Raw genomic sequence first — 72,089 nt, 5'->3', positions numbered from 1 at the left:
TAGCCACCGGCAGTGTGATAGGGGTTGGAGCTAAGCAGGTGAGATGCTTTGCTGTGTGAGATGAAAATATCTAACAGATGGCATGAGGCACTAAGGTACCAACTCTAGTGTGGGATAAAAGAAACCTTTTTTAATTCTACAACATCAGGGCTCCAGGATTTCAAGGCCAGCATCGTCTCTATAGAGCAAAATTCCAGGACAGCCAAGGCTACAAGAGAAACCCTGTCAGGAAAAATCAAAACAATAAAAAAGGCTTTGGGTTTAAAAGTTCTAAATACAAATAAAACTGTCACTTAAAAAAAAAGTCCTATAAATTCCTCAGGTCTCAAAGGTAGGGATGAAAGGACAGAGGTAATGCTTCAATCTTCTGATGCAAATGCATTGAAATGTCTCAGGAATTAATGTCACATCCTTTGCAGTTCTCTCTATCTTGTTTTTGGATCTTGAAACGAAATCTGCTGCTTAGCCTGTATGCATACTAATTAGACAATTTTTCAGACATTACTCTTTTTGGCACAGGGTAGTAATTAATAACTAACCCAGTTAAAAGGCAAAGATAAAAATGAGCCTTTATATATTTGTATTTCTGAACATTAATAAGGACATGTCGAGCCATTTGGTCATACACTCAATAGAAGAATATTTTGTTCTTTTTAGGGATTCCAGAAAAATGTTTCTACTCTCTTCTCTCGCAGCCCTGCATGTGGCTCTGATTTTACTTTTCAAAATGATCTTCATCTCCTTTTATTGGAAACTGTCACTTCATCAATCCTTTAGCAATAAGCTACTGTGGTAACTTGACCTCTCTATGTAACTTCTGTGGCTTTACAATTCATCCTTTGAGTGGAACTGTCATTTCGGCATGATCCTCAGTTTAATCCTGTTAAACTCCTGCAAGCATCCCATCTTATATATGTTGAGCACTTACATGAAATATATGACACTTTTCCAATCCAGTTTTTTATTTTTTTATTTCTGAAAGCTGCCTCTAGATTGTAGACTCTCCTTTCATTCTTTTGGAAACTGGAATTCCCAAGTGGATTGACATGTCTAAAAACACCACCACTCTATAACTCATTTTATCTGCCATGTCGTTCTGTCCTACTCTGCATGGTCTTAAGTATGTCCTGAAACTCATTTACATTTCTCATATGACAAAAAAATTACCCTAATCTCCAATGAATGCAAAGGTGATCTCCATTTTCTATAGTTAAATATAGGTAATTTTTTTACCAATTACATAACACATAAGTGACCCGCAAAGTTGATGATACCCCTATATTACCAATTAATATCATCTACTTCAAGTCATCATTAGTGCTTGGTGATCCCCATGAGAAAAATGATGGGAATTGCATTGGAGTACAGATACCATTCATCTATGACACTGTTTAGCTGATAAAGTATTAGGGAACTGGAGTGAATTAGGCACCTAACACATGGCATGCAGTGCTCTTGACATTTGGCGTTTATTAAAAAATGTTGTCATTAAAGTCATTTCAAAGCAAGAGGTGACCTGGTTTTTGCTCATGTGTTATTTAAATATATATTTAATATAATATAACCAGGAAAGGATGCAATTCTGTTAGCTACCTTTCTCCTTGTGTTAAAGTATCTGATGGAACGAACCTAAGGAAGGAACGGTTTGTTTTACCTCACGATTTGACGGGATGTGGAGAACTATGATGGACAAAACATTACGGCTAGAGTTAGAGGTGCATCCTGGAGAGGAAGAAAAGAGAGATGCATGCTGTTGCTCAGCCAGCTGGATTTATCCTGTTTTTCCTTAGAACATAGGAAAGCGCTATCACATTCTGGAAATGTCTTATCCTCTCAGTTCAACATCTCTGAGGATGCTTTCACAACAAAGCAAAACAGTGAAACAAACAAAAATCCGTAGAGATGAGCCAAATTAAAAAAATCTCCTTTTAAACTTTTATTTATTTTCATTTTATTTGTATTAAGTGTTTACCTGTATATATGTATTTGCACCATAAAAACTCATGATGCTCAGGAGGCCAGATGAAGGCATCAGATTACCTGAAACACGAGTTATGTACGGTTGTGATCTGCTCTGCACTGCTGCTGGGAACTGAACCTAGGTCCTCTGTGAGAACAGCAAATGTTTTTAATCTAGCTTTACAGCCCTCACCCCACCCCCACTTTTCTTAATTCAATTAAGTTGCCAATGAAAATTAACCATAGCAGTATTTAGTCTTCCAACATCTATAAGTTTCCATATCCTCCTCTAAACATGGGGATAATAATATTTTAGGATTCCTCGGGGACTAGTGAGATCATACAAAGATCATAGCCAATCCTCTTGTGAGAGGTAATCTTTTAGTAAATCTTAATTAGCAGTAGCTGTATCATTGTGGTGGTTGCTATGCTAAAAGTAAGCAGTAGAATCTTTCAAGTTTATGAATAATTTATATACATCAGTGTTTGTAAAATGTGTAGTATTGTATGCATATAACATCTGTGTTCTCTTTTAATTTGTGTCAGATAATGCTATGGAAACCCACAAAGGTCATTTAGGCTTCATTACCCTGAAGTGTTATCTCTGAACATTCAGAGATTAATCATTCCTGAGGAAACCGGACTGAAACAATATTGATGACACCCAAAGTGTATCACTGAAGCATCGTGATAAAGATTTTAATATGCAGCAGTTTTCCCATGAAGCATGTGGCCTCAGGAAGCAAATCTCCACTCACTGAGAAAAGAGATATCTCCCTCTCCCATCTCCAAAACAAGGCTCTCCCATTAATTCTTGAGTCAATTACTTCAGTGTGATTTTAGGTCGTTTGGAAACATAGTTTTCTTACCTGTCAATTATTTTGCCTGAGCATTTGGGGTATTTTATTTGTGCTTTGTTCCTACGTTTCCTTTCTCTCACTATGCTCTTTATTTGGGGGATTTATTTTCTTACAAAGGTTTCCTTCAAGTCAAAATGATTGGTTTGCTTTTGTTGAATCTCACTTAAATATCTGGCTGATCTAATTACTAATAACCTCTACAGTTCTGCATGGATTACTTAGAAAGAGTGATTTCAAGAGTTTACTTGAGGAATCTCAGGAGATTTCCCAAACAACCCAGGCTACTGCCGAGAGTATACGTTACCTTCCACAGAGAGATGGCAAAGCCAGATTGCTGAAGACAATGCCTATACAACTCATTGAACATGGAAAAGGAGAACTGGTACCTAAATAGAGCCTTCAGTTCTATGTTCTGGCGTCTTTAGTAAGGGAAAGTATTCTCCAAGGTTCCAAAGAAGAAATGTAAATATCAAATCAGTTATAATTCTTTGATCTACAATGGATCCCCAATTCTGAGATATGCTAGGACAATGGTAACACAAAGCGTGTAGGAATAACCAACTAATATCTGATTTGTCTCCAGGTCCACTGCAGGAGATAGAACCATACCAAACACTGATTGCAAGGTCAAGGGCAAAGAGCAACGCTACTGTTTGTTTTGTTTGTTGTTTGTTTGTTTGTTTGTTTTTGTAGCAATAAAAAGACTCCTCCTCCTCACAACCTTTTGCTGTACTTATAGATTTGAGCAGTTCTCTAACATCATCAGAGAATCTTCCTTCTGCAGCCTTTGGGAACAAATATAAAGATCCACAGTCAGATGCTATACAAAGAGTGAGAGAACTTTAAAACACTCAGAGTTAATGGAATATCTTCATCAATTTCCCCCTTCAGGGATCAGGGAATCCTGTGGAAGATGAGGCAAAAGGAATGCAAAGATCAGACGGAAGGCACTAAGGAAGCAAGGCCCTCTAGGTCACCATGATGAATATTCATATAAACTCACAGAGAATGAGGCAGCATGAACTAGGCCTGCACATGTCTGTATAAGGTTTTTTGGATATTTATTAAGGTTTCCAGTTTAGTATTTTCATAGTACTCCTGTGTCTGTGAACACATGGGTCTCTAATTCTTGTGCCTTCTCTTAGGTTCTTTTCTACCTGTTCATTCCTTTTGTCTAATTTCAATGTGTTAGTTTTTGTTTCATCTTCTATTCTATTCCATTAGGCTCCTTAGAGGCCTGTGCGTTTTCTAATAAGAGAAAGAAAGGGAGTGGATCGTGATGGGAAGGATCGCTGGATAGGTTTTCATTATAGATGTTTCCCAAGCATTTAGTTACATAAGTTATGAAAAGTTACAGAAGTTGTGAGTGCAGTTGACTCTTGCCATCGAACTTCTTTAAATACTTCTCTTATCCTAGGAACATTGACTGGCATATAAAAATATCTTAATAAGTATTTGATGAATGACTAATATTTATAACTTTATCTACCATGATGTATAGTGTTAGCTGTCAACCTGACAGAATGCAAAATCACTGGGAGTTGGGTTTCTTTGTTTGCTTCTGGGGAATTATCTTGATTGCACTTACTGAGGTGGGTGGGAATACCTACTTACTATTGGTGATACCATTTCCTGTGTAAGGAATAAAATGATGGCGTAAAAAGCAGGCATTCCTCTGGATAGTGAGTGTCATGTGACCGGATGCTTCAAGTTTCTGTTAACTTATTTCTTCACTGTAATGAACTCTACCTTGAAATGTAAGCTCAAAATAAACATGCTAGCAAGTTCAGTAATATCATTGGAATAAGGGACACACTAACATCTTAAACAGAATAAAATGTCCAGAGACAATCGCTAGAGTCAAAGGAACATCTATTTCTGATAGAGACGAACTTTACCTGCTTGTACAAGGTTCCATGTTCATAAGAGGGAAATGTCAGGATTATCTAAGTTTGAAAAGTCAAATGAAAATGACTCTTCTTTATCTAGACTGGGATGTAGTAGCTCGTGGCACGCTTCTTTCAAATTCAGCAGTCACTTGATATGTGCAGAATATTTGAGTGAGATAAATATTTCAGAATATTTCATGCTATCAGAGCTGACTGACTCTCCTGTACTCTACGGCACACTTTCCAAACTACTTCTAGAGCATTTTCTTACATCTATTATGCCAGAGCTTTGATATAGTTGTGAACAAGATAAAATGCCCCCTCATTTATAATGCTAACTGTGTTTTTGCAAAATAAGAAAAATATTTTAATTCCTTGGTAACCATCTTCCTTTTGTTTTTAATAGACTGTAAGTCCTATGAGAATGCCATAGACAAATTTCCTCTTCTTGTCTGCAAAGTATTTTCCAATTGTTATGGTCAAGCATAGTCTAAAGAGGTTTAAGCCTTTTTTTATTTCTGAATCATGTGAAAATTATAAAGACAATATCCAGAGTTTTGTGGTATTTTCAGATTCTAATTTCTAGAAAAAAACAAAAACTAAAACAAAAAAGCAAACAAACAACAACAACAACAAAAACAGAAGATGCTTCTGGAAGGCTAACTTTTCCCAAAGTCAGAGAGAATTTAGAGTTCGTCTCAGCTCTTTATAAGATGAATTCTTGAATATTTTGAATATCTCGAATATCTCATCAGTTAGAGGAGTGGAGAAATTATATCTTTTCTGCTCTTTTCCTTATTCCTTTATTCATTTTCTCAAACAAATTTAATCTTGTTGGGCCATTCTGGCCAACGTTATTATCGACATTAGCCCAAAGTATTGTTGTTTAGCTGTATTATTAACCTATATTTTACAAAATATGGGATTAATTCTTTATTTATATCTCCATAAAATTATTTACCATGTGGCAAAGTGTTCAAGTATTATGTAAGCTATTCTTTTTTTTTATATTAACTTGAGTATTTCTTATATACATTTCGAGTGTTATTCCCTTTCCCGGTTTCCGGGCAAACATTCCTCTCCCCCCTCCCCTTTCTTATCGGTGTTCCCCTCTCCACCCTCCCCCCCATTGCCGCCCTCCCCCCAACAATCTAGTTCACTGGGGGTTCAGTTTTAGCAGGACCCAGGGTATGTAAGCTATTCTTAATGTAGCCCTGTATTATGTAGGACAATGTAAAGGAGCAGAAAAACTATATGTGGGGATTTATTAGATTGACTTAAATTATGATGGGCATCTCAATGTTGAGGACACTGAGTATTTGTTTGCTGCTCAGCTCCAAAAGTTTCATGTCTCAGCAATTTCAATCTCACAGTGAAGGATCAAAACTTCCCGGGCTACCTCTAGTATTCGGTATATATTAGAAGATCAACAAAACTAGTTTAAGGTCAGCAGAGGATAAAACTGTAGAAGCATCAGTGGTTTCACTTACTCAGGAAACACTAAGGTAAGTAGGCAATGATAACTTTTAATTCAAGCTCTTTATATCCAAGCCACCTGTTGGGATGTACCACCCACCCATTCTGGGGGCAAGCATTCCTCCTCAGTGAATCCTTTTAAAAAACACTCTCACTTCCTCAGTGATGTGACTCTTACGTGATTTCATACTGGCCATACTGGTAGACAAGATTAACTATTACAACAAACTCCTTGATACTTGGGCTCTTGCTTTTTCTACCCCCTTTCATCTTCCCTGAGCCATTGATTTACTGAGGCAATTGTAGTGGAAAATCATATGTAGGGACTGGTCCTCACAACTCTGGATTTTGATTGGTCATGGGTTTTCTCTAATGGTCTCTTTCAGTTACAAAGAGAAATTGCCTTGATGAGGGCTGAAGATTGGAGGAAGAATGAAAAGAAAGTACTAATGGTTTAATTTTGTTATAGCCTAAAAATACAAAGAAATAATATTAAATTGATCTCCACCATCTCTGGATTTCTTAACTGCTGTATTATCTGCTTGGAAGCCCTTGAGCCCAAGAAAGATGGATTGCCTCTGTGGAGGGAGGACCCAAAAGGACCTTTGGAATATTGTGCAATTAACTGTGGGGCAAACCTGTTGGAAATCCAAACAATGCTCATCAAAAACTCATTTCATTAATTTATTTTGCACCTAATTTCTGAAGCTCTATATTCCTGTTCGTTAGAGCTCACTTCCCAATGTTGTACAGAGATAATACTGAAATTCTCTCATTTGGACAAGTCGTAGCTTGGCTTTGGGTGACTCATTATAGTAATTCCAACAGCTTCCAGAACTGGGTAAAGCTGGGTTACTTCCATATGACCTAGTTAAACCAAAAGCATCGATAAATCCTTTCATTTTGACACATGCGTGCAAATTTGTATCTATGTGTTGTACTTACCATCTTCTTCAATTAGGTCCCTTGTCTTTTCTTTTATAAGTTTTCTATAGAGAGGAGAGAGAGAGAGAGTGGGACTTGTGAGGAACTGAACTGGGAGAACAGAAATTTCCTCTTCATGATAGGTTGGTTCCAGAGAGCATCCATCATCCGCAATTTCTCAGACTACTATAAGCATCAAACTATATTTTAGAGAGAGGCAGAGAACTCTCAGTGTATCCAGCCAGCTACGATAAGTTAAATTATCCAAGAGCACAGGCTGGTTGATGGGAAGGCCAAGATGACACAGGGCTGTCAGGCCAGAGCACATTTTTTAGCCATCATATTCCACTGTGACTGGAGACTGTTTTATTTCATGGTTCCAACAAAATTTCCACACAAATTACAGTCGAGAATCTTCTTCAGTTGCTTTGCGAACTGACCCTGTTATAGATAATAATTTAGTTGCCCTTTTCTTTTTTGTAAAATTCATCTTCTCCCTATTGTTCGGTGACCAGAGAGCCATAGCCTTCTGCAGTTTTAGTAACATCACAAAAATTGCACAGTACTATGTATGGGTATTGCAAAAATTGACTCCTATTAGTTCTCGCATGAAACACAACCCGTATCTGTGAAACAAATCTAAAAGCAAGCCATACTCAAGCCTTCATAAATGAACATCGCAGAGCCCATTCTACTCTACCTCTTTTCCTGCCGCTTTCTCGTCTTTCATATGTGCTGCACATACTAATCCTGACTTCCATCTCCAGCACCATCCCCTTCTGTTATCCCCTATTGTGAAGAAGTTACTCAGAAGGATGTGAAAGTGAGTCCTATGGTTTGTATTTATCTTGGTTGAAGTGATCATGGCGACTTACTCTTTTTAATATTTCCTTTTAAAAACAAAACCTTGAAGGAAAATGATTCCTATTTGATAGTTTCTATCATGATAACAATGAATACTTAGTTTTATAACATTTTCACATGAAAGAGTCCATGCTACCCAATACGTCAATTTTTTAGTATTGTCTGGAAAGGTCTTCTTAACCTGCTCCCTCCTTACATCCCAGGCATCATCTCCTATGCCTCCTTTTCTTTCTTTTCTTCTATCTCCTGATAAGGAGCATGATGGTACATAAAGATTTATCTACACTACACATTGCTGTACAACTGAAATACATCCCTGATTAAGTCTAATCAGACAAACAAACTTACAGCAGTTTCCTGTCCTCCCAGTAGTTCCTGTTATATAATATCCTGGTTTATAACTCATTTCTCTAATCAAGCAAGGTTTTGATTACAGTGTAATCTTAGGATACTAGCCATATTTGTACATTTTCAGTATGCATAGCATAAAACATAAATTCAGACAAAAATGCCAATAATCAAGTGCTAGCAATGTTTTACTAACCCTTTTCAAAATATTAGATTTTCGGGGTAGCCTGGCTCATTGAAATATTCATTTGATGGGTTATTGTGTGTCTTTTCAGCCACCTGAAGAGTGTCCTTGGTTATCTAAATGGAACCAATTGATGGAGTTTATTAAAAGGTGTGAAAAGGACCTGATTTGTGAAACATTTGTTCTGGGTAGTTATGTAAAGAGGATATACTTATTTTAAATTGTGTTTTAACTGTACATGTTTATGAGGACTGATATGATGAGTTGATAATGTGTAGGTAGGTAGTATTTGATAAAAGTAGGAATCATTCCTAACTCTTATATGTGCTTTTAAAATTAAATTAAATTAATGTGAAGTGATGGCACAGACTCATGGAGATCAATGTCCTATTTCACTGCATCTATGAAATATATATATATATATATATATATATATATATATATATATTGATCAAATCAACCTATTCAACACTTTTATCCCTCTATTATTACTTTGTGTTTGGAGACTTCATATTTGAATCTTCCAGTTACTAAATTATTATATAGCAGCTTACAGTGAACTACAGTTCCCTCACTTAAAGTATTAGGCTCTGTTACTTTTATCTCCATTTATTATATTAATTTAATGGAAAAGTTAAAACAAAACAGTCACTCGTCATGGTGTAGTATGACAGCTAGAAATCCATGCTGGACTGCAACAGCCTTGTGTTGTGTGTTGGCATCCTGACAGCATATGGCTTTGGATAATTTAAACTCCCCTAACTGCCTTGATGGAGCTCAAGTTTTCACTTCCTTTCAAAGTATAACTTGATGCCCATGATCCCTGCAGTGGTGGTTCCTAAGGCTTGAAGTATTTGGGAGGTTAATAAAATGGCACAATAGATCTATCATTGATTGTCTTAGTTAGGGGTTCTGTGGCTAGGAAGAGACACCATGAGCAAGAAGGAAGCCATTTCACTGGGGCTAAAGGTTCAGAGGTTTCATTCATTTCATCGTGACAGAAAACATGGAGGCTCATGGGCAGACATGGTGCTGGAGAGGTAGCTGAGAGCTTTACATCCAAATAGGTGGACGGAAGGATGAAAGAGAGAGACATTGGAATTGGCTTGAGCATTTGAAAGCCCAAAGCCCATCCCCAGTGACACACTTCCACAATTATAAGGCCACACCTACTCTGACAAGATCACACCTCCTAATACTACTTCCTTAGCATTCTAATAAGACTCTATGGGGCTATATTTCATCCAAACCACCACACTGATTTTGAATAGCCTACCTTAAATTTGTTTCCACATGGGGTTAGTTTCTTCCAACTAGCCTTAATAATGGATAATTTACAAATTTGGTGGCTCTTGTAATTTAAATCATCTGCCATTTTACACCTATAGATGTGCCCTATTCGAGGAAGATACAAGTATTTCTCATCACTGAGGCTAGCACTTTTGTTTAGAACTAACTGGTGCTATAAATATAGTCCCTCTGGTATCCACATGGTAAGATTTCTCTATTGATCAAGCATCATTCCAGAGGGAAAGCTGTTTCCCGAGGACAGACACTCTGTTATATGAACTGTCACTTTCTTGCATTCGTGAAGCCAAAAGTAACCCAGCTGCTAATTAAACTGGGATAAATTAAGGTAAATTGAATCTGCCTGCACATCTGCTCCAGGTCTGCTAATGGGACCACATGGCCGAGCCGACCCAGTTCACTGAGAAGAATATTCTTCCACTTCTCAAACAGTCCCACAGAATTCCAGCACCTCAGCTAACACAATCCTGATATAAGGAAAAGAGAAATCTAGGGGTATATCTTGTCTACCTAGGCACGGAAGGGACATCTGCAAAACAATAATTCCACAGCCAAAGAATGAGCAGGTAGCTTCCAAAGCTGTATCATCATAGAAAACAGTCTTTATATAATGATCAGATAAAGCCATTTGAGTATGGAAAACAGCCATTGTTTGCTGACTCTGAAATATAACTTGAAGAATTACTCTATGATGTTATTATTGCTACAGAAAATATATGTAGACTATAGTATCACTTATGTAATGAATATATATATATATGAATTGTGCCCTCAATTTTTGTTTATTTTTTTCTTTCACTTAATCTGCAATTTGAGCTACATTTCTAGAGCTATCATTTTAATGATGAAATTTTATGTTCAATTTTCTATTGTATGTATATGTATCTTACTAAGTGATTTTACTTGTCAACTGACACAAACTTTCTTTTCTCCTTCTTTAGTCTCTCCTTTCCTTCATTTCTTTCTTTATGCCTCCTTTCTTAGATTTCTTTTACATCAAGATATCGTCAGCCATGATGCCTAGAAATTTTGGGTCAGTTTCAGAAGTACAAGATTCCCATCAATGAATTGGTTCAACATGGCCTTGTAGTCTTATTTGCATAACTGGAGCAGATATGCAGGCAGAGCCTACTAGCCATTGAGAAATGATTTGAATTATGATGTCTAGAAACTTACATGATAATAACTGGTCTGACAAGATACATGTGCATTTGTGAAATAGTGTCATGGCTGTTATGGGAGTAACTACTACTTCCTGGTTGACTCTGAATTTCACATGATAAGATAAATGTAAATCAATGAGCTAAGGGGACCAAGAATCCATGACTAGATAGACCATAGGACCACACAGAAAACCTAATAATATTATTCTGCTAAGTGGACATGTAATTTAAAAAGACTCCTAATGATATTACTATATCCATAAGAGTGAGCTTCTCAGCTCTCATCAGAGACTCAGAGACAAATTTCCTTATAGTAGAAGATAATAAACACAGAGACCCTCAACCAGTCAATATGAAGAGATCGAGAGACTCTCGACCACATAAAATAAATTGGACAAACATTTCATAACCTTCTTCACAAAGCTCCTTTAGGAAAAAGGAGGCAGAAAAAGTCTAAGATCCAGAGGTGGAAGGTGCGCTTTAGACACAACAGGGCAGTTGTACATAAATGATGAACTGTATTTGGAAAACAAGACTTTCCAAAGATCAAGTCAGACAAAATACAAAATATCAGTCTGGAGAGACAGAGAGAGACAAAGAGAGAGAGAGAGAGAGAGAGAGAGAGAGAGACAGAGAGAGAGACAGAGAGAGAGACAGAGAGAGAGACAGAGAGAGAGACAGAGAGAGAGACAGAGAGAGAGACAGAGAGAGAGACAGAGAGAGAAACAGAGAGAGAGACAGAGACAGACAGAGACAGACAGAGACAGATACAGAGATAGAGAGACAGAGACAGACAGACAGACAGACAGACAGACAGAGACAGACACACACAGAGAGACAGACACACACAGAGAGACAGACACACACAGAGAGACAGACACACACAGAGAGACAGAGAGAGAGACAGAGAGAGACAGACACACATACACACACACACACACACAGAGAGAGAGAGAGAGAGAGAGAGAGAGAGGAAATCACACCACATGATGAGCAGCTCTTGGCATATGACAGCTACTAAGAGAGGGAGAATCAGTTTTCTTTAATGATACAATAACTGCTTGGCCAGCTATAGTTCAGAACATTTAATTGGACTGGCTTACAGTTCCAAAGATTTATTCCATGTTATTATCATCATGTCAGGAAGCATGGCAGGATGCAGGCAGTCATGGAGCTAGAAAGATAGCTGGGAATTCTGCCTCTGGATTGGCAGGCAGAAGAGAGTGAGACTGAGCCTGGTTGTGAAACCTCAAAGACCACCCCTCGTGGTATACTTCTCCAATAAGGCCATATCTTTTAATAGTGCCACGGCATATGAGCCTAGGGGAGCCATTCTCACTGAAATCACCACAGATGGATAGGGAGAAGAGGATGGAGAGGATTGATAAGGGAGAAGCTGTGAAGGTGAAGGCGAATATGATCAAAATATGCTCTATGAAATTCTCAAAGAATAATAACACTATTTAAAGATAATGAGCAAAAAGAAATATGAAGAATAAGAATTATCTTGTGTAAATATATATGCATATATATCTACACAAATACATAGTTTTGTACATATTCACACACACACACACACACAGTTACACACGTATGTGTGGCTTAATCATTGCATTAAGTTACATATTCCAGTAGTCAAATGTTAAAGATTATGTCAGGCACCACAGTCAGTGTGAGAAGGGCATAAGATTACATCAAGTGCCTTTCCTTGTCGTTTCTTTTCTTCTTGGGCATGAGCATCAGAAATGCCTCCTGAGATCATGAAAATAGAGTTAATTTTCTGAGCTCCAAGTACGGACAGTGCTAGGAGAAGTAGGAAGAAATAAATAGCCATGCAGTAGATATTCTTGATGTCAACTTGACTATGTCTGGAATTAACTAAAACCTTAGAAGCTCATTTCACATGTGGGGGAGTGATTTCTTAATTAAATTATTTTAAGGAGGAAGACATGTTTAATCCAGATCTTTTGAAGTAGGAAGATCTACCTTTAGTCTGGTCCATACTTCTATGGCAGCTTATTAAAAAAAAAAGAAAAAAAAAAGGACAAGGAAGAAGGAAGCTTGTGGTAGATTTAGAACCTACTTTTGGGGATTCAGGTGTGTACTGAAGACCAGCTTAGACATCCACCCTTGTGGACTGAACAACTACTAGATTCTTGGCATTTTCTTTTCATTAGACAGCCATTGTTGGACTAGTTGTTCCACAGTCTGTATACTCGAATAAATTCCATTTATGTACCCTTTTTATAGAGATTCATTCTATCATTTCTGCTCCTGTAGAGAATCATGATTAATAGAAATAGGTTTTACTGATTAGGGAAATGTCTTATAAAAACAAACCAACATTTTTTAATAAAAGATCTCCAGGGTGTTGGTAGCTACATTTGTTCTTCTAAAATGTAGCTCATGGATATAGAAAAGGAGAAGAGTTTGCCTCTCCTCCTCTTGGGCAGCTGAAATGTATAGTGCCCTTTCAGAACTTCTGAGATATTTTTCCCCTAATAAATAGGATCATGGTTTAACTCAGCAGTTCCTATGCCTGTTTAGAAGACAGCTTACACCAGGGTTTGAAACACTATACTACAGGCAATTAGTATCCCATCTTTGTGCACTTCATGCTGGAATAGCATAACCCATGAGGTTAGCAATACATGGAGAATGTGTTTTCGAAAAGCTGGACAATGTAAGAACAAGGTGCTGAATCTTGTCTGCACTTGTCTTGTGTCATAGCGTGAGTGTCACCTGAGAGGGAATCAGAAATGTGAAAGACCTGACCTCTGTTTCTCATTGTATAAAGCCACTAAATTCATCCCAAGTGCTTCCTGCAAGACCTCACACCACCCATCTTCTCACAAAGATACATGCTCCAAAAATTATCAATAGATGAATTTGAACCTTTTTAATATCTGTATTTCAAGGGGGCGAGTCACAAATCTACCCCCTTATAGGAACAACAATAACAAAAGAATACTAAAATTGGCCAGAATTTAAAATTATGTCAGAGACATGCCTCTCGAGCATGTCTAAGAGGGATTATTTAAATTGGGTTCACTGAAGTAGGAATACCCATCTTAACATCTGAGGCAATGTCTGGGATCCTAGAAAGAAAACAGAGCTGAGTGTGTGCACTGATTGGTGTGGGCAGTGTTCTCAGGCTCCTGCTGCCATGTTGGACTGTGCAATTGAAGTGTAAGGAAAAAGACAAAAACCAAAAACAAAAACCAATAAGATAAAACACAACAACAACAACAACAACAACACCTTCTTTCACGAAGGTTGTCTTTGTTAGATATTGACTTACACAAACAAAGAAACAAACTACCTCCTTATTTTGTCTCAACTATGAGGCCACTGAGCGGGGAAGCAAGAAATATACCCAAGTAATATGTTGACCAATGAAATGTTTTGAATACCAATCAAAAAGCCCCGATATTAATTTCTCAAGACAATGCAGATAGGAATGCATCAGAATAAAATAAATTCAGAGATATAAGAATTTCCAAAGTAATTTGAGAAGCTGAATTCTTTGGGCAGCCATTTGCCTCTACTGGGGATATCTGAGGTGGTAGAGGCATCTTTGACATCATCAGACAGTCCAATGCCTCCAGCCGTTACGTAAAGTTTAAGTAATATTTAGGTCAGGCACCTTCCTTCTCCTTTTCATCCAATACCATTCGTGTCTCATGCCTCGTATGCTGGTCAGAAAATAATGGCAAGGTGCTTCTTCTCTTGAGGAGTCTAAGAGGGCGAAGTCCCTCAAGTTTATGATTCTAAAACTTGTGACTAATTTCCAGTGTCAATACAATTCTAGAGTGATGCCACCTTCAACGGAAATGATAAACCCCAAAGCTATAGGTTTCAACTTGTGATCAAAAGTTGATGCGATGCCATATGACGAAAAACAGATTTTCAGTTTTAAATAACTAAGATGATAATTGCTTGGACATGTGCTCTAACAAAGAATTAGCAATTGTTGGAGGAGAAGGTGAATTCTTCTTAGCTAACTGTGGATCATCTGTGTGGCACACTGAGTACTAAAGATGTCTTAGGCCCTTTAAAGATGGTCAGGCCTGCCAGGACGCAAAGATGAGAGTGTGTGCTTCTGTTCCTCTTAGTCACTCCTTATTACGTGTTCCTCCTCTTTACAGCACTAGTGACTACAGGAGGACAGTAGGAAGGCGTTATTTAATTGTGTTATTATTTCATAATTTAATGATGTAGGATAGTATCCCCACATGTGGTTTGCTCATATTATGTTCAAAAACGAAAACTTTATTAATTCATTTTTCTTATTTTTTTCCCAGAAACTGCATTACTATGCAAATGTTAACATTGCAAGACACTGAATCTTGGAGCAGGCACTTACCCTGATTCTGTTGCCAGGCCGTGGATCCTGCTCCCTAATTGGGCTGCCTTGTCTGGCCTAGTGGGAGAGGACAAGGTTTGTACTCAGGGTAGACCTCCCTTTCTCCTCTGCGAAGGGGATGGGTTTGGGAGGAAGGACTGTGAGAGTCGGGGACTGGGAGTAGGGGGTATCTGTGATCTGGATGTAAAGTGAATAAATAAATCAATTAATGGGAAAAAGTAAAGGAGAGAGTTTATTCAGAGGAGGGAGGAAGGCGTATGACTACTTGAGAGAAGACACAATCGAATCAAAGGCTGAGGGGTTTAGAGTCCTAATCAGTGATGATAGATCCAAACCCTACAGGAACTAAACCCTTGTGTGTGCTACTTTTAATTGGCTTCAAGATGGTTTGATGAATGAACATCCTTCTTTTTCCCTCGACTTCCTCTAGCTTAGTCTCCTCTCACTCACTGCTAGGTCACTCCTTTCTAACACTTGGTGCTCAGTGATTTGCATCCTATGCCCCAAACATGCTGCTGCCCTAAGGACTCTGCCTTTGTTCTTCTGCCTGCAAAGCTACATCCCCATCAATCCTCTTGTGTATATGGGTATCTGATAAATGCTGCCCCAGCCCCACTGCTCTGTCTTTAGAAGTTCCCTCTTGCTCCTGCTGGTCATATGTCAATGTTCACAGAGCCATCTAACAAGCTTGAGTTTCACTGGCTTATTTGTTCACTTAGGCTCCCTCCATGGCTGTGTAAATATCCGGAGAGCAGTTGCTTCTTCTGTTATTCTCTGCTGCCTTCTCAATGCTCAGAGGTTTGTTTGAAGAAATAAACTCCACCAGCGTTTCTTGACTGAACAAGCATGCATTTTATCGTTTCTTTACTCTCACCTGTTCACTCTGGCTCTCCTCATTTTCATGATTTTTAAAATAAACGTCTGTATTTATCATTTCGTCACTGAGATGAGTGAATCAGTCTCTAACACTTTACCGAACAATAATCAGGGACATCACACTGTGTGAGGCACTCAGGTGGAGACTACTGGAGTGGAATTGTCAGGATGCATCTCTTCAGAGTATCTACAGGAATCACATTATGGTAATCAAACGACTGGGTTTCTCACCCGTCCGTGATGTAGGAATCCACATACAAGAAACCCTGGGTAATCCTTGTGGTCATCGGTTCTGTCAACATTACTCAATGACTCACTGCCCACATTCTTGACTCAGGCCCTAGAGGCAAAGGTCACATAGATTTTAGTGTTCTGAACCCCTCCAGCCAGTCCCTGCTCCCTGGGAACACAGTGATCTTCACAGCATTGTAAAGTTGTCTTGTACACCGGAGCCATTGCTTCTACTTAAAAGCCTTCTGTGATCACTCCACCTGACCTCTTTCCTGCAATTTTCCTTTCTTCCTGCATAAATTCACATGAATCTTATGCACGGAGCCCTGTCTGTTTATTCTTCTTTTCCCCACTCCTTACTCTGCACAGACCCACTGTCTAGTCTCTCTTTTCTACAGTGTCCAGGGGAGCTAAGTGCACCCCTGAATTGTTGCAATTTTGCGTCATGGACATCCACACGGAAGGGACTCAGAGACACTGCAAGATAGGAGGGCAGGCCACAATGAAAGTGGACCTCTTTTGCTCTCTGCCTTTTGTGTGCATTGTTTTTGACACAGACTCTTTACTGTCAGAGTCGTTGCTCCATGACTCAAGGCAACATGGTGCTGAGGAATCCCTGTCTTTGTCTTAGGGATGGCAAGGGCGATGTCTCAGGGAGGTGTAGAGAAAAATGCAAGGGTAAAAAGATGTGCCTAATACATTTGCTAGGCGATCACGACTAGTCACCTCAAAGTCCGGAAAAGGAGCTTGCTTTCAGTCCTCCTTTATCCCTCTTAAGCTTCTAATTACCCACATGTTAGAATTGAGATGAGAAAATACAAATTTGTATATTAATCAAGTTGCTCTAACGCCATGATTTTAAGTGGAATTGCAAGATATCCAGAGTCTGTATACATAGGAAACAATAGCTGAGGTAATCCACTTCCGAATATTATGCCTACAGAGAAGCACAAAAGAAACGGGGCAGCCTGACACGTATGTACCCTGCTGACCTTAGGCCAGACAATTAAAGGAATCTGTAATACACCCCGTGTCTTGTGTTTTCAGTAATTGTTCTCTTCACAAAAACAGTAAAAGGAAAAGAGTGTTGTCTCTGTGTTATTAAAATATCCTGAATGCACTTGAAAGCCTTCATCATCACCCTCACCATCATCATCACCACCACCACCACCAGCATCATCACCATCATCTACTTCCCCTGTGATTTCTTGTGTACTTGGCACCTGCCCCTTTATCTTAAGCTTCTTTCCTCCTTAAATAAATAGTCCTCCATGCCCAAGTTTTCTTTTCCTGTGACCATTTGATTAAGTCTTCATCATTTGATATTTTGAATACTGAAGGGATGTATTGAGTTTTTCCCCTACCACCTATGTGTTGCCTACCAACACTAAAGTGTTTCTAAGATGTCATCACACCTCCAGGGGTCTCCAGCGTCTCCAAGATATAATCTCTGAACTCTGGGAAGGAATACTGGGCATTTCTCATAACCAGCCCCTCTCTGGCCTTTTTTGTTTTATCTCCCAGGGATTAAATAGTACAATTATTTGGAACTAACAACTATTTCTAACAAAGGCTATACAGCCTGTTTACACGACTCCTTATGGAATAAGGCATCTATTTTCGATTCTCTCGAAAGTTTTACATATTCATTTTAAGACCTAACTTGAAAGACACTGCTTTCGTTTTACGATTCCTTTTAAAATCAGAAAAATGACTTTCTTCTTAGTTGATTTGTATTCAAGTGCCATAGAGATTCCTGCTTTTTTGTTTTCTCTTCCCGGTGTTTACAGCGCTGCCTCACATAGTCTGAGAGCTCGGTTATAACTCGATACGTCTTTTTTTTATTTTCGTTGCATAAAAAAATGATGAAATCCAGCCACTTAACGTGCTTCCCTCATTGTACTTGTCGATTCCAAGGTCAGAAATTCAGCAAGGCACCGAGTAAGCCCACCTGTGATTCTTGATGTCTGTGTGGGCCCACAGCTATGGGGATGAAAGGCTGTGGAGTCTGCAATCAAATGTCTGGATTTTGTTTAGGATGACTTAAAGATGGGAGCTGTCAGGCAAATCAGCTCTGCGTCATCCGTCTGCCTCAACTCAGAGACTTCAGAGATCAGCGCAAATAAACCCACAAACACAGAGAATACCCTGATGCCTTTTACATACCCCTTCAAAAGTCAACGAGCATTGCTTCCGTTCCGCACCGTGAGGAGGCAATTTCTACCCTGCCTGTGTTCAAGGAGGGGGTTCGATGACCTTGCCTTTCCTAGGAGACAGAAGGAGTATCAACAAAATTTGAAGCCATGTTTTGAAACTTCGCAGTAGCGTTTTACATGTGGCTACTTGTCAGGTGGAAATTGATTGTCTATGAACTGGTCACAGAAAAGAGCCTGGGTTTCTGATGCTAGGCAAAGTTTTTTTTTTTCGTTCTGGAGATCACTGCTGTGTCTGGCACACCGTGAAAGTAGGACAGCTCGCCCACTGTTGTAAAACAGTCTGGGTTCAAGTGCTGGGCAGACAGAATTTGCAATGTACGCCACGATGCAAAGTATTCGGTGCATCAAATCTCTGATGACTCCCGTCTAGTATGGAGGTGATTGTATCTCAAGGAATGAAGGCAATAGTAGAAACGCCGGAAGCAGTCTGGGTCTCTGAACGAACATCACCTTCCTGCGCTTTTGCTCCTACTAAATTAAACCTTCAGTTACGCTGACTGAAAAACACAACTACACAACTAAACCCTTTCCAACAAAGAGACAGTATTTGCATTTGCAAAATTAGACAAGGAGTTTGTGAGGAGTGGGAAGTAGATGTGACAGACCTCGTTTATGTGACAGTAATCTCTTGTGGCTACAAAGCAGACTGTGGCAGGAAGAGAGAAAATAGTCCCAGAAGGTAGCCCCAGGAGGGGGTGGTATATGGGTTAAATACCCTTTGCTTTCCCCCCTTTCCTATCCTTCCTCCAAAAGATATAGATTCCACTTCTGTATAGCAGCAATTCCCTCAGTGTTATCAGAAGTCACAAGTCAGAGCATCCTCTGTGGCCATGACGCCGTGTTTCTAAGTTTTCTCTCTGTTCCCCTATCAGATCCTCAGCTTCAAGACCTTTGTGAGAAGAGTGCCTGTAGGGTGTGGTGAATGCTAATCTCGCATCAGCAGGCTGATCAGGGAAGGGCTATGCCAACTAGAGACATCCGGGAGGCAAATGATTCCAATTAACGTGACAGCTTATAATTATTTATGTTATTATATTTGTGTTTTTTAAAAATTTCTTTTAAAAAGAATTGATAACTTCATTTGAATCCAGAATCAAATCAATTTAACCAGTAAGGGAAGACTTGAATAATGGTTTTAAAAGGTGCATTTCAAGTGGTACTAAGACGGTCTTGAATTATTCAGGATTGGATCTATCATAGAGCACCCAGAAAAACCCTACTTAACTCTCCAGGAGAGAGATTGCCTCCTAATGGGACTCGTCAACATCATCACCAAAATCACATTGTTGACTCTTTATGCGTGTGCACATAATTATATTATACCTGTGGAATATTCAGAAGTATACACAGACAAACTGTATATCATTGATATTTGTTGGAGCTGTTTATGTATTATGGATTAATGAAGTAAGACAAGGTTAATGATAGCTTAGTATTTACCATGAGAGTACAAGTGAATGCATGTGTGTGCACATCCATGATTGTGTGTGTGTGTGTGTGTGTGTGTGTGTGTGGGTGTGTGTGTTAGTGCTTACCATAACTCTATGATATAAAAACTACTTCTACTTCTGCTCCTGTTTTATGAGGAAGGAAATTAGGATACTGAGATGAGGTGATTTATTCATGATTATATAGATATTTTATTCTATAATGCAGGGAAAAACACCATGACTGAAAGCAGCTTGAGGAGGAAAGTGTTGATTTCGCTTATACGTCTTCATCATACCCTCATCATTGAGGGAAATAAGGCAGGAATTTAGACACAGAAGGAACCATGAGGCATGAATTGAAGAAGCAGGGATCTTGGAGGGATGCTGCTTACTGGTTTGTTTTCTGTGGTTTATTTATCCTATTTTTTAAAATACATAAGCCACTTAATAAGTCACATGACTCAAATGATAAGCTGCTGTCTTAGGTAGGATTTTACTGCTGTGAACAGACACCATGTCCAAGGCAACTCTAATAAGGACAACATTTAATTGGGGCTGGCTTACAGGTTCAGAGGTTGTCTTAGTCGGGGTTCTCTAGAGTCACAGATCTTATGGGTGGTCTCTGTACAGTAGGAGAAATGGTTGATGACTTACGGTCTGTGGTCCAACTCCCCAACAATGATCAGCAGCTGTGAATGGAAGTCTAAGGACCTAGCGGTGCCCACAAGGCAGGCAGGCAGGCAAAACAGAGAGACTCTTCCTTCTTCCTTATGTAAATCTCCAGCAGAATGTGTGTCCCAGATTAAAGGTGTGTACCACCACCCCTGGATCTGGGACTTGCTTTGTCCTGGGTGACCTTGAACTCAGAGATCTCTTTGCCTTAAGCTCCTGGGATTTATAACCACTTTGCCTCAAGATCTCTGTCCCAAGATCCAGGTCAGAAACTCATATCTCCCAGCCTCAAGATCAGGATCAGAGGTAAGCCTTCCAATTCTGGATTGTAGTTCATTCCAGATATAGTCAAGATGACAACCAGGAATAGCCACTACACAGAGGTTCAGTTCATAATCATCAAGGCTGGAGCATGACAGCATCTAGGCCGGCATCATGGTACAGGCAGAGCTGAGAGTTCTACATCTTCATCTCAAGGTTGCTAGCAGAATACTGGCTTCCAGGCCAGATGAGGGTATTATAGCCCATACCCACAGTGACACAGTTTCTCCAATGGGGCCACGCCCTCTAATAGCACCAGCCCCTGGGCTGAGCATATATAAACTATCACAGCTACCCAAGCTTAAAGCAAGCACAAAGAAAACTGAACATTTACAAATAGTTTTAGTTTTTATAATTTATTGTATCCGATTGTCAGTTTAATAGCCATTTTAAATAAAATGCAGAAGAACCCAAGATAATCTTCTAGTTTTCAAGATTTACACCATGATGAGTAAGTTTGCCATTATGATATTTTTCAGAAGGGAATTTTCTAATCCTGATACATCATTAACATAGTGCTCTTTCACATGGTCATAAAAAGCTATGTGCAGTAATCTAGCATGTCCATACAGTCTGCATGAATGCAGTAGTATCAGGTAATTGTGAACAGAAGGCACAGAGAAAGGGAGAAGTCAGAAGAATATTGCTTTTGATTTACTCAGTTGCTTTGGGATGTTTTCCTTAAATATTATTACTTTTTAATAATTCTTTAAAATAGAAGAAAAAGAAGACAAGTTACTTTTCCTTTGACTCTTACCTAGTTTTGAGTGAGAGTGATTTTTTAAGTATATTAAATCCTGAAATATCTGTCTATGTCATCAGAGCACTATACCAGCCAATACCTCGTCTTACTCTAGGACGCTTCTGTAAGTACTACACAGGTTATCTTAAGGAGACCCAGATGAGGCACTCCAGTATCTGGACTCTCAGTCACCAAGAAGATTACCTACATTGTTATTGCTCAACAATAACATTGTAGTACTCATACTAGACATCTTCCAGGCATTAACTCATTTAATTCTTAGAACAGTGAAAACTTTCTTTCTGTTATATAGTTAATTATATGGGCCCTAAATAACATAAATGTGTTGGATACAGATTGGCAATAAATAAACTAATGGAGTGGAAATCCTCAAAATAAGGCTGCCTATGTAACACAATTTAAAAGGATGAGGTGTTCTCTTTAAGTCAGACTCAATCAAGATTTCATCTTCCCAACCATAGTTTTCCCATGGAATTTTTGTGTCCTCATTGCTTCAAGTAAAGGCTGTGTTTAAATATTTATGGTTCCCTGGTAAATGACATAAAGAAGAAGAAGAAGAAGAAGAAGAAGAAGAAGAAGAAGAAGAAGAAGAAGAAGAAGAAGAAGAAGAAGAAGAGGAGGAGGAGGAGGAGGAGGAGGAGGAGGAGGAGGAGGAGGAGGAGGAGGAGGAGGAGGAAGGAGGAGGAGGAAGGAGGGGGAGGAGGAGGAGGAGGGGGAGGAGGGGGAGGAGGGGGAGGAAGAAGAGGAAGATTAGGAGGAAGAGGAGGAAGAAGAGGAGGAGGAATCACCACCACCTACCACTACTACCACCACCACCACCACCACCACCACCACCACCACCACCAACAACAACAACAACAACAACAACAATAACCAACTAACCAAAATCCTTCTCAGAAAATTCCATGGAGGAGAAAATGTAGGTAACATCTAGTAGGGGTTTATAATGATTGGTATAGAGACAATAGGGGAAATGTAAAGGACTTTGGGTAGAGGAGAGTAGACACAATCTGATGTAGCTTATATCGTAAGCCAACTGCATGACGATGAGTTAAGTCAAACAAGTTACGGGACCTCAGTTTCTCCTTTTATAAATGAAGCTCTTGCTACTGTAAGGGTCCATGATTCACCAAAACTGATACTCTGGACTCAAGTAGTATGTAAATGCAAAGAGTGTTTTATTCTGCAGAAGTCCAGCATGCTGGGGTCTCCCCATTGCCAAGATGAGAGTGACAGAAGTAGCTTGCAGGCCTGATTTAAAGCACATTAGGAAATCCTGGGGTGGGTGACCTCTATGTTAATCTGTTGGGTCCATCTGTACAGACAACCTATTACCAGGGAATGGGGGGTTGGAAACTCACTGGGAGGTCTGGGAACTGTTACTGAGGTAGTAGCTGAGGAAGTCTGGAAGTTGCTGCTGACCTTGCTTCAGGCCAGGTGGCTGGGACATTCCATTACCTGGGCATGAAGGCTGGAGCCTGGGGTTTTTTCTATTAGTAACTGACTTGCCTGGGCTTGCTTGGACTTGGCCAGTCTGTAGGCCTAGTCTCCTTAACTGCCAGTTTGAAGCCTGTCATGGAATCAGCCCAGCTTTCTCACTACTTAATGTATATTTTGAGACTATCATTACAGCCTATATCTAAGTAGTAAATTTGTGTGTAAACACTGTGATTCTATGTAGTCTATAGGAAAGAGCACTTTGGAGAGTTCATGTAAACACCTGTAAAGGCATAGATATTTGTACACAGGATTTAACTTCCCTCCCAGACCACTTAGCTTTTCTCTTCTCCCCTCCTTCCTCTCCCTCTCTAAGTCACTGTTTTATTGCTGATAAGACACTATGACTATATATATATAAAAGAAATAATTTAATTGTAGGCTTTCTTACAGTCTCAGAGTGTTAGTCCATTATCATCATGGCATGAGCATGGTGGGTACATGTTGGCACACATGACACTGGAACAGTAGCTGTGAGCACATCTGATCCGCAAGAGAATAGTCCCTACATGGACTTTTGGGATCTCAAAGCACATTACAAACCAGTTTACTCCCTGGTGCCTAAGCATTGAAATATGAACCTATGGGAGGACATTCTCATTCAAACCATACACTCACCCTCCCTTCCCCTTCTCTCTCCTTTCCTCAATTCTTTTCTCCTTAGTTTAATTTCCATATGTGGCTCTGAAGCAGTCAAAGGGAACTGCTGTATGCCTTCTCACCGATCCTTGCCAATCACAATAGCCTTTCCTTAAGTGAAACGATTCTCCACCCAATTAAGGTGTGTATTCGGAGGAAACAAAAGTTGAGTGCTTGGTAATTTCAGGCTTACTGGAAAAAGAATGAGCTGAATTTTTTTTTTCAGGTTAGGGTTGCTTGCAAAGGAATAATGCATAATGGGTTCAGTCAAAGTCAGCCTGACAATTTACCTGCAGTGCATTGTCGGACAGTGTTTCAGAGGGAGTTGATCACCATCACAAATGCCCATCAGCTTAAACACAGACAAGTCCATGACAATTTAGTAGGGAAAGCACTAAACATATATCACATTTAGTCTATTCAAACCCAAATTGTTTTTTTAACATTTTTTTTCTCTAGTTAAGTTTCAATTTGTCTGTGTGATTCTGTCAGGATGACAGAAACTCATTTGGAATCCATGAAGACAACTGACATAAAATAACTAAAATTCAGATTTTTTTTGAACTCAGAGAATGAAAGCTTTGTGTCACAACAGTTAAGTTGGTGGGACAAGATTGATACAAGACACTATTCTGTTCATGTTATTAAGAAAGTATTCCAGCCTTAAGGAGACCTTGTCACCACATATCTTTTGTCTATGTAAATCTATGTAAATAAGAATGGAGTGAACATATCTTGTTGTCAATGCCTCAAAGCAATAAGTCATGCAAAGAAAATATCAAAATCAAAAGGAATCTTAGAGGTTCACGTGTACTCAATTTCCGTATCGTGTATAGGTAAGGATAAAAACCTCACGGGAGGAGAGGAATAGGTGTATTGTAAATACAGGAGTTCCTTCATTAAAATCAAGGAGTCTAAGTAAGGGCTCGATGACTATATTGACAGGCAGATTTAAGGAAGTCACCGGGAAACCTCAGCTGTGGAGGATTTAAAGAGAAACATTAACTTACTCTCTGTGTGTGTATGTGTATATGCATTTGTGTGTGTGTGTGTGTGTGTGTGTGTGTGTGTGTGTGTGTGTGTTGTTTGGTCTTGCCTGGCATACACTCTAACTTGCTTACTTTTATTCTTCAGTAATTATTCTTTTCTGTTGCATGGCTTTTGTTGTGTTCCATAGTTCTGTGGATCATGCAAGGCAAACAGCGTATGACTAAGTTGCATAATCATCTGCTTGCTGCATATATTCCCCAATGGAGCTTTCATTTCCAACATGCACCCTTCCTAACACATGGTATGGCTTCTTCTCACAAGTTGAATCTATCAGCCTCACTCTATAGGAAAGCAAAATTTTAATCAAAGAAGGAGAGATGGAAAAATGTTGAGAGATGACATATTCTGCAAAGCCACACTATACCTATTTATCCTGCTTGCTCAACCCTTCAGAATTTCCCCTGGTTATTTTTGCTTTTCCATGTTCTCCTTCACCTCCATGAACTGCCTAGTAACATTCTATTAGAGCCTATTTTGAATTACATCTTCTCTGTTACTTGTGATAAAAAATTCTGTAACATATATTGCACATATAAAATGGATATAATTATACTGCATTCATGAGGTATTAACATGAAAAATTAATGTATATTAAAACTACTTGCTTAGAGAATATTACTTAGGCCCAGTAAATATCATTTGATTGGTTTTTAATAGTGTTCCTATAATAGTCTCATCTCTATACTTGGCTGTTGCTGAGATTTTTAAGCTAATCTGTAAGTCACATATTTAATCTTCAATGAATAGTTTAGGAGAGGGAGCGTTGCACTTTTGATCAGTTCAAGTCCTATCTAATGCACCCAACTACAGCCAAGGCAAGTTCTCCTCAGATCACACCTCCATAGGAAGGAATCTTCTAGCGTCACCATCTTTTTTGACTTAGATAGACAAACATCTTAGCACATCACATCCATTTTCTTCTTTGTTCATCAATCTTGCCAAGTCATCTTTTTCCTCTACATTCTATTGTGGGCAACATACAAATAGCAAGACATAACCTTCAAATAAATAGTAAATGGGAAAACTGAATAATTGAACGACTCGTATATTTAAGATTGTGTTATTCTAAGTAGCATGATAAAATCTTTTACCACATTTCTTTGTTTTATCAACTTAGATAATCAGGTTTGCTGTAGTTTATGAGGTACCAGGTCACAAAATATAAAACACCAGGTTTATCTGACACAATTCTTCAGAGGATACAGGGAAAAGACTGAATGCATGTAAGGTGCACTCTCAGACACAGCTTCAGACAGTCACTGGGAGGGTAGAACTTTCAAACATCATTACTGATAATGGGGAAGGCTATTGTATATAAGAAAGATTCTCAGGTATTGTGGGCTTGGCCAAAGGCTTGTGGCTGGTCAACTCACAGCCCAATAAGTTTGAACATACTACTTCTATTTTGCTAAAAAGACATGTCATGAAACAAGGAGGCTTGTTTCCATTTATACCCTTAGAAGATCATGAACCTCAGCCTCAGTCAGCCTGCCTTTGCAGGGACAGTTAATGCAGAAATTCGGAGCTCCTCAAAGGTTTGAAAAGAAGTGACTTGAATACTCTGAATATTTAAAATTAGAGCTTGGTTTAGGAGGTCAAACATCTGATATCAGTTAAATAAATAGGCTAAGGTTAGACAATCTGTTGAATTTCAGTCCCTTTGGAACTTCTAAAGGAGAGTCTGCTTATCACCAGCTTCTGATCCAGGCCAGCCTTCTTTGGCTTGTGGCCACATGCTAAAGTCTCTTTTGAGCTTCATTTCCAAAATTTCTTTCTTGTAGTAACATGTGATCGCATTTAAGGACCAACCAGATGATCCAAGAGATTCTTAATGTCATTTTAGCATCATTAATGGAGTCACCTTTGCAAAGCTCTTCCCTAGTCTTTTGCTTTATTGAGAAGTGAGCATGGGTCCTACCTAGCATATGATGTGTAAATAGGCTATCACAGAGTCGTATTTCCAGCCTGTAAAGTCCCTTTGTGCCACATAGAAACCACAAGGGTTAAGCCATCAGAAGGTCAGCACATTTTGGTGGGTCAACCTGTTCTAGTATCACACAAAGTTCTCTTTGTTGCCAGTCTCTGGGTGACACTGCAGAACACTTAGCTGGCTGCAAAAATTTTCTTGCATCAGAATGCATATTTAAATTTTTAATTTTGTTCAAGGAACTTGACTTTTTTTGTTAATAAAATCTCTTTCAATATACAACCAGATGGCGACTGAACATAACATACCAGCCTGAGCTTGCACAATATACATTTTTCTTTTGTATTTGTTAATTTTCTAAAACAAAATCAGTGGGTAGTCATTAACCTATGGTAAATCATGTAGAGATCTTCAATGTACCTATTTGTGGTAGTTTAATCAGAAATTATATCAATGTATACAATGAAAGCTGCAATAGAAAACATAATCAAATGAAATGAAGAACAAAGGAAAGAATTTCAGTATTTCTCTAATTTCTTTTTGTGTAGATAGTTGACTAAAATTCTTGACCTATTTTAGTAGCCATTAAATCATTTGGTAGCCATTCATTTAGTAGCTATTAAGTCAACCTTATTTAGCATCTTGTCATGTCTTCTGATCTATTTTCTGTTTAGTTTGAGTCCTTTCTCCCATGCAGTATTAACGTGGTGAAAAGTAGTTTATTTTTATGTAAAAGTAACAAACGTGGGAAGTGTATTATCTGATATTTCTGGAGATCAGAAATATAAAATGGGTTAGTAGGGCTCCATGTCTGTAAATTGAAATCTATCCCATTGCCTTTGCTAGGTTTCAGATGCAGCTCGATTGGCTTAGAGCCTCATCCACCCATCCACCTGCTGACAGTACCGCCTTCTCCAAACTCCATTTCTGTCCGCTTGCTGTCACACTGTGTTTCTTACCATCACCCCTAATGTAGTTAAGCTGGGATAACAACGGTCCCACGAACTCATTAGTTTAATTGTTTGCGGTATTGTAGTCACTGATTATGGGAATTAGAACCTGAGCATCTATGGAGATACTCTATTCAGGTGTCCCTACTAACCTGGGCAAATTCGTAAGTCCATGTCTTTTGTGAAAATAATTTTCGTTTGTTTGTTTTTTAAAGATAATGTAATGGAACTCGTTCCTCCTGTTTCCTCCCTTCAAAACTTCTCAGATATTTCTCCTTGTTCTCTTTCAAAATCATTTCCTCATTTTTGTTGTTACTGCATATATGTCTATGAATGCACATGTATATTCCTAAATACAGTCTGCTTAGTTATGGTGTGTACTAAAACCAAGAGGCAAAGCAGCCTTTAAATAAATTTGGGAACTCAATTTTAAGTTGTTCCTTTATTTTTATTTTATCTGTGGCTATTTGGCTTGCAGGTGTGTCTGCAGCATGTACATTCTGTGTTCCAGGATGACAGAAAGTGGTGTCAGATCCTATGGAATTTGAACTACAGAGTATAGTAAGGTACGAATTAATCCGGGGACTCAGCCATATTTTTCAGCATCTGGGAGATGTGATTTAAAATTTGTGTGGTTCCAGCTATTAAATGGAACCTGAGACAAAATCTTCATTAGTAAACCACAGACTCACCTGAGGTAATATTATAAATATTTGTCTCACTGTGAGACATTAATAGCTTCGGTTTCAAGAACGCAGAGTCACTATTACAGGAACTATACTATCCTTTTGCAGAGTGACAGGCAGAGGAAACTGAGGGAGGGCAGCAGCACTTGGAACATGAAGACCCCCTTGCTTTGACAAAAGTAAAGGGAGATGAATGATGAAAACAGACTAGAATCAAATGAGACCCTGTGTGGACTGGTCCTCAACTAGCAAAGAAAAGGTGGTGGGTCTAATTAGGGGTGGTATGAACATGATTCAGAGAATTTGGAGGAAAGATAGCCCAGAATGTGTTCTTCGCCAATCGAATGATATTGGCCAATTCCTTTTCCTTCTGTAAGCCACAGTGAACTCATCTCATTGACTTCTAAACATTTAACCACTGCTACGTCTGAAGGATTAACCTTGACATTTTCGGATGTTGCCTTTCTTGCTTAATCTTTCACACTAATGGAAATATTGGCCATGAATTCTGTGAGAATGTTGTGTTTTTCTTTCCTTTATTTTTTTTCCTTATTTTATCACCAAAGAAAATTGCTGCTTCTCGGAAAGCAGCAGAAAAGTGTTTATCAAAGCATCTTGCTTACAGCAATAATAAGAAATGTCAGCAGAGGCTGAGGAGGGAGTGAACTGAACAGTTCAGTACTTTGTGATCTGAGGTGGAGGGATGTTGGAAGAGCAGAGACTGCTTATGTCAAGAGAAAATTCTCTTCCTCCTAACCCATAAGATGGCCTTCTATGTTCTGTCTGGATTCTCTCTGCTTATATGTCTATATTTAATGAAGAATATGTCATTGCTGAAAAATACTGAGAGATTCGGGGTTACTGAAATGTATTCGCTGGTCGGTTATAAATATAAAAATGTACTAAAAACAGTGAAGGAAAATCACTTTATATTAGAAAAGTTCTGGAGCATCCCTGTATAGAACTTAAACATGAATTTGTTGTGTTTCATGCTTTCCTTTATTTAATTAGCCAGCAAATGGTTGCTGAACAGATAAGCCGTAGGGTATGCTGACTATTGAATAAAATACATTGAATTAAACATAAGTCCCATAATTGACCATTTTCGGGGAATAAAGGAGCAAGTGGTCTCTGAAGTGAACTGCTAGAATGTGAACTTCAGATCTCCTGTCACCCGCTGCATCGCTTTGAGTAAGTTACTCTGACTGTATCCATGCCTGGAGCCAATAGTTTGAAGTCGGGTCTATGTAAAATACTTAAAATCATATGTCCTAGTTAAATTTATGTTGCTGTGACCAAACTCATCTTGGAAGGGAAGAGAATATTTCATCTTATGACTCCTAGGGGGCAATTCATCACTGAGGGGGTAAAGGAACTCAAGTCAGGAACCTGGAGGCAGAAAAGGAAGCAGACACTTAGGAGGAACGCTGCCCAGTAGCTGTAAACCAGGCAGAGGTGTCACTCCCACAGCAGGCTGGGCTTTACCGTATCAATTATTAATCAATATTCATTCCCACAGACTTGCCACCTGGTCAATCTGATGATGACAATTGAGGAACTAAGGTTCCCTCTTCCCTGATTTTTCTAGCTTGTGGCAAATGACAAAGAGAAACTAGTCAACACAAGATATCTATCAGGCTAATCTATGCTATTAGAAATTCTCTAGCCAAGCAACTGAAAGTTCTATATGACAAGAATTTCAAGTCTCTGAAGGGAGAAATTGAAGATCTCAGAAGATGGAAACTCATCAGCTATTAAAAAACAATGACTACGCGACATTCTTAGGTAAATGGATGGAACTAGAAAATATCATCCTGAGTGGAGGTAACCCAGTCACAAAAGAACACACATGGTGTGCACTCACTGATAAGTGGATCTTAGCCCCAAGGCTCGGCATAACCAAGAAACAATTCACAGACCATGTGAAGCTCAAGAAGGAAGACCAAATGTGAATGCTTCAGTCCTTCTTAGAGGGAGAACAAAATACTCATGAGAGGAAATATAGGGATAAAGAGTAGAGCGGGAGCTAAAGAAAAGGTCATCCAGAGACTTCTCTACCTAGGGATCCATCCCATATTCTGCCATCATCCTAGTCACTATTGCTGATGACAAGACATAAATGCTGACAGGAGCCTGATATGGATGTCTCTGAGAGGCCCTACCAGAGCCTTACTGATACAGATGAGGATGCTTGCAGTTAACCATTGGACTGAGCACTGAGATCCCAAATGGAGGAGTTAGAGAAAGGACTAAAGAAGATAAAGGTGTTTACAACCCCATAGGAAGAGCAACAGTATCGGCGAACCAACCCCCTTCCACCCCCCAAGCTCCCAGGAACTAAACCACCAATCAATGTGTACACATGGAGGGGCCCATGACTCCAGCTGCATATGTAGCAGAGGATGGCATTGTCTGGCATCAATAGGAGGAGAGGTCCTTGGTCCTGTGAAGGTTCTATTACCTAGTGCAGGGGAACGCCAACGTGTTAAGGTGGGAGTGGGTGGGTGGGAGTGGGAACATCTTCACAGAAACACAGGGAGGGGGAAGATAGCCTGAGAAGGGGATAAGGAGATAACATTTGAGATATAAATACATAAAATATCCAACACATATTTTTAAAAAAAGAGATGAATGCTGATACTCAATTAATGTCTTCTTTTCTTTTTTTTTTTCAGTCTGGATAAATGGAATGGTGCTGTCTAAAACTAGGATGTTTTAATCTTAATTAACATTATGTAGATACCCCACCCTTGAATTACCAAGAAGTGTATTTACTAGGTCCTTTTAGTGGACCACCATTGTGAGTTAACAAACCCACCTACCCCCCACAGTTTCAAGGGAAAACATTCTCAACCAGTAATAAAAAATAAAAAAATATTAAAAAGAAAAAGCTCACAGTTACATCATGTTAAGGATATGGAATTTTGCATATTGCCTTCAAAATTTCAATTTATTACATCATGTGTGAAGGAATGCATTATACAGAATTCCCAAATATTGAATAAAATGGGAGAAAATAAAAACAAAGCCTTTAGTTCTCATATATTTTATTTTAAACTTGATTTTAATGGGAGACAATCAGTACATTGAAATTTAATGCCTACTTAAGTCCTAAGAGATTAAAAAACAGTCATTTAGTGATGGCCCTACTCCCGCAAACACAATCACTATATGAGTTCATTTGAAGAAGGGCAGTCAGGGTACACAAAGAACAACAGAGGCTTCTGAAATTCTGCTCTTTGGTCTGGATTTTAGTGACAAGGGCATGATTCCTTTGCAAAAATTCAGCAAGCCCTATGTTTATTAAATTTTTTTGCTTTTCTGAATGAATATTGCTTTTTCAATAAAAAATAGTTGTAATATACAGTGGCTCCATAAAGGTATGATCAAAGCAAATATTAGCTATGTTGAAATCATAAACCTTATAACCTCATATGTGGAGAGGAACTCAAGTCTGAATGGAGTCGTGGACAATTTTAGGCATTATAATTTGAACTAGATCATAGCATTAGTGCAGTACTGAGTATAGAAAAACAGATGCATGCTTATTGCCACATATTCAAGGAAATATATAATGATTCAAATTGCGACCTGGGAAATCAGACTTCATTTTTAATTTCAGGCCCATGTTTTAAAATATAAAACTATAAAACTTTTTGAAGTATTTCTTTCTTTTCTTTTTCATTTTTTTCAATGTGAAAAGTGAAGTTAAAGTTCTTGCTTTCAATAACTATATTAAAGTCAAATAAATATATTATCGAAACACACACATTGGTGTTGACATACACAGTCCATTTACTAGCCAGTTATTGTGGTCTATACCTGTAATCCCAATATTTGGGAAGTCAGTGAACAGTTTCTGAGTTGGAGGTCACCCTGAGATACATTGTGAGATTTTTTTTTGTAAAAGAAAATAAAATATATGTATACACACATATACGCTATTAATTGTATCAGGATATTTGATCATATTGTGAACCCCTAGACTGTGTTGTTTACTGGAAAGAAAAACTTCTTTGTAATTTCGTAGCTTACCCTCAGCATACACCTTTAATCCCAAACAAGGAAGGGAAAGGTAGTTTATAGAAGGAAGCTCCCATGTTTGAAAGTGACTTCTAATTGAGTGGCCAAAAAAAAGTGATTAGTCAGAGGAAAGTTTTGACAGACTAGGATATGTTTCATCAGAAGAGAGAAGAAAGGGATACTTATTGGATTCTTATACTTCTATTTTCCTTCCATATTTATTCTACCCTAATATCTTCCAACCCCCAACACTAGGAAGGAAAGAAAGAAGGTTAGAGGAGAAAGGGGACGTAGACCTCTTTAGGCTGCTTCCTGATGACTGTGGCATAGAGGTCCTTGGGGCCAGTACAATCTGCATCATCAGGATTTCTCCAATTTCTCATCAACGGCAACAACTAGGAGCAAGAGGAACCAGAAGCGACCTTCTTCTTTCTTCTTCGGAGGAGTGATTCCTGCCCCTATCCACAGCAGGCTAGTGCAGGAGGCAAATCACAATCACATGTGTGAAGCAGCCTCTTATCCCACACCTGTAATTAAAACAAACACATGTTCACATAACATAACTGTTTTCTCTTTTGTTTTTTGTTTTTGTAAGAAACCAAAATTCTCACTATTGCTTCTCCTGTCTAGTATCAGGGTACTAGTTTGTCTTTGAATCTCGGAGGGAGCACTTTACAGTCTACACTGGAAAAGTTCATTAAACAAACTTATGTGCATTTATTCACAGAATTACATGTATTTTCTTAGCTAACTAGTTAATACTGTGATTTCTGAAAAAAGAAAGAAAATCTTAATTCCATGTATTATCAAACTTCTTTTTTTTTCCTATGGAAGGCAAAATATTCAGTTTCTGGATGATATGCATTGGATATTTTTGAGAAGTCAGTGACCTGCTTATCAGGAAAAAGTGTGCCCATTAACTCTTCACTAAAACTGTGGTAACCAGGCTGACATTACTTTCCAGAGGTATGAAAATATATGTTCTTCCAGCAGGGATCTTAGAAGAAAAGAAGTGTTAAATCTCATTTTAACAGAGAGAAATGGTACATTTCTCATTCATTTTGGAAATTAAGAAGAGTAACTTTTTTAATAAAAGTTAATTTTGTAGTCTGACCAACAAATTCTCAAATATAGTCCTTAAGTATGAACACAAAGACCCTTGTTTAAAAATATTTGTGAGATAGTAAAAAATTTGACAATATACATTAGGGTAAAATTTGTGGATTGCCTCAAGTGGAAATTTAAAAAGACTAATATTCTCTTAATAATTGATAAATACCAAGTTGTGGTGATCAAATCACGGAACAAAAGCAATCAAAGAACGTAATGACGTGGTACAGGGATTATGTAAATATCCTTCTCTGTAGATGAGAAGGTTCCATGGTGGCAGACCATGTGTCCTATGTTCACTTCAATAGTAAGCGGTATAGCAAATGTGAAGATAAGTTTGGTTTAAAAGAACAAGCCCTCATGATGTTTAAAAAGAAGACATAATTTTAATTCCTGCCATTTTGGAGTAATGGATGCTATGTGATCAGTGACGCCAATATCCAAATTATAACATAATCCTTTTCACTATACAGTTTTAATATATTGAAAGTTATTATCTATTTATAGTATAGTAAGAGCTTGTGAGCTGTCAAAAGATTATAAATCAAGTTGACATACTTTCTCTGAGAGAACTTTAGGTATTTTCATATTTATGAGTCAAACACTGATCTACTTAGACATTAAAGTCTTCCATTATACTCTCTGTTCTTCGCCTTTGGCTTGAAGAATACAACCAGAAGTATTACAACCTCTTTTGGCATTTTCATTAAATATTACCAGTGCAAATCATTGGAAATGTATTAAAGATTACTACATCATTTTAGAAAATTTTGTAATGCTTGGTAAGGATTGGAAACCTTGGCCTCTCTGACCCTCCTGAATGTTTCTGTCTTTGGTGACCAAGAGAATAGCCCCAAAGAGTTTCCAGAATGTTACTTTACTTTCTAGAACATACTCAGTTTTTTCTAAACCTATGTTGAAATCACCATTTTCTATATTCAGTCCAAAATTAGGCTTTATAAAAGAATTAAAATTAAAAATAAAACAAAACATTATCTTGCTGAACTAAAAGTCAAAATAATTTTCAACTTAATGTTATTTAAAAACCCCTGTAGTTAACTGTAATTAATGTTTGACAATTTGAAAGACAGCTGTTAGAGTCACATAATGCTATTACACAGGAGGTGTTGCTCATTAAACACTAAATAGAGTTGGATTCTGGGCATTTTGTAAGTTAAAGGAAAAAAAATAATTGATAAAACATAGGTATAAAACTTACTCCAGAATGGTTAAGACAAATACAGCAGCAGGTAAAGAAAATGTTATAATTACTGAAGTATGTGCTCTTCTGTTTTAGGCTTGTTCCTTCTCAAGACAGCTTTATGCTAATACCTTGTGCTGGCTACTTTTATGTCAACTTGACACAAGCTAGAGTCATTAGAGAGGAGGGGCCTCAATTGAGAAAATTCCTCCTTAAGATCAGGCTGTAGGCAAGCCTGTAGGGCATTTTCTTAATCAATTATTGGTAGAAGAGGGTGCAGCTCATAATCAGGGGGCTACCCCTAGACTGTCAATACTAGGTTCTGTAAGAAAACATGATAAGCAAGCCATGAAGAGCAAAGCCAGTAAACATCACCCTCCATGGCCCCTACATATTCCTTCCCTGCGCTTGAGTTTCTGCCTTAACTGCTTTATGTGATGAATTGTTATATAAAACTGTGAGGGAAATAAACCCTTTCCTCCCCAGGTTGCTGTTTTTCATGGTGTCACTGCAATAGTAACCCTATCTAAGACAAGTTGCTAACTGAATAGTGGGTTATGGCCATGACACATCTAACCATGTAGTAGGAGCATAGTTTTCAACTAGACAATGCAAATACAGAAAGGCATATATCTTGTGTGCTAGAGGATTGTAGAAGGAGTTCAACTGAGAGCTCGATGGGCTGTTCTGTAGGAGTTTGGAAAATAAGAATCTTGTTCTTAAACGTACACTCATTGCTAGGTGTAAGTTAGAGAAATTGGGATTCTTGGATCTTTCCGTGCTATAGCAAATACCACTTAAAAATAAACATGTAAATAAACAAACACTGAAGCCAAATCTCAATACTGTAAACACCCTAAGAGAAATATCCTCTACCTCTTCTAACTGAGATCAGCCACATTTGCAGGGTTTTAAAAGACTCTCTTAAATCAGTAACAGAAATAACAAAGCAGACCTGAGCATGTTAATATCTTGACACAGGAGTAATTGTGACATGTCAAGTGTGCAGAGCAAATTTTATAAATGTAGACAAATTGGCTGTCTATTCATTTATGGATTTTTTCACTTATACAAGATTATTCCTCATTGTGACTTTGCCACGTGTCTTCTAAAACAAATGAATATGGGAACAATTGATTTTTTTGAATGATTTATTTTATTATGCATTGTTTCTTTCTGTTACAAGAATTCAGATCTGATGTAAAGGCTCTAATTTAGTATACCAGGCAAGTTATTATAGTAGGAGCACAATTTTCAACTAGGACAATGCAAATATATAAAGGCAGATAGATACCATATGTACTAGGAATGGGCTGGTGATTTTATTTAAGTAACATGCCCAGAAACCTTACAAGGGAGTCTCTCTCTGAAGTGAGACCTTCAGGCTTCAGAACTTAATAAAGAGTCATTCCTCTATTATTTATTGGAGTCCAATTAATGTTTAAAATTCAGGAGCATCTCAATTAATAAGCTCAGACAGTAAGCCAACAAATAAAACAAGCAAACAATCAAACAAACCAGACAGCCCCAAACCAAACCAAACCAAACGTAAAAGCTCAAATAACCACGAGAATCAAAACAACTAAAATGCTTTGAAAATGCAAATTGGTATTAAAAGAAAGACCCAAAATGATGCTTCTACCTTATTTTCTGTCTCTTCTATAATCTTCCTTTGCTCACCCTTTTTCGATTAATTATCAAAGTCACATACCTTGTCCTGAGCATTTACACTTACATAGCACACACACAGTCTAATAGGTGAACATCAACCAAACTCTTAAGGTAACTGGCATTCAGGTAGCCTGCACTGCATAACAGTGTTGTTCTAGGGAATATTCTGAAAATGCTTTGATTTGCTGCATTTTTATGGTAATTCAAGAAGTGATTTAACTCTGTGACGTGGCAGTCTCCGTCTTATAGACAACAGCTGTGAAGCTCTTCTCAAAGGTCCACCAAATTAGATAATCACAAAATCCCTCTCTGGTCTACTTGGGATACACTCAACTGTACTTTCCTCAAACTTCAAATTAAACTTCCTCTCTTACAGAAAATAAAAATCGTATTATCCTAGCTAAGTGGGGGGGGGGCTTTTACATTTTACTTATTTAAATTTGACAAGAAAGGCACTCAGTGAAGCAATGTAATTTTTCCCATTACATATCTTCCTCTTTGTATATAGTTTAGAGGTAAAGTGCTTGTCTAAACTCAAGGCCCTGGTTAGGATCACACACATGAACTAGAATCCCGTCAATAGTAATAACTAAATGTAGCATTTGACTGTGTTATCAGGGATAAATTAAGTGTCTTTACTTCTTGGCTGGGTTAGTTTGGCATCATGGTTCTAGAGTTGGTTGCTGGTAGTTGCAGAGTCAAGGAAGAAAACCTTCCATGAACTTCTTGCTATTCATCAGGCTACCTCAATTCATACTGACTGATTGGGTTTGCAAAAACGAGCTTGCTTGACTCAGAACTGGCCTGGTGTGATGCCTGAGTCCTTAGGTAAGCATTCTGATCAGTCGCACTGGAAGCTATGCCACATCTATGTCACATCTCCGTCCTGATTGCATAACTAAGCTATTTATCTGACAGTTTTGAGTCATCTCGGAAACATCTCTCCCAGCTATCTCAACATTAGGCTAAATGCAATATTGTCCAAAAAATGACTCTTGGTTTTTTATAAGTAGAATAGGATGAGGTCGTGACATGAATAGCGACATCAGAGCGGCAGTGGAAGCAGCCATTGCCTTAGCAGCAACAGCATCAATTGTCACCAGTTGTGACAAGAAAGTGACTGAAGGGTTCTAGAGGTGTTTGGGGACAGAGCTGGTGGAGGCCAGAGGTGGCAGATTTTATAAATGTTGACGAAAATATAAAGAAGGCTGTGAAGAACTGAAAACAAGGTCCATTCAATCTCTAGACTCCATTCAATAATCAGGTATTCATCAATCCTCAGACATGCCTGCAGACCAACACCATGCTGGAAGATAGATCCGCTGGAAGTAACTAGGAAAGTCGGTGTACTCAGCTTGACCTCCTCCAGGAAGAAGGCTTGCTGCTTACTTGACATAGGATGAACCAACCAAAAGGGCTAAGAGTGTGCTTGTGCAAATGTTTTAAGCAACCTTCATCTCTATTGTCCATGGAGAGCCAAATCAGCATTTGAGCAATAGAGACACTTGAACTGGGACTGTCCCTAGGGTGGCAGCTGCAATGGCTGGGTACTCTATGTGTGACACAAACTGTTGTACAGAAGTTGGAGGCTGGGGAATGCTTTCAAATCTAGAGGGAATCTATGGCAAAAATATTCCTCAGTTTTCCCTATGATGAACATTCTTTTAGTTGTTTGATACGACAGAGACTCACAACAGCTTCTGGCTACTTCTTAAGAGGAGTCAGTCCTCACTCAGCTGCTTATTGAGCACATCTGTGGGTGAAGGGAGGCACGAAGCTGCTATTCTAGTGCCTCGCTGACCTCATCTATGGTAAGTTTTCAAATGACATTAATGCTTTCTTGCTCACATATAAGTAGTGGATTAGATCATCTGTATTCTCGAACTATCTGTTACACTGATTGTTTTTGTTAATTTTGTACTATCTGTATTTAATTTTTTTACTTTAAGTGCAGTACTATCTTATCTAACTCTAAAAACATTTTAAATTTGAAACTGAGATGTGTTATAAATTAAGGCATTAAATGGGAGGATTCTCACAAGTATGGCCAAAACAGATGGACCAAAATTCTGAGTAAAAATTAGGAAGGCTTCTTTTAAATGGCAAACTGACTTAAAGCTGTACCTAGGTATCAGAAAAACTGAACTCTTCACCATGTTTTCCTTACTGTGCAGTGCGGGCACAAGAACTGAACATGTTTCTAAATAAAATGACTCTCAGAGGAAAAAAAACACTTTTAATGTGGTAACATAAATATTACCTTTCAAAGAGCACTCCAGAGACTTGGCATTTATAACTCTGAAAGGAAGAAGAGAAAAAGCTACAGGAAATGTAATATATGAAAGTAAAATAGTTGTCATTGGCTTAGTCTTTCAGCAAAATTGGGTTACCCTGGATTAATGGAGAATTCTCCAAATGTGTATAATACATCATAATGATAAAGCTAAAATATACTTTTTTCACTTCTATATGTGCATTAAGATAATAAACTATATCTTTAATGACTGGATCTGAATTATCGATATTGCACAAAGCTCTTAACATTGAGAATCCGGTAGATGCCAATCACTGTGATAAATACTCTTACTGAACTAAATTTCTTTCTGTACTTTTGAATAGTTCCTTGAAAAGGCTGGGATGACAGTGATTTTTATAAAGTAGTGAGGGTCTGAGGGATTGATCAAAGGTCACAATGAGAACATAGTGGGCTAGTTAAAGGCGTCTTTAGGGATGAGATTTCTGTACCAGTGTTGATTTTCACTGGACATTAATGAGTCTTGGCAGTTTGAATTTGGAGAGCAAGTAGTGTCCAAGAACGTTACTGCGGCCTGGTCCCAATTATCCAAACCCATAGATATAAAGATTTACTATCAAAAAATGATATTTACATTTCCACATAACTTTTATTGGAGCATAATTTTATCATTTTAGAAAGGAGGAGAGCCAGTCACCCTTGAATACATCTGAAAGGTCTCTGGCAAGGAAAATAACTCAACTCTGACATTCCTGAATTAATATAAAATTAGTCTAGACCTATTAATTCAGACCACTACAGATTAGAACAAAAAATAGCTCTCAAGGAGGCAGTATTCTACTTGGACAGTGATACACACTCTCCATGTGTTCCACTACTATTTCAGATCAGTTTCCTTGAGAATGGAGGCTTTCGTAAAGAAGTTGTACAAGACCAGGATAGAGAGTGCCATATTTCCATACTTCTTTATAGAAACAGAGAAATGGAAAGAAATGGAATGGAAAGGAAAGGAAAGGAAAGGAAAAGAAGGGAAAGGGAATGGAAGGGAAGGGAAGGGAAGGAAAGGATAGAGAAGGAAAAGAAAGGATAGGGAAGACAAGACAAAAACATCATCATAAAACAGATGGTAGACACCTAAGGAACTTAATGGTGTATTTGTGTTCAAAGTAAATATGACAGCAGTTTTAGCATGAGATCACAAAAAGAAAGTAGCATTTCCTTTGAGGACCTGGCCAGAAGATCTGGACATTGGTAATGGGTAAGATGGTGCTTTTCCTTAACAGGCTGAGAAATATCAATGGAAAGAGGAGGAGACGCAGAGACAAAAGTAGATAATTGATGAGATAATTACCCTATCCTATTGCCATCCATTCAGAAATGACAAGTTAAGATAGCAGAATAATGAAAAACCCCAATGTATTTAGTGTTTGAAGCAGGATTTGAGTTTGACAAATTTAGGACATGCAGAAAAATCTCTTGAAACATCATTGTCCTTGGGGAATTGTCACTGGAAGTTACTCAGGAGAATTGACATTGTTAAGTAGAAGGAAATGTCAAGGAATTAAGCTCGAATCGTTTTTGTGCCCTGGCAGTGAACAGCATGGAAGGACCAGGGATGTGATGGCTACTGTCAAGACAATCCAGTGTGTGGGCCATGTGATTCTAGGGATCCTACTGCAAAGCCCCAGCATAATCTAACCCTCTTGTGTTCATTCTTTTGCTCCCTTCCCTTTGTCACATTTCAAGAGGAGCAAGCATTATTATATAATAGTGTTCATATTTTTAAGATGTAGTATTTTATAGAAAAAACTGCACACATTTTTCAACCTGCATGTCAGCTCTTGTGGGGCTGTCGAGTCTCCTACTGGGAGGAAATGTGAGCTGTGAATGGACTCAGTGGGAAAGAACATGCTGGAATAGAGATTTGGATGTAAAATGGCAACAGGAATGGACCAAACCACTTACTCACCTCTCCCGGGTGATAGCGTCTTTTTATTTCACAAGCCTCTCTTAGGAATATATAGAACACTTAAGGGAATGGTAAAATTTCATGTACTATTCATAAAGGAAGAAAGACAAGACTTTACTATTATGATTTCTATAATAATATCCCTGTGTGTGGGAAACGGTAATCCATGATATTCTTGTATTAAGTCTTCCTTATTAAGGACCTGGTAGGAGGGAGTGATGAAAATATTAGTGTTTTCCAACATCACTTACTTTAAGAATCCTTTCTGATAGGACATAATTTATACATTTATCCTGCATCTTAATAGCTCATCATTCATTTTGGCAGAGCTTTCAGACTATTCCAAGTTGAGGTGAGTTTCTAGAAACTATATCATATTGACATTATGCATCGCTTTTATATCTGATATGACTTACATGTGCCCATGTGTATGTGTATGTCTGGGAGGATGCACAAAGCTAAATGTAAGTCTGAGTGGTGGAATTTAGGAATTCTATGCATCTTGAGAAAGGGTCTCTTACTGGTCAGAAGCTCATGGTTTAGGGTAGCTCCCTTGATCTTCCTATGTCTGCTTTTTTTAGTGTGTACTACCATATCCAGCAATTTTACATAGGTTCTTAGTAAAAGCGCTCAGATCCTGAAGCATGGAAGGCAAATATTTGTTCAAGTGAGTCATTCCATAAAGTGTACAGACAAAAAGAAATAAAACAAATTATTTTGAAAAAACCCCAAAACCAAGAATAAAACAAAGACAATCCAAAAGGAAAGTGGGAGGAAAACAAGAAAGGAAGAGGTTTCTGTAAAGAAACTAGGAAAGTAGATGGACAGCTCCCTTCCATCCACTGGAACTCTGGGTAAGAGGTGTGGAAGTGGTTTAGAAACCATGTAATAAAGGTCACACCCATGCCAATTTCGGGTGCTTCATGGCCTGCTTTTTCCTTTACACCTGTCCTTGGAAACCAAATCAAGGAGGCATTTGGTGTCATGCTTTTGTGTGTTCGTCTAACTGGAAGAGTTGTTTACGATTATCTTGACAGCTTTCAGTATTGCTGGTCTGATGTCACATGACCTTCCATGGATAGATTGATCAGAGATTTTTATTCCCATTAGGCTGGGATTGGAGTTTTAGAATAGTAACTGTATAGGTAAAATATCATTTTCATCACTTGTTATCGAAGGCGCATAGTCTGGCCATGATTCAACATGTTCAGGCACCCGCTGCTTAGTGTTTTCTCATGGAATCATTCTTTCTCTTCGCTTTCATCCAGGAGTCTTCTGAATGCTAATGTGGAGTGGGGTCGTCTTTGACTGGGGAGTTGATTGTCTTTTTTTAATGTGCAGAAGGACTATATTAGGATTATTTTCTTTCTTTTTTTTTTATTAACTTGAGTGTTTCTTATTTACATTTCAAGTGTTATTCACTTTCCCGGTTTCCGGGCAAATATTCCCCTAATCCCTCCCCCTCCCCTTCTTTATGGGTGTTCCTCTCCCCATTCTCCCCCCATTGCCGCCCTCCCCCCAGCAATCTAGTTCACTGGGGGTTCAGTCTTAGCAGGACCCAGGGCTTCCCCTTCCACTGGTGCTCTTACTAGGATATTCAATGCTACCTATGAGGTCAGAGTCCAGGGTCAATCCATGTATAGTCTTTAGGTAGTGGCTTAGTCCCTGGAAGCTCTGGTTGCTTGGCATTGTTGTTCATAAGGGGTCTCGAGCCCCTTCAAGCTCTTCCAGTTCTTTCTCTGATTCCTTCAACGAGGGTCCTATTCTCAGTTCAGTGGTTTGCTGCTGGCATTCGCCTCTGTATTTGCTGTATTCTGGCTGTGTCTCTCAGGAGCGATCTACATCCGGCTCCTGTCGGCCTGCACTTCTTTGCTTCATCCATCTTGCCTAATTGGGTGGCTGTATATGTATGGGCCACATGTGGGGCAGGCTCTGAATGGGTGTTCCTTCTGTGTCTGTTTTAATCTTTGCCTCTCTATTCCCTGCCAAGGGTATTCTTGTTCCCCTTTTAAAGAAGGAGTGAAGCATTCACATTTTGATGATCCGTCTTGAGTTTCATTTGTTCTAGGGATCTAGGGTAATTCAAGCATTTGGGCTAATAGCCACTTATCAATGAGTGCATACCATGTGTGTTTTTCTGTGATTGGGTTACCTCACTCAGGATGATATTTACCAGTTCCAACCATTTGCCTACAAATTTCATAAAGTCATTGTTTTTGATAGCTGAGTAATATTCTATTGTGTAGATGTACCACATTTTCTGTATCCATTCCTCTGTTGAAGGGCATCTGGGTTCTTTCCAGCTTCTGGCTATTATAAATAAGGCTGCTATGAACATAGTGGAGCACGTGTCTTTTTTATATGTTGGGGCATCTTTTGGGTATATGCCCAAGAGAGGTATAGCTGGATCCTCGGGCAGTTCAATGTCCAATTTTCTGAGGAACCTCCAGACTGATTTCCAGAATAGTTGTACCAGTCTGCAATCCCACCAACAATGGAGGAGTGTTCCTCTTTCTCCACATCCTTGCCAGCATTTGCTGTCACCTGAGTTTTTGATCTTAGCCATTCTCACTGGTGTGAGGTGAAATCTCAGGGTTGTTTTGATTTGCATTTCCCTTATGACTAAAGATGTTGAACATTTCTTTAGGTGTTTCTCAGCCATTCGGCATTCCTCAGCTGTGAATTGTTTGTTTAGCTCTGAACCCCATTTTTAAATAGGGTTATTTGTTTCCCTGCGGTCTAACTTCTTGAGTTCTTTGTATATTTTGGATATAAGGCCTCTATCTGTTGTAGGATTGGTAAAGATCTTTTCCCAATCTGTTGGTTGCCATTTTGTCCTAGCCACAGTGTCCTTTGCCTTACAGAAGCTTTGCAGTTTTATGAGATCCCGTTTGTCCATTCTTGATCTTAGAGCATAAGCCATTGGTGTTTTGTTCAGAAAATTTTTTCCAGTGCCCATGTGTTCCAGATGCTTCCCTAGTTTTTCTTCTATTAGTTTAAGTGTATGTGGTTTGATGTGGAGGTCCTTTATCCACTTGGACTTAAGCTTTGTATAGGGTGATAAGCATGGATCGATCTGCATTCTTCTACATGTTGACCTCCAGTTGAACCAGCACCATTTGCTGAAAATGCTATCTTTTTTTCCATTTGATGGTTTTGGCTTCTTTGTCAAAAATCAAGTGACCATAGGTGTGCGGGTTCATTTCTGGGTCTTCAATTCTATTCCACTGGTCTATCTGTCTGTCTCTGTACCAATACCGTGCAGTTTTTATCACTATTGTTCTGTAATACTGCTTGAGTTCAGGGATAGTGATTCCCCCTGAAGTCCTTTTATTGTTGAGGATAGTATTAGCTATCCTGGTTTTTTTGTTATTCCAGATGAATTTGCAAATTGTTCTGTCTAACTCTTTGAAGAATTGGATTGGTATTTTGATGGGGATTGCATTGAATCTGTAGACCGCTTTTGGTAGAATGGCCATTTTTACTATATTAATCCTGCCAATCCATGAGCATGGGAGATCTTTCCATCTTCTGAGGTCTTCTTCAGTTTCTTTCTTCAGTGTCTTGAAGTTCTTATTGTACAGATCTTTTACTTGCTTGGTTAAAGTCACACCGAGGTACTTTATATTATTTGGATCTATAATGAAGGGTGTCGTTTCCCTAATTTCTTTCTCGGCTTGTTTCTCTTTTGTGTAGAGGAAGGCAACTGATTTATTTGAGTTAATTTTATACCCAGCCACTTTGCTGAAGTTGTTTATCAGCTTTAGTAGTTCTCTGGTGGAACTTTTGGGATCACTTAAATATACTATCATATCATCTACAAATAGTGATATTTTGACTTCTTCTTTTCCAATCTGTATCCCCTTGATCTCCTTTTGTTGTCTGATTGCTCTAGCTAGGACTTCAAGAACTATATTGAATAAGCAGGGAGAGAGTGGGCAGCCTTGTCTAGTCGCTGATTTTAGTGGGATTGCTTCAAGTTTCTCTCCATTTAGTTTAATGTTAGCAACTGGTTTGCTGTATATGGCTTTTACTATGTTTAGGTATGGGCCTTGAATTCCTATTCTTTCCAGGACTTTTTTCATGAAGGGGTGTTGAATTTTGTCAAATGCTTTCTCAGCGTCTAATGAAATGATCATGTGGTTTTGTTCTTTCAGTTTGTTTATATAATGGATCACGTTGATGGTTTTCCGTATATTAAACCATCCCTGCATGCCTGGGATGAAGCCTACTTGATCATGGTGGATGATTGTTTTGATGTGCTCTTGGATTTGGTTTGCCATAATTTTATTGAGTATTTTTGCGTCGATATTCATAAGGGAAATTGGTCTGAAGTTCTCTTTCTTTGTTGGGTCTTTGTGTGGTTTAGGTATAAGAGTAATTGTGGCTTCATAGAAGGAATTCGGTAGTGCTCCATCTGTTTCAATTTTGTGGAATAGTTTGGATAATATTGGTATGAGGTCTTCTATGAAGGTCTGATAGAATTCTGCACTAAAACCGTCTGGAATTGGGCTCTTTTTGGTTGGGAGACCTTTAATGACTGCTTCTATTTCCTTAGGATTATTTTCCATGGGAGATCTGTCTATCCCCTCACCTAGCATAAATGATATCAAACATTCATGAAAGCATGTACCCACACTAGTTTTTCTTACAGCTTGAATTGGAATCTGCCCTTGCTTTATTATGTAACAGCATCCTTTCAGCTCAGTTCACTGGTAACTTTTATTTTTTCAGTTTGTTCTGTCACACTTTTGACACACCTCAGTGATGCTGCATGTGTGTGGTGTATTTTTTTTTAACTTTTGATATTCCAGGACATTCAGGGTTCGTTTTTTGAATGTATTGTCCTAGTATTTGACTTAACCATTTATCAAAGAGAACCTTACTCTTTTATTGGCAAAATGGTATTAACTAGCAAGCATTGGCAGTTAGATGTTCTACTGTAATGGCAAAACTTTTAAGAGTAATTAAATAATAAGACATTGGTGTGTGTGTGTGTGTAACAAAATGTGTCTATGCACAACTGTATTTCTACGCAAATTTTCTAATTTACTACTGCATAAATAATTCCATTCTTTATCAGTAATAACCCTGCAACACAGATGACCTCTTCTTCCATCCATTTGCTTAATTGTTCAGGTGCAGAATTCCAGTATACATGCACAGCGGACTTAGAGTTGTTAATCCACCCACTTATGGGAAGAACTTTAATGAATAGAGTATGGCAATCAGTCTTCAATCTTAAGAACCTCATTTATTTACAGAGTTACTTTTATTAGCATCTTGCTTCACCTCTCCCAACACCTACTTCATTCAGGTCATTTACATACTGGTTACATTTTTTTGTCACATTCTAAAGAGTAGCATCTTGTGATTCTACATGCTCATAAATTGGTATTTAAAATTTGCATATATTAAAGATTTTTCTCCATACTGTGAGTTTCTACATATTTTGACAAATGCTAACGATCATATATTTATTATGACAGGAACACCCAGAATCATTTTATTTTACTAAAATCGTTCAGTATTTTATTTCTGTTTTTAGTAAAAATTTACTAAAAATTCATCCCACCCTTGCTCTCACTCACCACAGTATTTATGGCAGTCAAGGTCTCTTCATGATCTCTGTAGTTTTGTCTTTTCCAAGATGCCATGTAATTGGGATTATATAACATATACTTTTCCGCATTGGTATATTTCCTAGGCAATGCTCATGCGTGATTTGCCTTTGTCTTCTTGTAGCCTAATCACATTTTACTTTTGGACGTTGTCTTTCTGTGTGAGTGCATCACAGTCTAGTTATGAATCCCCCCCAGCAGAACGTTTTCGTTGGATGCCTCGAGCTTATGAATATAGTTGTTATAAACACTTGTACACAGAATGTTTTTAATGTAGAAATAGACTTTGAAATTAGTTGCATTCATGTCTAAATATATGACCACTGAATCATGTGGAAAATACTCTCGTTTGTAGAACTCTGCAGAGCTGCTCTTTAACTAGACCATTGAACTTTTTTTCAGCAATGGTTGGAACTCATTGTTGTTTCAAATACTCACTAGTAGGCTTCAAATACTCACTTGTTTTGAAACGCTACAAAAAAATCTAATAACAAATTATGCCAGGCACCTTTTATGTCCCTCCACTGAGTATACTTTTGCTTGGCATTTTTCAGTCTTCTCTGGAAAACCACCAAAGACGCTTTGTCTATTAGGGATTTGTTTGTCAATCTTATATCTTGAATTTTAAGAGGTAAGCTTTGCTTCTTGGTTCAATTATTTATCAGATATGTTTTTGTAAATATTTCCACTTAGTGGCACCAATTTCTTTAGTAGTGTCAGTAGATACTTTGTAACATATTAGTTTAATAATGTCTACTTCTTAAATTTTATTTTTCATTGTGTTATAAGAATTGAGAATTGTGCTTTAATCTTACTATAAAACCCAAGGTAATCTATTTTCCTCTAATATTTTTATTTTCAAGTCTTAAACTTTTATATCTTAAATTTGAACCTCAAGATTCATTTTAATTAATTTTATTTAGGTTATATTATGTGGCTCTTAGTTTGTTTATTATTGCTACTATTATTTTGTGTATTATGCCAGGTAGTATTAGGCTGCTGGAGTTTTTATTATAAGGGTTTCCCTCCCATTCAGTTTGGTGCTGTTGTAAATATGTATGAAAAGTCTGGTCATTCAGTCATGGGAAGCCAGTTAGAGTTTGCATGTTAATTCCCTATCTTCTAGCCTTCTATAGTTGCTGATTTTTTTTTACAGTGTTACTGTTGCCAATTTTTAATCCGTAAGGTTTGATTCATGTTATTTACAACGCAAGTTTCAGTTCCTTTCAACTCCATGCTCTCCCTCTTCTTCTGATATTGCCTGGATTTCAGGGCACTGTTAAGCACCCGGAGAACAGGTGTCCTGCTTCCTTTCTTAGGAGAAGCACCTAGCTTCATGGCAGCAAGGACCATGTTAGCTGCAGGGTTCTTTAGATGTTCTTTATCAGGATGTCATGGCTCCATCTTTGTGGGCAGTTTGCTAAGAGTTTTCCTCATGAATTCAAGACAGTGGATTCTGTTAATTGTGTTGTGTCCAGTTGATGTGATCCTATGGCTTTCTTCATTAGTTGCACTCACTTGCTTTTTAAATGTTGACTCAGCTCTAAATACTTGGAATGAACCTAAATTGATTGTGTTGTATGGTTGTTTTTTTATTTTATTTTTTAACCAATTATGGATTTGTTCAAACATTTTGTTAAGGATTTTCCCCCCTATATTTAGTAGAGTTACCTGTGTGACATTTCTTTGGTACAATGACTTGGTAATTACAGCAGTACCCATTTCCTCTTTTGCTTTTAATTTACTCTTAAATTTCTATGGTTTTCATTGTATCATATACTATTTAAACTATGTATAGATCGTGGCATGGATAACCCAAGTTAACTAACATTAATGTCATCTCATACATATATCCTTTTGATATAAAAGTGTAAAATATTCTCTCAGCAATTCTCAACTCTGTAATACACTCTTAGTAACTATAATTGCCAAGTTATACAATGGCAATTGTGAATCAACTTCCCTGCCACCTCATTACCATTTCATTTGATTTTTACCTGATTCACTCTTTTAATTTCAAAGTGTATTGGAAATAATTTCTTTCCATACAATATATTCTCATCACTGATTTCCCTATTCCAGCTGTGTGTGTGTGTGTGTGTGTGTGTGTGTGTGAGTGTGTGTGTGTGTTCATATTGCTGTTCAGACGTTTGAATATGGGTACACATGCACATATGTCAGTGTTCATATGGAAGGTAGAAGTTGATGTCAAGTGCTTTCCACAATCATTTCCCACTTTAGTTTTGACACAGATTTCTCCAAGCCTGTGGACTGTAGCACGATTTACATCTAATACCCACTTACAAGAGAATACATTAGGTATTTTTCTTTCTAGCTCTGGATTACCTCACTCAGCATGATTATTTCTATTTCTACCCATTTGCCTGCAAATTTCATAATGCTGTTTTCATAAGCTGAGTGATGTTCTACTGTCTAAATGTACCACATTTTCTCTATTCACTCTTTTGTTGAGGGACACCACAGTTTTTTTCCAGTTTCTGGCTATTACAAATAATGCTGCTATGAATATATTTGAGCAAGTGTCACCATGGCAGGATGGAGCATCCTTTGGCTATATGCCCAGGAGTGGTATAAATGAGTCTTGAGGTAGATGCCAATTTTCTAAGAAATGATTATATGATTTCCGAAGTGGTTGTACAAGTTTTCACTCCCACCAGCAATGGAGGAGTCTTCTTTTTGTTCTATGTCCTGAGTAGCGTAAGCTGTCACTTGTCCAAGGAGAGGTTTTATTCAGCAACTGAGAGGAACAGATGCAAAGATCCAGAGACCAAAATTAGGTAGAGCTTGGGGAATCTTGAAGGGGAATGGGAGGAAGGATCGTAGAGGCCAAAAGGCTCAAGAACACCACAAGAAATCCCACAGATTCAAATATCCTGTGCTCTTGGGGCTCAAAGAGGCTGAGTCAACATCACATAGCCTGAATGGATATGAACTAGGCCCTCTACATATATGTTAGAGTTAACTAGCTTGTTCCTTTTATGGGAATCTTAATGGTCTGAGCAGGGATTGTCTCGAACTCTGTCTGCATTCAGGATCCTTTTCCTCCTACCGTGTTGCCTAGTCCAACCTCAATGTAAAGGGAAGTATGTGGTCTTATTGTAATTTGAGATGCCATGTTTGGTGATAACTCTAGGAAGTCTACTTTTTCTAAAGTAAAATAGAGTATGAGTGGATTGGTGGGGGAGGGGAGGGGGGAAGAGGGATTGAGAGAAGAGAGGAGAAAAGATGATAGGTCTATAATATATGAGAGAAGAATAACAAAGGAAGGAAGAAAAAGAGACAGACTGAATGAAAGAAATAAAAGAAAAGAAAAACCTAGATTGAAACAAATAAACAAACAAACATTTCTGAACTTGAAACTATGACTGGCCAAACTGGCTGGTCAGTGAAATCGCGAAATCCATCTACTTCTCTACTTCCCTCTCTAGTACTGAACTGAGGTTGGAAATGCACACTGTCACATCTAGCATGTGTGTGTGTGTGTGTGTGTGTGTGTGTGTGTGTGTGTGTGTAGATAGATGATAGATAGATAGAGAGATAGAGAGATAGAGAGAGATAGACATAGACAACATCGACATTGACGTAGATGTAGACGTAGATGTAGACATAGATAGTGATAGATATATGTGTAACTGTGTGTGCAAATGCTTCCCCCTATTCTTCCTGTACTTTATATACATTTATACTTCGTTAAGATACCAATTTAAGTATATAGCTGTGCACCTGAGAATAGGCGTCCCCAGAGGCTTGAAAACAGTGTCCAATCCCCAGGAAGTGGAGTCAAGGGCTGTTATGAGTCACCTACTATGGTTGGTGGGAACCAAATGCTGGTCCTCTTCAAGATCGGTCCGTACTTAAACTCTGAGCGTCCCTCTATCCTTTTATATCTCTGAATTTGAATTTGTGGCCTGGAATGTGTTCCATCTTGAATATTCCATGAGAGCTTCGAGAAGATGGTGTTTTCTTTCCTTAGAAGGACTATTCTAGAAGCAGCAATTAAATCAAGTTGATGGATAGTGCTGTTCAGGTCAAGTGTGACCTTATTGATTTTCTGACTGGTCTACCTATCAGTTGCTGATGGGAGATGTTGAAATCTCTAACTGTAATAGCTCGGAGCTGGAGCTGTTCCTTTTTTTTTTTTCCTAAGTATCCTGCTTTGCCCCATACAGTTTGCTGCTCTTTGGTCAATGCAGCCCGATTTACAATTTTGGTGTATTAGAGATGCATTGATATAAATAGTCCTGTTATGCTCTATCTTAGACCAATTTTTTTTTGTTTTTAAAGTGTGGCAGAAATAAACATCTCAGCTTTCTTTTGATGGGTGCTAGTGTGGTACAACTTTATTCTTTTGAACTTATCAAACTCTTTTTTACTGTGAATGTCTGGTAGATAGCATTTAAAAGGAATAAAATTTCTCTTCACATTGGCATAGCATTTACATCTAAGGTGGTTTTAACACTCACTGTCAGGTCAATATAAAGCTTGTTTTCTTGTAACCGTTTTCTGTTTCATCCTTGACAATTTTACTTCTTTTTTTCAGACTTCTCTAGTTTTAAGTAAGCATTTTTCTGTGAACACAGGTGTCCTTCTCCTCTCATTCTCTTGCTGACTCTTCTTTATGTTAAAAATAATGATTGCACTAAGTTAAGAGTATACATTTTAAGAAGCTCATAATCTATGCTATTTTCTTTCTGCCTGAGAAGAATCGCTTGATGTTGCTTGTAAGGCCAGTCTACTGCTGCAAACCTCAATCTTTTGTGTATCTAAGAAGGTCTTTCCTTTTTTGCTTTTGAAGCATCATTTGGCTTGTTTTATAACTCTAGGTTATTCTCTCTGTCTGTCTGTCTGTTCCCCCCTCTCTCTCTCACAGCAATTATTTTAACTCTGTCCTCTGCTGCTTCCATGATTTATGGGGAGTCAATGAGTCTTACTCTTTTCAGTCTGTAGGTCAGATTTCCTCCTCTCAGTTAACTTTCTTAGTAACTTTTTGGGGTTGATTTTGTGTGTTTGAACATAACATGTGGGATATAGGTTAGGGAGGGTTCCATCCTTCTTGGTCTTTTAGATGTCATTAGTCTTGGAGAATTATTTGCCATTATTCATTATTGCTTCAAATATTTCTTTGCCCTCACTTCTCCTTTACAAATATTCTAATTATGCCCACGTGACACCTTTTAGAATTGCAGCTTTTTGCTGCTGTCTTTTGCCATTGATTATTCTCTTTATAGTTCTTCATAGAATATTCCCATTAACCAGTGTTCATGGCAATTCTTCTTTGAGCTATGTTGCATTATTGATATAGCCATCATGTATATTCTTTACATGTGTCATCATGATATTGATAACTTTTGTTTATTCACTCACTCTTATGTGTGAATGTGTCATTTTTCCTTGTTAGAATCATTAATTCATTAATTATATGCTTTCTTTTTTAGTTCTCTCAAGCCAAGTTAGATGACAGAACAAGACTGTCTGTGGCCAGATGGAGGGGACTGTCACCCTTTTCATGATTCTGAGACAAGCTGTACTTTTTTCCCTCACTGGGTAGAGGTAGAGAGGAGACTCTGTACATGTCCATGGTGGCTTTGCATCTTTTCTCTTTGCCAAAACCATGTATCTTATAGCCTTGCCATGGGGGCTTGGTGATATTTGTGTTCTTAAGCACATGAACATAGAGGATTCATCAAGACTAGTCAAGCATCCGCTTCTAGATATTCCATAAAATTACCATTCAGCCCTTCCAGCAACCTCTGCTCTTGGTATGCACATTTGATCTTGATTCTCTAGATTCACCCGTCTGCCTAGAATTCAGAGTACGTGTCCTCCAAACACTAGCCACAAAGAATCCCTGGTAAAGTTGCTATTCCCTACTGCTGCAGCCTTGACTTGCTGTGGAAGTGATGATGCCCTATCTTTCAAGTGCTAGAGCTGAAGTGGGAGTATGCTATACCCTTCTGATAATTTGTTTCATATTTTGTCATATTGAAGGTCAGTATGTTAGATATTTATTATTATTAATGGGATGGTTTTCATGTCCTTTAATTAGGTCAGTTGGTGGCTTTATGTTTCTCCATTTTTCTAAGTGTTGAGTCTAGTTGTAACACAGCATTGTGTATTCTGCTAAAATACATGCTATGTATTTTATACATACATATATATATATATATATATATATATATATATATATATATCCTGCTTTAAAAAAGTCTTACATCAGTAAAATTGTACTGAGTCGTTCATCAGATTTCATAGCACATATTTGGTGTTAAAGAAGACTGAATTACCCATAGAGATCTTACAAAAAAATTGAGTTCTTTCTATGTTAAAAATTTGCAGATCATTTTACAATCTCTAAAATTATGCCAACATTTGGTCTACAGGTTTTCTATAGCTTATAATGTAAATGCATAATCATTTAAACTACCATAGAAGGTTGTAGAAGCATTATATTTACTTCTTGACAATATTTAACAGTGCTTTGTAAGTGGCAAGAGAAAATTAAATTATGACGTGTTTTGTCTTCATTTTTTTTTTGGCAAGGATTTTGAATGGTGAAAGGGACTGTCAGAGTCACATGATTACTCAAAGACTTAGCAAGGTAATCAGTTATAGTACATTCTTATCACTCTGTGGGCACAGCAAAATACTAGGATTTTAAAACAGTAATTTTAATCTGTACCTTTTTGTGATTAACACATTCTGAAAGGGTGACATCAGTTCAAAGAACTTAATGCTGTTTGATGCCCACTAGTGTCTCTTTCATAAAATGTTTACTAAGTATGTAATTTAGGCCATGTTTTCTCGGATACTTCCAAAGCAATCTGCACTCCATCTCGCACATCCTGGGTGTGCTCACAGTGGGAATGGATGTTGTCTGAGCCTCTGCCGCACAACACCGTAGCCCTTAATTAAATGATGCAGCAACATATGGGGATTAGCAAAGAGATTAAGAGACTAATAGAGCAGAACATAGTAATGCTGATGTAAATGGAGAGGAGCTTCATGATGGAAAATTAGGAAAAGCATAATAACCCATGACAAAATGCAAAATCATACCAAAAGCATCTGAGTGATAAACATATCCCTAAAGGTCATCTAGCTTTTATCAGATTCTGTCTTTTGACTCCTGGAACTTTTAGGAGAAGGTGGTTCAACTGAATAGGAAGACACACCTCTAATCGCCAGGTTATCTTATTGTCTCATTCATTCACTCATTCAATTCTTCATTATGTTGGTCAATAATTATCAATTGACACTCACCATGTGTGCCTGCTGCTCTAAGCAGTTTAAGAAACGTAAGAAGCACAGTTGCTGATCCTGTGAAAACATTCTCCAACACAAGAAAGAATTTCTAACATTAAACTATACTGAGTGTCTGTAGCATTTCTTATTTCCATTTAAATTCTGTAAGACACTATCATTTCTTACAGTGTAGCATTTTCTCAAATGACTGAAGATGGCTATTGTGTTCTGTAATATCTCTTGCCTTCTTGACTAAGTCACTTCATTTTACTATATGTCAGATTACATTTTCTTTGGACTCATAATGAATGCATTGAGTTCCCAGATGGCACTGAAAGAATAAAAAAAGAACCTTTGCAACAGTTGTTTCTACTGAGTGCCAGACATGGCATTATTCTATGTGTTCAGGATGTAGAATCTAAGAGGACTCAGGGCTCATTCATGCTCTTCAGTCACTTACCCAATTGTTCCCATGCCATGAGGAGCACAGAAAGCTCTTAAGCATACATAAAGAATAAAAGGGCCCCCTACCATCTTCATGTCCACACTGCAATGCATATAAAGCCTCTTCTACACATGAAGATAGATGGCATATGGGCAGTATTCTTACAATGCAGATTGATAGAATCTATCCAGAGTGAGTTTGAGGAAACTACTACCACCACGACTCCTCGTGATGAAACTATTATGTTGTACTTTAGGCGGGAACGTAGCTCTGGATGTACTGCCAGAGCTCTCTTTTTATTTTCATCACACGCATCAACTAGCCTGTCTGTTGATTTGTTGTCTTTAAGCAAAGTAAAACAAAACAAACAAGCAAACAACAGCAACAAGAAGACACCATACTTTTTCTACATTACTATTAGGTGCCATAAACGTGTCCAAGAGAACTAGATATGCATACACCAAGTCACTATCATAGCAAAGATCCTGAGATTTAAATCATTTACTGGACAGGTTCATCCATGCAAAATGTTACTAAATTTTACTGACTTTTAAAACTATTCTAGAGAGGAGATGAATTTCATGGATCATGCAGATTATCTGGGAGAATTGTAGACTATATGGAAAATGTGGTCCGTTCATACAATGGAATACTACTCTGCTATTAAAAATGTGGACATCATGAATTTTGCAGGCAAGTGGATGGAAGTAGAAAACACCATGTTGAATAAGATGATACAGACCCAAAATGACACGCATGGTATGTACTCACTGATAAGTGGATATTAGAGAATACCCATGGTATGACTTATAGACCATCTGAAGTTTAAAAAGGAGTAAGGCCCAAATGAAGATGCTTCAGTCCCCCTTAAAAGGGAGAACAAAATAATCATGGGAGGCAGATAGAGGGAGGGACATGGGTGGGAGAGGAGGAGGGGAGGGAAAGGGGACCGGATCAGGCATAGAGGAGGCAGGTGAGAGGCCCAGAGGTGTCAGAAGAATGAATGGAAATATGCAGCTGTGTGGTGTGGGGGCCTGAGGGAGCCTCTAGCAAGTGCCAGAGAACTGGAATGTGAGAAACTCCCAGGAATCAGTGCTGGTGACCTTAACCAAAATGCCCAACAGTGGGGACATGGAGCCTGAAGAGACCATCTCCAGTAGATAGATATGACCTCCAGTGTAGAAATGGCATCCCCAGCCTACCTTCAAATTTTCTGACCCAGAATTGTACCTGACTGAAAGAAATACAGGGAGAAAAATGGAGCAGAGATTGAAGGAAAGGCCATCTAGTAACTGGCCCAACTTAGGATTTATCCCATGGGCAGGCACCAAACCCTAACATTATTACTGATACCATGTTGTGCTTGCAGACAGGAGCCTAGCATGACTGTCCTCTGAGAGGCTCTACCAGCAGCTGACTGAGACAGATGCAGCTACTCACAGCCAACCATTAGACTGAGGTCTGGGTTCCCCATGTGACAGTTAGGGGAAGGACTGAAGGAGCTGAAGGGGATGGCAACGTCATAGGAAGGCCAATAGCAACAACTAACACAGACCCCTAAGACTTCAAGACACTAAGCCACCAACTAAAGAGCACACATGGGCTGGTCCGTTGCCTGCAGCACATATAACAGAGGGCTGCCTCGTCTGTCCTCAGTGGGAGATGATGCACCAAATAATGCAGATACTTGATACCTCAGAACATGGTGGGGGCAATCTGAGCTATGTGGTGGTGGGTAGGGTGTGGAGCTCGCTTCCAGGGAGAGGGAGGGAGGGTGAAGAACTCTTGGAGGAGGGTCAGGGAAAGGGGACAACATTTGGAATGTAAGTACAGTAAACAATTTTTTTTTAAAAAGTAAGGAAAATAATGTTCCAAAGATTCAAAATCCAATTTTGTGATGTTTAGTAAAAAAAAAAAGAAAGAAAGAAATATAAAGGACAGGGTTGTTCTTGAATCTTATGTTGCAGGGAAAACCAAAGCAAGAAACAATTCTCAGTGCCGCTTGAGAAATGGATGAGGGCAAGAGCATTGCTCAGTGTGGCACAGCACTCACAATCTGAGAGACTCTAGTTTAACACATCGACGTTGTAAAAAGAAAAGGGAAAGCTAGAGGAGAGATTGCTCAAGGCTGGGACAGAAGCTCTTGTATAATGTGGCTTTTAACTACGGTATTCAGGACGTTAATATTATTCTAGATAAGTCCCAAGTAAATGTAGTATTCTTGATGTAGTAGGTTTCACATAGTTTTCTGTTGCAGTAAAAATTAAAAGGGATCTCTTGCTATCAGTTCCTGCGAGCCGAATCTGCCACGCGGTCCGCAAGTCACCCACTCTCAGTTGTCTCCGTTTTAGCTGCCCTCTCGACAAGGTTCCCTAGTTACCATGCTTCTCTCTCTCTCTCTCCCCCCCCCCCCCTCTCTCTCTCTCTCTCTCTCTCTCTCTCTCTCTCTCTCCCTCTCTCTCTCCCTCCCTCTCTCCCTCTCCCTCTCCCTCTCCCTCTCCCTCTCCCTCTCCCTCTCTCTCTCTCTCTCTCTCTCTCTCTCTCTCTCTCTCTCTCTCTCTCACACACACACACACACACACACACACACACGCGCGCGCGCATCTCGTTCCGTGGGCCCTGCCCATTCTCACCCAGTGCAGGCAATAGAATCAGATCTGCACGCTCCAACTGCTATCAGTTGCTATCATCAATTTTCTTCACACACTGTCCTCTCTAACCCAGTGAAATCAAAGCTCCAGAAACTTGTAACTTAGCAATTAGATTTACAGTTAAATTCTCAGTCCGCAATCCGTCCACACAACAAATTCACTGCCAATTGATAAAGATAAAATAAATCTAGCCCACCCACATCTGAACCATCCTCCTCCGAAGACTCCATCTTGACCGCGTCTTCCTCCTCCTCTCTCCCGCCTTACAGAAACTCTGTCCCCACCCCCACTCTCTACTGTCCAATCACGTATTATCCTGACACCAACCGACACTTTGCATATATAATATGGGAGTGGTTTGAATGGGAAATAGACCTGGCATGAACATTTGCTTCTCAGTTGGCAACACTGGTTTGTAAGGCTATGAGACCAGGGGGAAATGAAGCCTCCCTGGAGGAAACGCGCCACTGGCGGCGTCTTTGATGATGTAAGCCCTGACCATTCTTCCAATAACTACGCCTTGTTTCTGATGGTGGATGAAATATGAACAGCTGTTTCATACTCTTGCCTCTGTACCTTCCCTGCCACAGCGAACTGTTTTCTCTAAAACGGAACCAAAACAAACCTTCCGGCTAGAGTTGTTTATTTTCAGGGATTCTGTCATGGCAATAAGAAAGCATCTAATACTATGTGATCCATAAAAGCTAGAGACGTATTTGGGAGGGGCCAGGGAGCAAACTGCCATTGATCACCGTGCCAAGAACTCCTGTTAGGTTTTCTTTTTTACTTTTTTTTTGTAATTATGCCTTAATAATCTTTACAAAAAGCCCTATAGAACTGATGCCCTATTTCCTCATTTTGGATGATCTTGGATAAAGGGACTGTCAGGCAAAGGAAGGTACCCAGGATTTCACAGCAACCACAAAATCTATCTAAAGTTGGTGTCCCCTGGCAGGCAGAATGAAAGCACACAAGCAGTGAAACACCGTGTGAGAACACATTCTTGTGTAGGAAAAAAAAAAAGAAAACCATGAACCTTTCATTAGATCACTGTTGTCCAAGGCAAAAGATAAGATGATGAGATAATTATATAAGGCAACATGTATTTCAGGCACTGCTCATACGAAGGCTTGGCATATTTGGGTCATTTCACTGGTTTACCATTTCTTACTTGTAATGGGAGAGGAAGAGAGGATGGAATGAACCTCTAGTCCCTTCACAGCATCCTTTTTAAGCCACACTTAACAATGAACTCTACACTCTGAGTCATTGCTCACGTGATTGTCAAAGTCCAATGCACCAGTACCAACAGCACTCTAGGCTCCTCAGCCAAACCCTACTCTCACTTAGAACTTGGTGAAGGGAAGGAGAATGAAAACACAAGCCCAGAGTGGAATTATTGCAACTCACTGCATCTCACCACAGCCCATTTCCTGGGTATGGCTTTATATTTTCCTTGGAAGTATTCACATTTTAGAGCGTTTACAACAAACGAGACATTTATTAGTGTAACCTTTATTCTGGAGATGATTTAAACCATTTCAAAAGGAACCCAAAGAGAACAGTATTTCCCTTACACTTGAGTCTCCCCATGTCCCAAGCAGCCCACAAAAACGCTTCAGTAATTTTAATGTTCTGTACATCTCCTGAAATACCTACATAAATAATCTATTGTTCAAAAGGTCAAAGAAGTAGAGGATCCCTCGGAAATGTCAGGGACATAAGTGAATTGGTAATGTGGCACTGTATATTTGGATATGTTCAGAGCCCCTTATCTGTAGGACTAGGTAAGAATCAGGAGTCACAGCAAGTGACCTATGCAGGGGATTCTTTGGGATTTTCGAAGGGAAGAAGAGTGAGTAAAAGTATGTGGGTTCTAACAGCCTAACACTTTCTCCCAGGTCAAAAACTATCAAGTGACTAGCATACGGCTAACCTTCCTTGTCTCTGTTCAAAAGGGATAAAACCTCATTAAAACACCTGGTCTCAAAGACTCAGCTCAGCTGCAGATCTATTTCATGTTAAAGGCCACCCTGTGAACATGGCCCTAAGAGTTCACTTGCAACTTTCAAACATTCTGTAAATTTGCTGTTAATAGGAAGGTTGATGAATTCTCTTTCGTTTCAACTGCTTTTCAGAGCTGTCGTTTTTCTTTATAGATGTCACTGCCTAGAGAAGGGAGGCTAAGATGTTAAATATCACTACAGGTTTGCACAACTCAAATTATTTTTGCATAATGCCTAGATAGCTACCTGCTCATAAAGCATTAGTTGGAATTAAATAGACTATGGAAACCTGTAAGACAGAGATGTGTTATAACCCTTTTATGTTACAGGGCTGAGGGTCTGATTGGGATGAGGGACATAAGGAAATTCTCCAAAGGAGATTAGAACCAAAGGCATTTTGCAGACATTTTTTTCACTTTCTCAGAGGACACAAATACCAACTCTACTACCTTGAAAATCGACCACTTTTCTGTGAGGGTGGGAGAGCAGAATGCTAAATGTCCTAACGGCAGTCTATGGCTATACATAAACAAAATTTTAGCAGGACAGAAGTCTACATGGTGACATCTGTTAGAAACAAAAAATGAACAAACAAACAAAAATAACAAACAAACAAAACTCATGGCCAGCAGTGAAACTGTGAAGACAAGCTTAGTGCAGCCGTAGATCAGGTGTTTGATTTTCACCCGAGCCTCTGACCGTGTAACCCATGAATGTAACATGATGACATGATTGGAAGAGATTTTTTTTTATTTGAGTCTAGTGGAGTTCTGAAGTAGAGTCTACGTCCAGCATTCGTGAGACCCCGCCTGATCCTCAGCAATGAAAACAAGGAAAAACCAAGAAGAACATCGCTTTCAACAAGCAGGCAAAGCACAGGCTCAAACTGTATCTGACGCCCTCATCTCCATCTGCCCATGGATAAAATGTGCAAACAGTTCTCTAGGAGAGACTTGCACAGTATGTCTCTCTGTAAGAGCTTAAAATGTATAGTAAGGAACAGAGACAAACGGAAATGTGAAGTCATTCTCGAAGTTTTTTTTTTTTCTTAAACTAATGGGTTTTTGTCTCAAGTTTTTCATCAATAACAGGAAAATAAAATACATCATATAAAGAATTCTCAAACAAGAGGGTGAAATTTGGGTCCCTGTCAAGGTGTAATGTGTTCACCTTTCCAGCTTCGTGTTTTCCAAGTCACCACCTTTATTATTCAATGCCAGACTTCCTGCTACTTCTGTACGTGCTAACATTTTCCTGCATCGCCATCTCTGTCTGGATGTCTTCCCAGTGAAGCCTCCATGACTTGTGCTAATACTGTCATCCACACTGCCAGTTTCCTTACCATGATTTTACTTATGGCTGCAGTATCTTCTCATGTGTATTATTTTACCTACTTTTAACCAGATTCAAACTTGAAGTAGGCAAGGATGGCAGTGTATTTGTTAACTTTCCCATTCCTGGCATATACTTTCAGCATGGAGTGTATGAACATATACCAAGTTACCATCTTCTATGAAACATCATTGCTATTTAAAACTGAGAGACTTTGACTCTATGAGCCTACCATATTACTTACACTGCCACGTAACCCAGGGCAACATAGCAGAAACAAAGGGAAAAAAAAGATTAGGAAGTAATGAACAGATAATGTTGCAAAGCGTTTCTTTCAGGGACCACACTGCGGTAAATCTACATGACACAACGACGCCTTTGAAAACACCTCGCGATAAAGATGTTGCTGAGCACATGTAACTGGTGAGGAATCTGAGGCTCTGAGAAGCTTTATGATTTGCATAAGGTCAACTGTTCATAAATGATGCCGATTGAATTCAAAACTGCTTGTGCCTGTGCCCTCCTTCCCGTGTAGGACCAGTAGTCTGAGTAGCACTGATAACGGAAACAAGAAAGATTACACTTCGTTATTACAAATCCACCTTACAATTGGGGCCATCGGTTACAACCCCAGCTTCATGAGCTCCGCATGCTAAAAAAATAAATAAATAAAACATACCGCCATCGGGCAACAGGATGCATTATACAGACAATAAAACATAATCCACACTGATGACTTGATACGAAAAAAAAAGCAATTTACACCTGAAGCTTTCTTCTTGTATCGTCCTCAACAAAGAAGTTGTATTTCCAAGCTAACGACAAGGTTGGGACCATCCAGACTCCTGAGAAGGGTTTAGAATTTCTGTATAACGGATTGTACGCTCTCTTTAACTTTTGCTAGAAAAAGGCAAGAGGGTCAGGAGAAGGTACTGGCTGAGTGAGCTAGCAGTGGGTCATGGAGGTGCTAACAGTAGCTGGGTTATGAGTTCATTGTTGTGAAGGTCTGAGTGCAACCCGAGTAGCAAGTGGAGGTCTCTTTCTGTCCCATTACTGTTTAAAAACTCTTGCATCAGGAAAAATTATAAACGGTAGAGGCTGTAGGGTGATGAGATAGCTTAATAGGTAACTTCCACCAAGCCAATATGGGTTTGATCCCCAGAGCTCACAGAGTAAAAGGAGATAACAAAATACCCCAAAATTTCCTTTCACATGGACAAGCATGTTATAGTATGTATACCTCTTCTTCAGATAGATAAGTAAGTAAATAAATAAATATTTTTAAAATTAAAAAGAAGAGTAGAGACCCCATTATTTTATAGTTCTAGAGGCTGGGAATGTCAAGAGTATGGTCCTGATTTAAAGTACAAGTCTTGTTCTCACATTACCACATGGTAGTGAAGATCACAGAGTGACCGGAGTGAGCAGAGTAGGAAGAGCTCATTTGTACGCCTAAGGAATCCCTGGGGTGGTGCACTAATTCATGGGTAGCCCAACTCATTCATGAGGACTGAGTCTTTATAAGTCAGTTGTTAAAGGTCCCACCTCCTAACCCTGCCACAGTGACAACCAGATTTCAATTTGAATGTAGATAGGGATAAACCATAGTCTATCCCAAGCAGGAGGCGAGTGGAAAAAATGAAAAGGGATACAGATGTGGTGGGAGAAACAAAGACAACTGGATCCTAATGACGCCAGTTCAACATGCAGCCTTGATGTATTCTGTTTGTTTATATTTTTGAAGAATTTGTGTTCCTTCTAAACTGGGCCATGCCAGTCACCTTCTCTTCTTTACCATTAGTTAAGTTTGGGAACCTCTGCCAATAGGAGAAAAATATCATATTACCAAGAGAATAAATTTTGATTCCCCCCATATATTACCAGTTATAGGGAATAAATAAATTAGTAGGCATACTTTCTTAAAATGTAATAATAGTAAAATATTCAAAATATTTAGAATAAATACAGAACTTCTTTCAGTGGTTCTCAACCTTCCTAATGGTGCAACTCTTTCATATAGTTCTTTTTCTTATGGTGAACCCCAATCGTAAAATTATGTTTTTGCTGCTTCATAACTATAATTTTTCTAAAGTTATGAATTGTAATGTAAATATCTGTTCTCTGATGGTCTTAGGTAACCCCCATGAAACTCCAAAGGGGTCACAACCCACAGGTTGAGAACTGTCTCTTTCTATCCAGACATTTTCTCCTGTGTTTCATTTTGCAATCTGTTTATGGAGATGTATCTTTAAAGCAACTCTTTCAAAGATGCAAAAAAATATTGTGTAGGATAGTGCAATCATCCCAATTAAAGAAAGAAAGAAGTGGAAACAAGGGTTCTTTGGAAAGCGATTTGGATGGGAAAACACATGAAGGAACATTTAGCTGAAGTAGACACAAGAGAAAGGATGGCCTGCTAAAGCAAACACGTGGAAGGACACGTGGTGAAGGATTCTTTGCTAACAACACCCATGTACTGGTCTGCTTTACATTGCGTAGCTGAGCTGCATTTGTCAGGACTCAATAGAGAGAAATACACCAAAAAAAAATATCTTCTGGTGTGGTATGCTGTGAAGTTTTTGGTGTTTCTGAAGACATGGGCTGATTGGTAAAGTAATGACAGCTTAGACAGATGCATGTGTTGAGGTAATGCATGTCCCGAGGCAAGACAAGACTTGCGGAGAACATGTGATGTTTGGCAGGTGTATAAAATGACAGATAGTGATGTAGGCTGAGCCAGGCTTGCTTATAGAGTTAGCTGTGAAATGCTTGTTGGTCTTGCATCTTCGCTGATCTTTGTTTTGCTGAGAAAGGCACAGGCAAGAACTTCTGTTGTTCCTACTGGTCTCTCCTGTTCATTTGAGCTGAGGCTGAGGCCTCGCTACCTCTGCTAGGTCCTGCCACCACTCCCGAATCCTGTTTGCTAACCCCACTCTACTGAACTGAACTGCTGGTATAGCCATAAATTGTTTGTGAGTGGATTCAACTGCCGCTGCTAACCTGTGAACTGAACTGCTGATTTCCAGACAAGACAAAGAACCTTTCATAGTAGGACTACTTCCACCCTATCCTTTATTTTCCACTTCCTCTGGTGGGTGGCAGGCTACAAGAGAGGTTAAAGTGTTTAAAAAACCATCACTAAAAATATGTGTTTGAAAAAATTAAAGTTACAGGTCTGCCTGATGATAGAATTGAATATATTTTTTGTCTTGTTCCATAGTTTTGGCCCCATCTTTCTGATGAAGGAATATATTATTTTCTCGGGTCTTCAACCTTGAACTGGGAGTTTGAGGGTGCAAACACCAAAGATTAAGATCTCACCACAGTTTTTCATTTAAAAAACTAAAAAAAATCCACAAAATGTTTGGTAAGTTCTAATCATTGTGACAGCGTTCATAGACTTATAAAACTATCAAAGGTCACACATGTATAAGAAAATTACATAGGCTAGGACGATGGCTCAGTGGGTTGTGATGGCTCCTCTGAGTGCTGACAGCTTGAATTTGATACCCAGGACCTACGTAGTTGAAGGAGAGAATGTAGGCTGGCACTCTGACCTCTCTGTATACACATGACCATGCCTGCACACAGGTACACACAAAATAAATAAAAGTAAAATAAGTTTTGAAAGGAGCTTACAAGATATTGCAGGAGCTTGCAGAACACATGTTTTCTCCAGATCTCTTATTTTGGAACAAAGTGAGGGCATATACATATGAATTGAACAAAGGGACATATTAGAAGTTCATAATATACGACAAGGAACGGATAGAAGATGTTTAGCGTCATTCGGCTCACCATTTGACATCACAGAAGACATATCCTGAGCAAAGTCCTCAATTTACACCATCACGATAAGACAACTCAGTTCAGCTCAGCATGGTGGTGGCTGGAGAGGGAGACTGCAAGGGAGGAGAGAACATGGCCTGCATACAGGTACACACAGCATGTAGAAGATTTCAGCCTGTAAATGCAGAAAGCATCCTTTTGAGTCATCGGAACTACTGACTTCATTGGTATGTATATGTAAATTAGAAACATTTTTTATTTATTAGGAAGAAATGAGAAATTTTCGTTATTACACATTAAATGCTAATTGGATTCAAAGACAAATTAACCAATGCTGTATATGTCAATGATTTTGACCTAAGTTTACTGTGAGAAAAAAAAAGAATACTAATGGATGTCCTCATTCTTTCATTATCTTAAGATTATATCACATTTAAGAATCAGAGGTTTTGGGTTGGGGATTTAGCTCAGTGGTAGAGCGCTTGCCTAGCAAGCACAAGGTCCTGGGTTCGGTCCCCAGCTCCAAAAAAAAAAAAAAAAAAAAAAAAAAAAAGAAAAGAAAAAAGAAAAAATAAAAAGAATGAGAGGTTTTAGGACAGGAATCTTCATTGTAGTTAGATTGCCCTGTGATAGATATGTCATAATGAAACATATGGACATTCAATACATAAACATAAAATATGTAAGCTATTCTTTCATTTTATTCTCAATAGATGTTATTTGAGAATTTCTATCCTCATAATCCATATTTTCTTCTACTTACCGGTTTGACTATCCTATCTATTTGACATATGCTTAAAGGTTGTTCCCACAATTCATTTTGTCTCATATCTACTTACCCACCAATCTATTTGACATAGTCTTAAAACTAGTGACTCAAGTGTCAACGTCACGGAGTAATAAACAGTTGTGCCTGGTGGTTCACACCTGAAATCCTAGCATACCGGTGACTGAGGCAAGAAGGTCTAGTGTTCCAGGCATGCTTGGACTCAGATCATATAGACTGTGACCAACAACAGGATTGAGGGTACAGTTTCATTGATAGGATGCTACCATGGATCCATGGATTGACAAATTGGATTATAACATTGTATGTAACCATGTATAATGGCACACTCCTGTAGAATTCCATTACCCTGGTGGTAAACACAGGAGGATCAGAAGTTAAGTCAAAATCTTATCCTGTTCTTAGTTACAAAGACGGCAAGGCTCTAACCAGCTCTAACCAGGCAAGAGGAAGGTCAGGACACTGATTGCCTTGTCTGAACGACAGAACAAGGAGTCCAGAAGGAGAAAAATTGCATTTTTATTTAAGTTCAATTTAAATTTAGAGATGACGACTTATTAATCGTGTTGTGATTTCTAATGCTGTGAATGTTTTATAGTGATAATTACTGTTGATGAGGAGAAATGCCTTCTGAATTATCTCTGCTCCTAACCACAGCTGTTTGGGTCTCTGTGATTTTGCAGGGGGAGTTCACATGAGGTCACAGCTACAACTGTCAGTCACCATGCTTTATTTTCAGCTAGAACAAAAAAATAAATAAATACATACATGTTCTAAGTGGAAAGTGGACTGAGAAGATCAACATCATCATTGTTGTCATTGCCATCGTCATCATCATCATCTTCTTCTTCTTCTTCTTCTTCTTCTTCTTCATCATCATCATCATCATCATCATCATCATCAGCAGCAGCAGCAGCAGCAGCAGCAGCAGCAGCAGCAGCAGCAGCAGCAGCAGCAACAGCAGCAGCAAGGGAGCTCTATCTACTTTCTGGACTTACACATCCTGATCTCTTATTGCTCCTTCTCTTGCCCAACCATGGGATGGCTTGGGTGGTTTTCTTCCCAGATGAGGTAGATTTATTTTCCTAGAGGATGCCCTTATTCCAATTATGAGCACCAGATGAAAAATATATATTGATTTCTAATTACTTATTACTTTTAGAAGCTTACTGTCAGATAACCCACATATTAAATGAAAAAGAAAATCCAGCAGAGGACTGCTTTTTCTGGTCTCAGTGAGAGAAGATGCACCTAACCCTCAAGAGACTTGAGGACCTCGGGAGTGGGGAGATCTGGTGGGGTGGGGGATGGGGGATTAGGGACATCCTGCTGATGATGGGGGAGGAGATGTGGGATGAGGAACAGTCAGAGGGCAGACCGGGAGGGGGAAAATGACAGAACTTTAAAAAAAAAGATTGGATAACTTATGTATTTACATTTCAAATGTTATCCCTTTTACCCCCTCTCCCACGCTCCCACCCTCTCCTTGCTTCTATGAAGATGTTCCCACTCCCACTCACCCATCCACCCACTCCCATCCATCCACTCACCCACCCACTCCTACCTCAACACTCTGGCATTCCCCTACACTGGGGAAAGGAGCCTTCACAGGACCAAGAGGAAAGCCATACTTTTGTTGTGAAAAAAATTATGATTGTTCTTTGTCTCTGTACCACCTAGGAATAATTTCCTCTTATTTTTTTGCTTTCCTTAAAGGGCTCAGTTAAATATCACCTCATCTATGGATAATCTAGGCATGAGTTATTTAGCACTTGGTTAATCTAATAAAATACAGATTTTGTTCTTTGAGCTAATGCCATGTTCTAACATCTGCTTCCTACTGAAAAATAGGAGCTATTGTGGTGAGGTGGGTACAGTGGCAATGCTATCATTTCTGAATACACTAGTCTCCCTTGAAGGAAGTTGATGTCTCTAATTCCCAGTGGCCTCCTCTGTTGAATAAAATTGAATCATTAATTTCATGGTAAAGAATCAAGATGGTATTCGTAAACATTAGCACGCACATTAGGTGGAGTAGCACACATAACACTTTACTAAAGTTTAATTTTTAAACTTTAATGAAATAATATATAACCTATAACTCATGACTTAGGAACGGTTTCTGAGTTTCCTATGTTTAGTTCTCCTTGGGTTGAGTTACTGGTCAACATCATAGTAAATGTTCAAGAGCCATTCCTTACCTTGGATTTTACTAAGCCGGAGCAAGCCCACCTTTCCTCTTCTTTATATTCCAGAAATTGGGAGTTTATTAGATGACAACCAGCCAATCCACAAGGGATGGCTGTTATACATTTCTTAGGGCTAAGTTAATCTTTAACTCGTCATTACTTCATCCACTGCTGCCGTGGAGCCAGGAAAGAACTCTATGAATTCATTAACCAATGCTTTCATTATAATTTGTTAACTCTTTCGTCCATTTGTTATTAATTTGTCAACAAATATTTAGCAGATGCCTCGTTTACTGTGGATTAGATGTAATGCAAAATAAAAACATTATTTTAAGCCTCTATCTTATGTTTTTAATAATTCTAGACAAGAATGAAAGCAATAGACTTTTTTGATACAACTTGATACATACTAACTCTGAAGCTTTGCTATGAGCAAAGACTCTGGTGAAATTTCTCACACTGACATGCTAACACTTGAAGGAGAAATTAAAGGCCTGAGTGATCCTAGGGCACCTTTATAGAGACTGTCAAAAAGGAGATAGTGTTGTCCCAAAGGTGAGACAGTACAATGTTACATCAAGCCCGTGGATATCATTTAATGCTGCTTTCAAATTTCTGTGCAGAGCCCTGAACATACACATGCTTTGTTTGTTCTCAGACTTGTAGTACTGTACTAACAGGCTTCTTAACAATTAATTACACCCCTGCTTTACAAGTCTGAGTGTTTTGATTTGTGAACTTTCCGAAGAACTTCAGGGAAATTTAAATTGTCCTCTAACAACTACCCAGTTCACTGCCCTGCACTATGTAAATTTGATATTAAATGATCAAATATGAACCCAGGGCCCCGTGAGGTCATGAAATCCTTTGATTTGGGACCAGGTGTATAGAGATGTTCAATTATTAAATAATTAGTTTGGAAACAATAACTAGTGTAGTTTAATTCTCTTGCTGATTTCCTAATGTTTATTAATTTAGGCACCTGTGTCTTTCTGTAACACTTTCCTGCAGAACGCTTACGCGGATATGCATGGCATGTAAATTTACAACGAATATAATTACCTTTCCCATCTCACTCCAGGTGCCTAAGTGAGCAGAAATGAATTATGACTTTAATTGTCAGAAAGGTTTCAATATTCTGAATCTAATTATTTCAAAATTGTTTAAGTTTCTAGCTAAGCAATAATATGTTACTGTTAATTAAAACACCAAAATATGATATTTTTTAGGATAACCAAATGTTCCATTAAGCAGCATCCGGAGAAATAATTATAGTGTGGAAATAACCAGTTGTCTTGGCATACCTAATTTGTTCTCAGACTATTTCAAGGATGACTGGAGTTGTTCGGGATTTTTTTTTTTTTTGCCTTGAGCAAAGTTCTTTGTCTCATTTTTTGACCTTCCCCATTTCTCCTGAAAGTGAAACAATATTCATCTTTGCAGATGAATATCCTGTGGACACTTAAAATCAAGGTTCATAGATGAACCTATTATCTTCTTTCAAAAAAACCTTATCAATAAATAGTGTCACTCTTGCCAAAGAGCTAAATAAGAATGTGGAAACATTTCTAGAGTTTTCTGTCTTCTTTCAACCTGACATTCATAGGTTACCAGTCCAGCCCATCCTGGCCCTTCCCCATCCTACTTCCAAGGCATCACTGAAGTCCTAGTTGTCAGTCTATTTCCGTAGGATTTTTATTCTGAATAGCAGTGTCCTATTGCCATAACTTTCAAGTCATCTTCTGAATATAAGAATTGCTTTGCCAAAGTACATTTTAGAATAAGAAAAGAGAGAACCATAAACTGAGTATCAGTTTAAAATTGTTTGAAAATAGGAGGGTGACTTTAAAACTAGTGGGAGTGATTCTTGATGAAATGAGCTTGATGGGAAATTAATCAACCAATAATTTCTATGTTTACTTGTAAAATGCATAACCTTAGTGAACACAAGAGCAAATACTAAATGAGGCAAAATATTCAGAAGCATAAGATCTTCCTGGCTATGAATATCTATGTACCCTCCCCCCCCCAATCCTCTGGTTAAATATTCAGTAGAAAACTCAAAGTCTTCCTGCCCACCATTATGAACAGATAGTTCTGTCCCTCACCATTAGTGCACAATTTAACCCTAGGTCTTAAGGTCAGGTTATAGATTTACATTTAAGATGTTAAGTTTGTGAAGCTTTTAAAAAATTTATTTAGAAATCTCAAATTGATTTAAAAAAGAGTGACTGAAAGTTTACCAAAACAGAAATAAATGTATAAAATAATCTTTTCGAAGATGTCTGTTACTTTCCCAGGAGTTCAGCAGGGCTACTCCATTATGTGGAATAACATATAGTGCTTCATTCCTAATGGTGCATGCTAAAATGACAGGAAATAAACAGCAGGATTGAAATGCGGTTGCTTGCACACCTCATTTCCTAGAAACCTAGTTACAGGATCATTGAAGCATGAAGGTAGCCACACATATTTACAACCACTGTAATCAGTGTAATTGGCGTGCCATTTCCTCTGCACAACCCCTTTCAGTTAAGATGTTAGCAGCGTTTCTACCGGAATGATACAGCGAGCGCCCACTTGTTCTCTTCATAGTATCAAGTTGTGTTCTGTTCTTACATTCCAGTACGGTATCACATGACTCTGTCTACTGACAAACTGACTGAGTTTCTATCACAATGAACGTTGTATAATTGAATATGGGCCTTGTTCTTTCTATTAACTTTCATGGCTCCCCTTACACATGAATCCCACCCATAGCTTGGTAATGACTAGTGAGATAAACTCTAGACTTGTGGAGTCCAGAGGGATAACAAGACGTGTTATACAAAGAGAGCCACGAGTTAGCCTGTGGAAAAAAATAGTGTATTTAGAATTCACCTGAGTAAATCAGGGAAAATTCTAAATTCTAAGGAGGCTTTTATTTAATGAGGAAAAATTCATATAATACCATTTTGACCATATTCTTTTCTCCCCCACTTCCTCCTTGAGTCAGTCTCTCTCTCTCTCTCTCTCTCTCTCTCTCTCTCTCTCCCTACCACTTTCTTGAAAAAGATAAAAGATTGAAAATAAAAAAAACCACAAACTTAAAAATAAAAGAAAAACAAGATAAAAAATTTAGAGATGTATACACCAAAATTATGGAGACTGCTTTGCGTTGGCCAACTATTCCTGAGCATGGGGCCTGCGCTGCAGTGTGGTGGATACACCTGGCAACAAGCCATCAGAGAAAGTTGATTTTCCCTTTCCTAGCAGCTATCAACTGCAAGTAGCCTCTTGGTTAGGAGTGGGGCTCTGTGTCCACTTCTCTTAGTGTTGGGCTCTTTTCTTGTTTGAAGCAGTCGTGCAGGTCTTCTGCGTATTATCACAAACTCGGTCAGTTCACATGTCTATCTGCCCTGTTGTTTCTGGAATACATTGTGTACTTGTGGTCATCCATCACTTCTAGGTCTTATAACCTTTTCATATCCTCTTCTGCATAGATCCCTGACCTTTAATAGAGGGCTTGGATGAAGATATCCCATTTATTGCAGAGTGTTCTAAAGTCTCTTACCCTCCACATTGTCTAGCTGTGAGTTTCTTTCTTTCTTTTTTCTTTTTGTTGTTTTATTGGTTATTTTATTTACATGTGTTTCAAATGCTATCTCCCTTCCCATTCTCCCCTTCGCAAACCCACTATCCTATTCCCCTACCTTTTGCTTCTATGAGGGGGCTCCCCCCCACCTACCCATCTATTCCTGCCTCACTGTCCTAGCATTGCTCTATGCTGGGAGGCATTGAGTCTTCACCGGACCAAAGCCCTCCACCAGATAAGGCCATCCTCTGCTACATATGCAGCTGGAGTCATGGGTCCCTCCATGTGTACTCTTCGGTTGGTGGTTTAATCCCTGGGAGCTCTGGGGTTTCTGATTAGTTGATAGTGTTGTCTCCCTATGTTGTTCTTCAGCTCCTTCAGTCCTTCCCCTAACTCCTCTATTGTCAGTCCCCATGCTCAGTCTGCTGGTTGGTTGCAAGCATCTGCATCTGTTTTGTTCAGGCTGTGGCAGAGCCTCTCAGGAGACAGCTATATCAAGTTCTTGTCAGCAAGTTCTTCTCCCACATGCAGCCACCAAACCCAGACCCTATTGTTGATGCCAAGAAGTAAGTTTCTTCTTAAATAGCATCTAATGCAAGAGAAAGCTTCTGTAATAATGTCTGAGTGATGCTGTACTCCATGGTCATAGCAATTTCTTATAAAAGTCATCTTATTACCCTTTAGTATAGCAATAGTACTGGGTTTCCCCCTAGGCCCACGACCCGTCTAATCTCAGATGCTTGGCCATTTTACAGTGTTGTTTATGAGTGTCAGCTAAAGTTGTGAGCCTAAAATCCAGTTGGTGGTTTATACCATAACATCCGTGCAGCTATTGCACCAGTAGATCTTTCAGGCAGTTCTCAGTGGCTGGTTATTGAATTTATGGCTGTGTGCATTAAACCTATCTCCTAATAGCGATTGCTTCAAAGGAAGCCAAGAGAGTCCCAGTGGATTCGATTTTTTTCACTAATTAGGCCATATGCTGTAGATGTATAAGCACAGTACTTCATAGTTACCTTTACACTTGACAATTACAAAAATTCTTTCCATGAAACTTCATCTCTGAGGTTGCTCTGCCTTTTAGTCAGTGGTACTGAGATGTCACAGGATGACGTTCCGTCAAGATCTTTATTGAAGAAACAAATGCCCATATTTCATGTGAAATATCAGGTGATACTGAAACGTCATTTCCTACATACTTGATTGTAGCCTAAATTTTCTTAGTCATTATCATATGTACAGAGAGATGGCTTCTGACTTAATTAGACCCATAGGTCCAAGAGAAATACCAAGCACTGATGATTATTATTTAAATTTTATAGATCTATCCAAATGGATAGTTCTATATCTGTGGGTCTTGACTCCTTTGGCAAACCTCTATCTGCAGAAATATTTACATTATGCGTAACCACAGCAAAATTACAGTCATGAAGTAGTAACAGAAATAATTTTATGATGAGGGTCACTAAGACATGAGGAGCTGTGTTAAAGCTCACAGCATTAAGAAGGCCGAAAACCACTAAAGGGGATGAATGGATGATGTTGGCATCAGCTAAAATAATTCAGTTTGGGACTTGGTTTTATTCTCATGTCATTGGAATGTGA

General features: G+C 38.7%; 1 long non-coding RNA gene across 3 annotated transcripts; it reads right to left on the bottom strand.

Moving 5' to 3' along the window:
• Window positions 1–31,629: 31,629 nt before the first annotated feature.
• Window positions 31,630–67,030, bottom strand: LOC147998778 (uncharacterized). 3 transcript variants are annotated; one of them, XR_015644292.1, is made up of 4 exons: window positions 66,923–66,985; window positions 65,490–65,818; window positions 63,944–64,109; window positions 31,630–33,149 (listed from the first exon to the last, which is right to left on the bottom strand). It is a non-coding gene; the product is annotated as an uncharacterized LOC147998778 (long non-coding RNA). The 3 variants fall into 3 exon arrangements; XR_015644293.1 differs by lacking the exon at window positions 65,490–65,818 and having other exon boundaries at window positions 66,923–67,030; XR_015644291.1 differs by lacking the exon at window positions 31,630–33,149 and having other exon boundaries at window positions 63,326–64,109; window positions 66,923–66,992.
• Window positions 67,031–72,089: the final 5,059 nt, after the last annotated feature.

The sequence above is a fragment of the Rattus norvegicus genome, chromosome 19 (assembly GCF_021556685.1).
Source record: "Rattus norvegicus strain SHRSP/BbbUtx chromosome 19, alternate assembly SHRSP_T2T, whole genome shotgun sequence".
Lineage (NCBI taxonomy): Eukaryota > Metazoa > Chordata > Mammalia > Rodentia > Muridae > Rattus > Rattus norvegicus.
Note: the sequence above shows the minus strand (reverse complement) of the source record. Positions and strands in the feature narration are given on the sequence as shown.